We start from the raw sequence: 72089 nt of genomic DNA, 5'->3' as shown, positions 1-72089 counted from the left end.
CTAGTCCTTACGACTGAAATGCAACTATTCAAAGATTAAAATTGATTGCTTTTTTCCCAGGTGCAGTTTGGAAACAGAGTTAATTGCCAAATGCCAGAAAGCACAAACTATTACACATTTTAAAAGACTTCTCTTGCCATCAATATAGAGTGTTGCAATTGATTGAAAAACTTGCAATAGAAAATAAAATTAACATGGGATTTTATTCTCGAAAGCCATTCATACCTTTTCTTCTTGCTGTTCAGGCGGTCCATCTTGAGTCGTTGCTCTGCTATGAGTACATGTCATACACTACTAATAGAAAGCTTAAAGGCTGTTGATTTCTCTACAGTTTCAGACTTATGAATGTGAGGCTGTGTAGAGCTTTAACTTAAAGATAGCTCATTAATTTGAAATTCTTGTCTTAAGCCTGCAAAATAGAAAAGTAGTATTAAACTGAGTCACAGTCAAATCTTTAAGGGATTGTTGTTTTGGCAAATGGGTTCCTTACAGAATGCAAACCCAAATAAGGTACTTTAAATTTTAACACAACAATTATTTGATATAATCTTCAACTAGGAGAAGGGACTATGTAAAGTAAAGAAATACTTGTAATCAAAAAGATCTCAGCTTTTGTCCTCCATTAAAGAACTTTTAAAGCGGCACAGTCATCCCTGGAGAGCCATTTGGTTTAATGCAGGAAATTATTATTAGTTAAGCTAGAATGGTAGAGGAGAAACTGGAGGAAATAATATTTGAGTTAGTCAAATAATAAAGCATTAAAAAAATAATTGTACTATATCTTCATAGGTGTTTCCAGATAATAATGCCTTATAGTTTTCAGGTGTTTTACAACAAATCCATCAATCACTTGTCAGTGCAGCATGGAGCTACCTCTAAAGATAGAATTTAGGAAGATTTTAGATGTATAAAGCAACTCTATGTAACAATTAGTCAGAAGCAATAAAAGAATGCCATAGGCAATTAGAGCACACTAATGTACAATTCTTGTACACAAGCCAATCCAACATCATTTTCTTTCATCTCTGGAAATACTGCCATTGAAATGCTTACCATTCAACTGCAGATTTATTCGTTCTAAAAACTCATCAATTTTAAAGACTATATGATGTTTACAATGTTTTAATGACACGATTCAAAGTTTCACATGTAAATTCTTCAAATTTTATTTGAAGAAATATCTGTCTTTGCACTCAGAATCTTGAATCGGGTCTCATTTTATTTTAATTAGCTAGAACGTCCTCATCTCAAAAATGTGTTCAGATTTGGCTGGATAGAGTGTGGGTGGGGAAACATGAAAAGTTCCATTAGATTTAATAATACGTTTCAGGTTTATAACGCTACATTTTTATTTAAAAAATAATCACTACACATATATGTGTACGTGTGTATGGGTCTGTGTGATTTTCTTTTAAACTGATGAGCTAGGTTAGTGATAGAAGTTTAAGAAAATATAACTTGACTGCATCCATGAAATTGCTCTATAGTATTGTATATGGGGATGAATAGAGTTTGAAATAATTCTTAAATTGCTAACATCAGAGTGTCTAGTCAAACTCTCCAACCTCTACTGGCTTACCCTTGATTTGCTTTAATATGGGTTGTGGGAAAAGAACAATAGTTTTTCATTTACACTTCATTTAGAACTGCCTGGCAACAGGCAGGTAGGAAGGACTTCGAATTACTATTCTTCATTACTGGAGGGTCCCTTAGGACTACATGGGAAAGAATCCTGTCTACCCCAGATAAGAGTCTCCTAGCAGTTTAATGTGCCAATCAAGTTGTGCTCAGCAGCCCAGAATCATCGCATTGCAGCTATTGAATAGTTCCAGACCATACGTTTCAAAGGATGGAGAATGTGATATGTGACATACTTCCAAAGAATGGTGATGAAAAGGGGGAAACGTAAGAGACTAAATTCTGTGGGATTGACAGTGCCTTAGAATGGGAAAAATTACATAAGCATCAGGTACCTCACAGAGTCTACGATTATGTGCCTGCTCTAGCCATATTGTCCGTAGAACATTAAATTGTGCAATTTCTCTTCTTTTCACTATTAAACAGTAACCTCTGGAATCATAGGGCAGACAAGCACATTTAAGAGAGACAGTGATAGAGGCCACTTAGCTTCTCTTTCGGCTCAGGGTTAGTATATGCTCTATCCTGAGAAGTCACCTTCAAAATCAATCTAGGATAAGATTAACTAGAGTCTGATTCGCATTTGTGGTTACCACCATAATTTTAAAAAAATAAAACAAGATTCTGAACATGGTATCTTTAAAATAAGGAAGTCAGGGGGAAAAGTGTATTTTAATTTTTTTTCATCTTGAGGGAGGGCGCTCCTCTTATAAGGTAAAGCAGCCAGCATATGCTCATTCTTGAAGTGGCTAAATAAGATGTATGACATATGGTAGCTACTTGCTCTTAGCATGGAATATAGTTCGTCAAAGAACGGTGACATAGTTCTAGGGTAAGAGTAAGACCTTTAGGGATCCAAAGAACTAAAAAGAAAATTGTTCACCATTCCCATCCCTGATATATAATTAAAAATGAGTTTAAGGAAGTCCCATGGTGACTACCTTAATGATACCAAATTATTTTTAAAAAGTGTTTTGGTGACCCTGTTTTTCTGGTGCCCTTAGCATGTATATCTGCCTATTAGATAATTCAGCATATAATTCTTAACATTACAGCTCAGTAGACTATGACCAAGCCAGCTGCCCTGCTTAAGAGACAGAGTGAAAGAATGGGGATAGAAGTATTTTCCATCGAATGTGCACGAATGCCTCTCTGATGAGGTTAAATGAAGTGAGAGACTTAGTCATGTGGGTAGCTTGGGAAGGGTTTCCTAAGCCCAGGGAACAGCAACTGTAAATGTTTTAAGTCTGGAGCATATTTGAGATGTTTGAGGAATAGCAAGTGGCTAGAGCACTATGAGCAAGAAGAATGAGGGAGGAAATTTCAGGTAAGAAAAACAATATGAAAAAAAGCTCAGGGGTAACAGATGGCTCTCCCGCATCAGGATTGCTTCACTTCTGAAGCCAGACAGCCAGCCTTAAAGGCCACTCAGAATATCAGCCTGTAGCTAAACCCGTGTCCAGTATTAACTGCATAAACACGGCTTTTTGATCTCTCTGAAGGTCACTGAGTAGACTGGGAACGCCAGGGAACCCAGATGGCTAACGTAAGTAACATAAGGTTTACTTGAAGGAGGCAAATGGACAAAAGCTAGAATTCTGAAAACAGCAAAGCAAATAAAAAAAGACACTCTTTTGCTTTTCAAGCACATGGCAGTAAATGTTGTACTATCAATTCAGAAACCTCACAATATGATTATAATTATGCATAAGGTATACAGAAATTGATGGACTCTATTAAAATACAGAAACTTGGAGTAGCACACAAAGGAGAATAATGAATAGTAAAATCCGTTGACAACACTGTAGCTAACACATTTTTATTATCTCACAATGTTATTTGAGTGCAGTGGCATATGGACATGGTCAGAAGCTATAAGGCCAGAAAATAGCACTGAGTGTATTATAAAATATTAGCAGAATATATTGTCATAGCATAGCCATAGTGGGATAGTGAACGTACCATTTTAAAGCATGATCAGATAATCATTTTGTCCAATTTTTGTCTTCACTTAATTGGGGACTGGATAGACCAAACTAATTGCTTGGATTTGGAAAGCACTATATAGCATTATGTTAGCATTAATCATGCCAGGTTCAAACAACTGGGAAAAATTGGTCAACAGAGTGGTTTCAAAAAGTCAAATTGATTGACATTGTGAAGTTATAACCTAAATATCATCTTCTTCAATAGCTAATATGTTTCAATGAGAATAAACATGTAGCTTTTGTTTTCCTTCTTGGATCAAGAATCTAGAACTGTCATATAAAACCATCTTATATTTTCATATAATGCTTTATACATTTCCAACATTTTTATATATATTTACCTTTTCTGTGAGATCTCTGTGACCTTCCTATTTAAATGAAACCCTTATTCCCCTTGTCCTGCTCTGCCTTGATTCCACACCTTGAGTCCCCTAACCGTGCTCTATTTTTCTGCATACACTTATAACTTTCTGCCATACTATATCGATTACATATTTAACTTTTATTTTCTGCCTGCCCCTTTTAATACGTAAGCTCCATGGCAACATGGCTGGGTGAGTTGCCAGATGTCACAGGGAAAATTAGTGACAGTGAGAGCGAACTAAAGCATAGCGTCCTGATTCCCAGACCTATATTCTCTCAACTTCTCTTCTGGCAGTCATTCTCAACTCTGGATGCACATTGGAACCACCTTTCATGCTCTAAAAAATTATAATGCCTAGAAACTCCCCAGAAAATCCTGATGCAGATTGGGCATCAAAAATTTTATCTCATTCTCCTGCCTCAATAAATTCCATTTTTCAAATAAACATTTCAACAGTGTAGTGGATGGGATCAGGCAGACCTGGGTTCAAATCCTAGTATCTATTTTATCTTGGCCAGTTGCTCAGCCTGTAAACCTCAGTTTCCTCAGCTCTCAAATAGGGATAATAATGCCAAATTTGCAGGGGACATGTCAGGATCAAATCAGATAATGGATATGAAAGAGTCTGACAAATAATGTACATTCTCTTTTCTACCCATCTCTCCTTTTTAATTGGAGGATTTTATCAATTTATATTTAAGGTATTACTGACAAGTATCCACTCTTCCCTTTTTCTATTTGTTTTCTATATGTCACACCTTTTTTGTTCCCCAGTTCCTCTATTACTGTCTTTCTTGTGTGTCTATTTTTTTCAAGTGTGCTGTTTTAATTGCCTTCTCATTTCTTTTACTGTATATTAAAGTTTTTTTCCTTACTGGGTACTTTGAGGTTAAAATTAATTTCTTAATTTTTAACCTAAATTATTTTATATCTATTTATAATTTGAATTAATAACAACTAATATACACAAAATTTGCTCACATATAGGTCCATCCATCCCTTTTGATGTTATTACCACAAATTATTTTATTCTTTGTGTGTCTATTAATATAGATTAATAATTAATTTTATGCATTTGTCTTTTAATTTATATAGGAAAAAAAGAGGAGTTACAATCCCAAAATATTATAATAGTAGCTTTTGATATTTACCTATAGTTATCTTTATGAGTGTTCTTTATTTCTTCGTGTGTCTCCAAGTTACTGTCTAGTGCCATTTCATTTTAGTTTGAAGTACTTTCTATAGCATTTCTTATAGGGTAGGTCTACTAGTGGCAAACTTCCTTGGCTTTGGTTTATCTGGTGATATCTTTATTTCTCCTTCATTTTTGAAGGATAGTTTGTGTATATACACTTGTTTTGTTGTTGTTGTTGTTTTTCTTTCAACACTTGAAATATATTGTCTCACTGCCTTCTGGCCTTCATAGCTTCTGATGAGAAATTAGCTGTTAATCTTGTTAAGGATTATCTGTATAGGGTGAGCTTCTTTTCTCTTGCTACCTGAAAGATTCTCTTTGTCTTTGTCTTTCAACAATTTGCTTTTAATGTGTCTTGGTGTGGATCTCTAAACTTTTCCTAGTTGAATTTCACTGGATGTGTACATTCATGTCTTCCATCAAATTGTGATATTTTGGTCATTGTATCTTTAAATATTCTTTCTCAACTTTTTTCTCTTTCTCCTCCTCTTCTGGGACTCTGTGTATATACTGATATGTTTAATACAAGTCTTATAGGCTCAGTTTATTTTTCTTTATTCTTTTATCTTTCTTCTCCTCAGACTGAATAATTTCAATTGACTTACCATTAAGTTCACTGATTTTTTCTTCTGCTTGGTGAAATTTGATGTTGAATCCCTTTAATATATTTTTTCTTTTTAATTATTATACTTTTCAACTCTAGAATTTCTATTTGGTTCCTTAATATAATTTCTACCTCTTTATGGATATTCTCTATTTAGTAAAATATTGTTCTCCTTTTTTATTTTTATTCTTTGTCTATGTCTTCCTTTAGCTCTTTGAATATATTTAAAACAGTTGATTTAATGTCTTTGTGTAGTAATTTCAACACCTGGACTTCCTCAGGGACTGTTTCTATTAATATATTTTTGCTTGTAAGTGGGCCACAAATCATTTTTTCTTTTCATGTGTCAAAAAATTTTCATTAAAAAGTGGTCGTTTTGAACATTATAATGTGGAAACTCTAGAAATTAAATTCTCCCCTTTCTCCTGGGCTGTTATATGCTGTTTTGTGATTGTTGGGTGTCTGTTTGTTTGTTTGTTTAGTGAATTTTCTGTATTAATTTTGTAAAATCTGTAGTCTTTATTGAATGCAGCCACTGAAGGATCTGTCCCATTAGTTTAGTATCAGCTAGTGATTTGACAGATTACTTGATACTCCTGGAAGAAAGAAAGAAAAGAAAGAAAGAAAGACAGAAAGAAAGACAGACAGACAGACAGAAAGAAAGAAAGAAAGAAAGAAAGAAAGAAAGAAAGAAAGAAAGAAGAAAGGAAGGAGAGGAAAGGAAAGGAAAGGAAGGAAGAAAAGAAGAGAGGAGAAGAGAAGGAAAGAAAAGAAAAGAGAGAGAAGGAAAAGAAAAGGAAAGTTAAAAATAGAACTCTCCTAGTGTTTGCAGATTGGGTCTGTATTGGGGAATTCCTTAATGCTTAACCAAGCAGTTAGCCAGGCAGTTTACAACTCTGCCTTAGCCATTACTTCCTGCTTGCATGGTAAGGTAAGTCAGAGTTGAGTGCTTAGTGTCTTCTCAGGTCTTTTGTGAGCATGTCTCTGTCACTGGACATGCCTATGGCCATCTACATTCCCTGGGATATGCAGGTGTTTTTCAAAGCTCTTATTCCTGGAAGCATGTCTTTTTCTATCCTCTTTCTTCCCAAGCTTTTTGGTCTATTTCCTATTCTGACTGTTATCCTTTGCCCCTAGCAACAGTGGCTAGTAAATTTACTTTAATGCTGCCCAGAATGCTGCCTCAGCCTTGGGAAGGCTTTGTGGCAGGAAAAATTAGTTTAAGCCCTTTGGCCCATCTCTTAGGGAGCCACCAGACAGATCAAAACACAGAACCAGAATTCTTTGAGAATAAGTACTTTATGACTTCCTCTGATACCCGTATTCTGCAATAGGAATGTGGGTGGTTATCTTCAAAGTAGAATGCAGAATGGGGGATGTTAACAGGGTAAGTTAAAATGTCACAGAGTTTTCTTACTTGAAATCATCACGTTCTTTTTCTTCATTAAGCACTGCCCTGGTTGTTGTAAGTTTTTGATTGAATTCCCGAGTTCTGAGTAACTTGATTCTGACAGTTTTCCAGCTTATTCATTGTGTTTGTGAATGGATGGAGTTTTGATTTCCCTACTCTGCAGGTTTCTGTAACTTCATTTGATAAGGATCACTTTTAATCTGTAGATTGATTTGAGTAGAATGTCCATTTTCACAATGTGAGCCTCTAAATAAGAAACATGAATTTTCTCTCCTTTCATTGAGATCATCTTTAATTTCTCTCAGCAATGTTTTATAACTTTCAGCAGATAAATCTATCAGCTCTTTTGTTAAGTTTATTTCTAAGTATTTTTTCTTTTTCATGATATTTTGAATCAAATTATTTTCCTATTTTTATTTTCAGATAGTCTATTACTAGTATATAGAAATACATTTGATTTTTATACATTGTTCTTGTATCCTGAAACTTTTCTAAATGTATGTTTTAGTTCTAATTGTGTGTGTGGGGTGTGTGTGTGTGTGTGTGTGTGTGTGTATGAGTGTATTTTTTTAGGGTTTTTTATATACAGAATCATCCCAATGAAGTCTTTTTTGTTTTTTTCTTTCTAATCTGCATGCTTTTTATTTTCCTCTCTCTTTTTTATGTTTTTCCTTATTGGACTGACTAAAATCACCATTATAATGTTGAATAGAAGTGGCAGAAGCAGACATCTTTGTCATCTTTGTTTTTTACTCAACCTTAGCATGAAAGCAGTCTTTCACCATTAAGAGTGATGTTGGTTTTAAGTTTTTAATAGGTTAACCAAGTTTCCTTTCTTTACTAGTTAGTTGAGGGTTTTTATTATGAATTAGTGTCAGATTTTGTCAAATGCTTTTTTTCTCTTTATTGAGAAAATAATGTGGTTTTGTCCTTTTTTTCTATTAATAAAGTATATTACATTAATTTTTTTGAGGCTAAAACAACCTCATATTCCAGGGATAACTGGTCATTCTAAGTAATGTTTTTTTTAAGTTTTGTGGATTCAGCTTGATAGTATTTTGTTGAGAATTTATGTCTATATTTTACTATTTGTTTTCTATATATTACACATCCTTTTGTTGCTACATTTTCTCTTTCACTGACTTCCATTTTGTTGCATAGATTATTTTTGCTGTGATACTTTAATTCCAACTTAATTTGCTATTTGTTTGCTTTTACTATTTTTTTCAGTTATTTTTCTCAAGGTTACTATAGGGTGTATGTCTTAGTTGGCTTAAGCTGTTATAACAAAATACCACTGAGTAGCTTAAACAATAGAAATCTATTTTCTCATAGTTCTGGAGTGTAGAAGTCTGAGATGAGGATGCCTGCATGTTTGGGTTCTGGGGAGAGCATTCTTCCTGGCTTGCACGCAGCCACTTTCTCACTGTGTGTTCACATGGTCTTTCCTCAGTGTGTGCGCATGGAGACAGAGAGAAATATCTCTCCCATCTTCTTTTAAGGCCACCAATCCTACTGGGTTAGGACCCCACTCTTATTATCTCATTTAACCTCAATCGTTCCTAAAATCGCTTCCCTATCTCCAAATACAGTCAAATTGGTGGTTAGGGCTTTAACACACGAATTTGGGGGGTGGGGCACAGTTTAGGACATAGTAGCTTACAATATTCTTTTTTACTTATTACAATCTACTTTAGATTGATGCCAACTTAATTTCAGTAAATGTATATAATTTTCTCCATTGTAGCTCTATTCTCACCACACTCCTCCGTGTTATTGTCATATATATCTTTATATGTTATAATGCCAATAATATAGTTTTATAATTATTTCTTCATGCAATTGTCATTACAAATAATTATGAGAAGAAAAAAGTAAAATATACATTTGCACTCTTTTATATTTACATGTTTACCTTTACCAGTGCTCTTTATGTCTTTGTGTCATGCTGTTTCTTTTCATCTTGAAGGGCTTCCTTTAGTATATTTTGCAAAGGAGATCTGGTAGGTACACATTCTCTCAATCTGTGTTTATGTAGGAATGTCTTCTTTGCATCTTCATTTTTGAAAGAAAATTTTTCTGGATATAGGAAATATTTTCTTCATGTACATTGACTATGCCAACCCACTGCTTCTGGCCTCCATTGTTCCTGATTAGAAGTAAGCTGTTAATCTTACTTTGGTATGTAATAAGTTTTATTTTTTCTCTTGCCACTTTAAGAGCTTCTCTGTGTCTTTGTCTTTCTTTTTTCTTTCTTTTTTTTCTTTTCTTTTTTTTTTTGGCCATGTGGCATGTGGGATCTTACTTCCCTGACCAGGGATCAAACCTATGCCCCCTGCATTCAGAGCGTGGAGTCTTAACCACTGGACAACCAGGGAAGTCCTTGTGTCTTTTTTTTTTAAATTTTTATTGGAGTATAGTTGTTTTACAAGGTCCCTGTGTCTTTGTTGTTCAACCCCTTACTTACATGTCTCTAGGCATGAGTCTCTTTATGTTTATACTATTTTGATTCAGTTGAGTTCCTTGGATGTGTAGTTTAATATTTCTCCTCAAATTTGTAAATATTTTGGTTATTATTTTTTCAAATATTCTTTCTGCCATTCTTCTCATTCTAAGAATTTCATTATGCATATGATGATATGGTTTGGGTTGTCCCCAGTCTCTGAGGCTCTGTTCATGTCTCTGTTTTTTCTATTCCTTAGATTAGATACTCTTTATTGAGTTATCATCAACTCCAGCGATTCTTTTTTTTTTTTTTTAATAAATTTATTTATTTATTTATTTATTTTTGGCTGTGTTGGGTCTTCGTTTCTGTGCGAGGGCTTTCTCTAGTTGTGGCAAGCAGGAGCCACTCTTCATCGTGGTGTGTGGGCCTCTCACTATCGCGGCCTCTCTTGTTGCGGAGCACAGGCTCCAGACGCGCAGGCTCAGTAGTTGTGGCACACAGGCCTAGTTGCTCTGCGGCATGTGGGATTTTCCCAGACCAGGGCTCGAACCCGTGTCCCCTGCATTGGCAGGCAGATTCTCAACCACTGCACCACCAGGGAAGTCCCAACTCCAGTGATTCTTTACACTGTCAGCTCAAATATGTTATTGAGCCATTCTAGTGAATTTCTCATTTCAGTTATTGTACTATTCAAATATAAAATTTCCATTTGGTATTTTTTAAAATAAATTTTGTCTTTATATTCATATTCTTTATTGAGTCATTGTCAAAACATGTTCCCTTAATTTTTAAAGCATAGTTTTCTTTATTTCTTTGAACACATTTATAATAGATGCTTTGAAATCTTTTTCTACTAAGTTCGACATCTGGATGCCATTAGAGACAGTTGCTCTTGACTGCTTTATTTTCCCCCTGAGTATGGGTCATATTTTCCTATTTCTTTGCATGTCATGTAAATTTTTGTTGGAAGTTGATTATCTTAGAAAATTTAGCTTAGTATCTATGGATTTGGATCCCTTCTATGGACTTTTGGTTGTTGTTACTAGTTTTTCTTTGTTTGATCTATTTGTTTGGTATCTTGCTTAGGCTAATTCTGTAAGTCTGTATTCCATGTACTGTGTGGTCATTGATGTCTCTGCTCTATTTTTAAAAAAGTATTTTGTTGCTTTTATTTTTAATACTGTTTTCATAGATGTTACCTCTGGATCAGCATAACTTAATGGCAGATCAGTGATTGCTCAAACTTTGTGTTTAAGCTTTTTAAGTTAATAAGATTTCCACTCTTTGCTAATGTATCTGAGTGTTGACGGGGGTACATATTTTAATTTCAGTCAGTGAATCAGTCAGTCCTTGTAAAGTCAGTTCTTTCTGGGTACACAAAGCTTCACGTTCAGCTAGGGATGAATAGCCTTCCCTGATTGTTTGTCAGCAAGATTACAGTTGGCTTTGACAATACCTCTGGGCATGAATTTTTATTCTCTTTGCTCTAAATCAAGAGAGCTGCCTTCCAGCATGAGACTGCCAAGTCCTCATAGTCTACTTTGCACTTGTAGAGCTATCAAAAATGGATCTGGGGCTTGAAGATTGGTGCAGCCCCAGGTTAAAATGCCCTATACTCCCATTGTTCTTATTAAGGTTTAGTTGTTTCTCTTGAATAAACCTTTCTTAATATGTTATATGCCTTTGGTCAATTTCCAGAGTCCTGAAATATGTGGTTTTGATAAATTTGTCCAGTTTCATCACTGCTTTCTGCTGAGCTCCTTACTTTGCCATTCCACAAGTCAAGTAGCATATGTCTTCTTCTTCCTTTTGAAGGACAAAAGTGATGAGTTATTATCAAATGGCTATTTCAATTTAGTGGACATGATCTGATTAACTCATTTGCCATAGCAGTTAAGAGTTAGTATAACAACTGATTTCTGTATTCTCCATTTCTGCATATGAATCTCTAAAATCTTGTTGCTGCTTCACACATTTCAGACCTTTATAATGTTATACCCAAAGGATATTTTTATCAACAAGAATAACTTATAGGCCTTTATAAAAATATGTCCTCTTTTCCAGGATTTCTAAGATTTTGTTTGTTTGCTTGTTTTTGATTTTTGCTGTGTTGCTACAGGCTTGGAGAAATATCTGACACCCTAAGAATATGCAAATATGTAGTTGGATCTAAAATATGCAAGCCTTTTAAAAAAGTTTACCAAATTTTCCTACCTTGATCCATAAATAGCTGAAAATACTAACTAAATAATAATACTAATATAAAGCTAAAAGGGACCCTACTGTATTCATAGCATAGCAATCATCCCCTGCTAGTAACCCTGTCCAAGAAAAGCTTTTAAAGAACTAGTTAGAATGGTATAGCCTAAAAAACTTTCCACACTACAGTGGGAATAATATGAGGGAAACCTGTAGGTAAATCTGGAAACAAAGATTAAAAGAGTAGACTTATTTAGGCTCTTCAGATATTGATCCAGTATATTTCCACGTAGAAATAGCCTAGTTCTATATAGTTGCATTATTTTTAACATGAGAGTCCAGGCTTATTATTTATTTCCTATTGGGCAGTGAACAACTGCTCTAGAAACAATGGAACATTTTTTTGTAGGGGAAAATGGCTTGCAGAAAGAAACTTTTAAAATAATAATTCTAAAAAACCCCACAACCAACCAGTTTGTGTTGCCCACTATAACTGGTGAAGCCAAATCAAGAAAAATAATGAAGACTTTATTTGAAACTAATTAATGACAGTCCATTTCTGGACCCCTTAATTATACTTTTTATTTTGTATTATCTATGTGGTCATCATTTTCACTACCAGGTGCTATTTTTCTAATTGTGAGTGAATGAATCTTCGAATTTTAGAATTACAGAGGCATCACTGTATCCATTTAGTTAGGAAAGCTGACATATGTAAAACTCCATGCCCTCCACCATTGACAATTGTAAAGCAATCTTTTTCAGGAGAATGGTTAAAAAACAAGATTTCTACTTCCATTCCAAATGAATGCCTTTTAAGTACAGGGCACCTTGAATAAGCTCTCAAGAAATCATGACTGTAGGTAATTCAGGAGATATTTAAGGTTTATAGTTCAAAGTTACCAAACCAAACTACAATATAGGAAATTTTCTCCCTTCTTTCTCTCTCTCATAACATAAGGTCTAACAATTCTGCCTCTGCCTACTATGTAGTCCTGCCTTTGCCTCTCACTAGCTGTGTGAACTTCTATCTCATTTTTCCTCCTCTGTAAAATGAGGGAAAAAGTACCTGACTCATAGCGTCATTGATTAATATACAAGGAACTTAAAACTGTGTCTGACACATGGCAAGTGCTTTGAGAAGTACATGCTGTTTTTATTTGCACTACGGATGAAGAGCATGCCCTATAGATATTAATCTTAGTAAAACTGTATAAACACCATTTTGACATGGAGTTCAGATATCCGAAGCATTTTAAAACAAAAAGAGGCAATTTAAGTTTTCAGTAAATTTGACCAAGCAACATTATCAAGAGTCCACTTTGAGGTGTAGATAACACAGATGGCCTCTCTATGCTGAATATGCTAACTGGAATTTACTAAATGTCTATTTGACATTATGCTTTGTGATTTAGATACAGCTCTGTTTGCAAAGATACTTGAATAATATTTAAATGGTCAATTTAATCAACCTTCAATTTGTTTATTACATAGACCTTAAACCAGCAACTCAACTTAGCTTTTTTCCCCTGGTACCTGGAAGAGTACCTAACAGATAGTAAGCACTTAATAGTTACTGAACGGATGGATGGATGGAAGGATGGATTCAATTTGAAGTCATGTAGACAAATTCAAAGTTTTATTTATATCAGCATGTTATTGCAAATTCAAAGCTGGTTTTATATGTTTAAGTTAAACCAGTGTGAATTCATTTCCATAGAAGTTAGGTCATAGAAAAATGTATAAAACATATATTTTATCAGTTCAATCCTGTTTTTTGGCAAAGATGATATGAAGGAGATGAGAAACAAGACCCTGTGATTTGACAAAATACTTTTCTAAAATTTGTACAGTATAGTCATCTTATAGATGTAGTTGAGGGAACATACTACAACTGTTTTTATTCTGCGTTATCCATCTCCTTTGAAACTGAAGGTCCCTAAATATTCCCATTTTGGCACTGGTCCAAAAAGAGAGTTGTCATGTCAACTTTAAGCCAATATACTATGTTAAGAATGTCATCAGATATTTGACCACAATTTCGTGTGTCTATAGTGACGTGAATGTGACACCTCTTAACTTACTTGCAATCATCTATTACTCTGGAACACGCAGCTTCATAAAGTCCTGAATTAATCTTCAGGGAGAAGAATGCCTAATAAAGAACACAATAATGTGCAGCAGCTCTGGCAATAAATTTGATGAAAGGTTTCCTGAAAGCCACAGCAAAGGGTAAATGAGTCCACTTATTAGTTCTGTGTTGGTGTCATTTATGTTCTGTGACCCACAGGGAGATGAGAGATTTTATTTTTCTGCTGGGGCCGCCTTCCCAGGGCTTCAGCATGTTGGCGCTTTGGGACCAATGTTTGTATACTGAGTGGGAAAATTTTTTTCGTCTTGGGAAATGTCCTTTCTTCAAAAAAAATAATTTTGCAAAGTGTTTTGTTGTTGTTGTTGTTATTGTTGTTTTGATTTGGTTTGTTTTTTTAATTTTAATCTTAGGCTCTTAGAGTTTGGGAACCATGGTGTATTTTGGTGGCTTGGGGGTTTTGGACAGAGTTATAAGGGAAAATGAGCTTATCACACATGGGACTTGTAATGATTCTCTGTGAAGCATATTTGAGGAGTAGAGAATCAAAGTGTATAAAGTGTAAGTTTTGTTAGATATCTTTCCTAGAATATTCTGTCTGGTTTTATATCAATTCAATGTATGATGACTGTAGAAAGTATGTCATTTATTTTTACTAATGTCTGTTGGGTATTGTGTATTCAAAATGTGAATTGATGTTTTACAGTTAATTTTTTTTTGTATATTTTTTGCCTCTGAGTCCTTGTGGGATTTTTTTTTTTTATTCAAACAGAAAGTCACAAAAATTATAATCATCCTCATCAGTTCACTCAGTCCCATGTAATTAATTTTTTTTTCATCTTGATCTTTTGTTAGCACTTTTATGAGTTCATCAGCTTTCCATTAGAGTTCTGAAAATGCTTATTCATTCAGTTCAGCAGTATAGTCAGTTACCAGAAACCTGTACTTGTCAGAGTCCTTTCCATGAATTCCTTGAAGATGAAAACCTTTTATAGGAACATTATTGCAAAAGCATCAGAGTACACCCAGAACTGTCTATAAATGACAAAAGACTTAAAAATGACCATGGTTAAAGATTTGATGAAAGTTCATAATAATGCAATTGACAAGGAAATTTAGTGATTTCTGAGAAATACATTTTAAAGTAATAACTAGAATTATGACTTATAGCATTATACCAGAACATACAAGATTTTTAGAAATTTCATGTAATGTCTGAAACATTTATATTAACATATTTCCATACAAATAACCCAAAGAGAGTTTAGTATTAGTTGTTTTTGTTTGTTTGTTTGTTTGTTTTATACTGCAGGTTCTCATTAGTCATCAATTTTATACACATCAGTGTATACATGTCAATCCCAATTGCCCAATTCAGCTCACCACCATCCCCACCCCACCACGATTTTCCCCCCTTGGTGTCCATATGTGTGTTCTCTACATCTGTGTCTCAACTTCTGCCCTGCAAACCGGTTCATCTATACTATTTTTCTAGGTTCCACACACATGCGTTAACATACAATATTTGTTTTTCTCTTTCTGATTACTTCACTCTGTATGACAGTCTCTAGATCCATCCACGTCTCAACAAATGACTCAATTTCGTTCCTTTTTATGGCTGAGTAATATTCCATTGTATATATGTACCACACTTCTTTATCCATTCGTCTGTCGATGGGCGTTCAGGTTGCTTCCATGACCTGGCTATTGTAAATAGTGCTGCAATGAACATTCGGGTGCATGTGTCTTTTTGAATTATGGTTTTCTCTGGGTATATGCCCAGTAGTGCGATTGCTGGGTCATATGGTAATTCTATTTTTAGTTTTTTAAGGAACCTCCATATTGTTCTCCATAGTGGCTGTATCAATTTACATTCCCACCAACAGTGCAAGAGGGTTCCCTTTTCTCCACACCCTCTCCAGCATTTGTTGTTGGTAGATTTTCTGATGATGCCCATTCTAAATGATGTGAGGTGATACCTCATGGTAGTTTTAATTTGCATTTCTCTAATAATTAGTGACGTTGAGCAGCTTTTCATGTGCTTCTTGGCCATCTGTATGTCTTCTTTGGAGAAATGTCTATTTAGGTCTTCTGCCCATTTTTGGATTGGGTTGTTTGTTTCTTTAATATTGAGCTGAATGAGCTGTTTATATATTTTGGAGATTAATCCTTTGTCTGTTGATTCGTTTGCAAATATTTTCTCCCATTCTGAGGGTTGTCTTTTCGTCTTGTTTATGGTTTCCTTTGCTGTGCAAAAGCTTTGAAGTTTCATTAGGTCCCATTTGTTTATTTTTGTTTTTATTTCCATTACTCTAGGAGGTGGATCAAAAAATATCTTGCTGTGATTTATGTCAAAGAGTGTTCTTCCTATGTTTTCTTCTAAGAGTCTTATAGTGTCCGGTCTTACATTTAGGCCTCTAATCCATTTTGAGTTTATTTTTGTGTATGGTGTTAGGGAGTGTTCTAATTTCATTCTTTTACATGTAGCTGTCCAGTTTACCCAGCACCACTTATTGAAGAGACTGTCTTTTCTCCATTGTATATCTTTGCCTCCTTTGTCATAGATTAGTTGACCATAGGTGCGTGGGTTTATCTCTGGGATTTCTATCTTGTTCCATTGACCTATGTTTCTGTTTTTGAGCCAGTACCATATTGTCTTGATTACTGTGACTTTGTAGTATAGTCTGAAGTCAGGGAGTCTGATTCCTCCAGCTCCATTGTTTTCCCTCAAGACTGCTTTGGCTATTCGGGGTCTTTTGTGTCTCCATACAAATTTTAAGATGATTTGTTCTAGTTCTGTAAAAATAGCCATTGGTAATTTGATAGGGATTGCATTGAATCTGTAGATTGCTTTGGGTAGGATAGTCATTTTCACAATGTTGATTCTTCCAATCCAAGAACATGGTATATCTCTCCATCTGTTGGTATCATCTTTAATTTCTTTCAGCAGTGCCTTATAGTTTTCTGCATACAGGTCTTTTGTCTCCCTAGGCAGGTTTATTCCTAGGTATTTTATTCTTTTTGCTGCAATGGTAAATGGGAGTGTTTCCATAATTTCTCTTTCAGATTTTTCATCATTAGTGTATAGGAATGCAAGAGATTTCTGTGCATTAATTTTGTATCCTGCAACTTTACCAAATTCATTGATTAGCTCTAGTAGTTTTCTGGTAGCATCTTTAGGATTCTCTATGTATAGTATCATGTCGTCTGCAAACAGTGACAGTTTTACTTCTTCTTTTCCAATTTGGATTCCTTTTATTTCTTTTTCTTCTCTGATTGCCGTGTCTAGGACTTCCAAAGCTATGTTGAATGATAGTGGTGAGAGTGGACATCCTTGTCTCGTTCCTGATCTTAGAGGAAATGCTTTCAGTTTTTCACCATTGAGCATGATGTTTGCTGTGGGTTTGTCATATATGGCCTTTATTATGTTGAGGTAGGTTCCCTCTATGCACACTTTCTGGAGAGTTTTTATCATAAATGGGTGTTGAATTTTGTCAAAAGCTTTTTCTGCATCTATTGAGATGATCATATGGTTTTTATTCTTCAGTTTGTTAATATGGTGTATCACATTGATTGATTCGCGTATATTGAAGAATCCTTGCATTCCTGGGATAAATCCCACTTGATCATGGTGTATGATCCTTTTAATGTGTTGTTGGATTCTGTTTGCTAGGATTTTGTTGAGGATATTTGCATGTATATTCATCAGGGATATTGGTCTGTAATATTCTTTTTTTGTAGTATCTTTGTGTAGTTTTGGTAACAGGGTGATGGTGGCCTCGCAGAATGAGTTTGGGAGTGTTCCTTCCTCTGCAATTTTTTGGAAGAGTTTGAGAAGGATGGTTGTTAGCTCTTCTCTAAATGTTTGACAGACTTCACCTGTGAAGCCATCTGGTCCTGGACTTTTGTTTGTTGGAAGATTTTTAATCACAGTTTCAATTTCATTACTTGTGATTGGTCTGTTCATATTTTCTGTTTCTTCCTGGTTCAGTCTTGGAAGGGTATACCTTTCTAAGAATTTGCCCATTTCTTCCAGGTTTCCATTTTATTGGCATAGAGTTGCTTGTAGTAGTCTCTTAGGATGCGTTGTATTTCTACAGTGTCTGTTGTAACTTCTCCCTTTTCATTTCTAATTTTATTGATTTGAGTCCTCTCCCTCTTTTTCTTGATGAGTCTGGCTAATGGTTTATCAATTTTGTTTATCTTCTCAAAGAACCAGTTTTTAGTTTTATTGATCTTTGCTATTGTTTTCTTTGTTTCTATTTCATTTATTTCTGCTCTGATCTTTTTGATTTCTTTCCTTCTGCTAACTTTGGGTTTTGTTTGTTCTTCTTTCTCTAGTTCCTTTAGGTGTAAGGGTAGATTGTTTATTTGCGATTTTTCTTGTTTCTTGAGGTAGGCTTATATAGCTATGAACTTCCCTCTTAGAACTGCTTTTGCTGCATCCCATAGGTTTTGGATCATCGTGTTTTCATTATCATTTGTCTCTAAGTATTTTTTGATTTCCTCTTTGATTTTTCAGTGATCTCTTGGTTATTTAGTAACGTATTGTTTAGCCTCCATGTGTTTGTGTTTTTTACGTTTTTTTTCCCTGTAATTGATTTCTAGTCTCATAGCGTTGTCATCAGAAAAGATGCTTGATATGATTTTAATTTTCTTAAATTTACTGAGGCTTGATTTGTGACCCAAGATGTGATCTATCCTGGAGAATGTTCCGTGCGCACTTGAGAAGAAAGTGTAATCTGCTGTTTTTGGATGGAGTGTCCTGTAAATATCAATTAAATCTATCTGGTCTATTGTGTCATTTAAAGCTTCTGTTTCCTTATTTATTTTCATTTTGGATGATCTGTCCTTTGGTGTAAGTGAGGTGTTAAAGTCCCCCACTATTACTGTGTTACTGTCGATTTCCTCTTTTATAGCTGTTAGCAGTTGCCTTATGTATTGAGGTGCTCCTATGTTGGGTACATATGTATTTATAATTGCTATATCTTCTTCTTAGATTGATCCCTTGATCATTATGTAGTGTCCTTGCGTGTCTCTTGTAACATTCTTTATTTTAAAGTCTATTTTATCTGATATGAGTATAGCTACTTCAGCTTTCTTTTGATTTCGATTTTCATGGAATATCTTTTTCCATCCCCTCGCTTTCAGTCTGTATGTGTCCCTAGGTCTGAAGTGGGTCTCTTGTAGACAGCATATATATGGGTCTTGTTTTTGTATCCATTCAGCAAGCCTGTGTCTTTTGGTTGGAGCGTTTAATTCATTCACGTTTAAAGTAATTATCGATATGTATGTTTTTGTGAACATTTTCTTAATTATTTTGGGTTTGTTTTTGTAGGTCCTTTTCTTCTCTTGTGTTTCTCACTTAGAGAAGTTCCTTTAGCATTTGTTGTAGAGCTGGTTTGGTGGTGCTGAATTCTCTTAGCTTTTGCTTGTCTGTAAAGCTTTTGATTTCTTCATCAAATCTGAATGAGATCCTTGCCGGGTAGAGTAATCTTGGTTGTAGCTTCTTGCCTTTCATCACTTTAAGTACATCATGCCACTCCCTTCTGGCTTGTAGAGTTTCTGCTGAGAAATCAGCTGTTACCCTTATGGGAGTTCCCTTGTATGTTATTTGTTGTTTTTCCCTTGCTGCTTTCAATAATTTTTCTTTGTCTTTAATTTTTGCCGATTTGGTTACTATGTGTCTCAGCATGTTTCTCCTTGGGTTTATCCTGTATGGGACTCGCTGCGCTTCCTGGACTTGGGTGGCTATTTCCTTTCCCATGTTAGGGAAGTTTTCGACTCTAATCTCTTCAAATATTTTCTCTGGTCCTTTCTCTCTCTCTTCTCCTTCTGGGACCCCTATAATGCGAATGTTGTTGCGTTTAATGTTGTCCCAGAGGTCTCTTAGGCTGTCTTCATTTCTTTTCATTCTTTTTCTTTAGTCTGTTCCGCAGCAGTGAATTCCACCATTCTGTCTTCCAGGTCACTTATCCGTTCTTCTGCCTCAGTTATTCTGCTATTGATTCCTTCTAGCGTAGTCTTCATTTCAGTTATTGTATTGTTCATCTCTGTTTGTTTGTTCTTTAATTCTTCTAGGTCTTTGTTAAACATTTCTTGCATCTTCTCGATCTTTTCCCCCATTCTTTTTCCGAGGTCCTGGATCATCTTCACTGTCATTATTCTGAATTCTTTTTCTGGAAGGTTGCCTATGTCCACTTCACTTAGTTGTTTTTCTGGGGTTTTTTCTTGTTCCTTCATCTGGTTTATAGCCCTCTGCCTTTTCATCTTGTGTATCTTTCTGTGAATGTGGTTTTTGTTCCACAGGCTGCAGGATTGTAGTTCTTCTTGCTTCTGCTGTCTGCCCTCTGGTGGATGAGGCCATCTAATACAGTTAATTTTTTATTGGATTCTTTTCAGACTTGAGTTGAATGAATGACTATGGTTTATTGTTCTTTATGTTCATAATTGAATTCTTTTCATGGGACATTTGAAGAAGGACAAAATGACCTAGGAAAACTTTGGCTTTACATCCCTTATCCCTTTAAGAATTTTGCATTGATCATTTTTCTTCATCCCCAAACCCATAAGTACCTAGGGTCCTTAATACCACTCCCTGAACGTTGTGTTCTTTCTTTTCATTATTGTCAGCACTGCCTTCAGCTGATCTTTTTGGGTTTCTTTTATTGATGTTGTTCTTGCTGTTAGCACTTTTGACAAAATAAAGAAGATGATGCCCACTGGGGCTTTTCCTGAGTATTTGAACTTGCATTTTATGATATTATTTTTCTCTTTTGATATTACATTTAATTATGTAGCATTCTGAACTCTAGAGTTGGGGGTGGGGGGAGAAGAGAGAGACAGAGTGATGAAGAACATATGATTATTACTGTTAATCATTATGGGTCAAGTTTTCATTTTGCATTAATCCCCTATATCTCCTATATGTCCCTGTATTAATTTAATATGGTGAAATCACAGAAGCTAGTCACATAACTCAGACAAGAAGTATTTAATACTATTTAATTCAAAATATAATTCAAGTGAAAGATCATTCATGGAAAGTTTGAAAATGAAATATATTCTCCTACTCTAGAATAAACACGGGGTTGTGAGAATTAAAAAAATTAAAGAAAGAAGGGTGTACAACCTAAAGAAAGAATTTACTCAGGCTCTGAGTAAATTCAGTGTTTTATTATTACAAAATTCTAGAATTTAAATGTGTTTCTCTCCATGGAAGTAAATAAAGCTCTCTTCAAAATTAAATTTATTGACATTTACTGACTCAATTAGCAAATGTATATTTAATGCCAGTTTGTGTAAGGCACTGTTCTAAATAATACAGAGGAGAAAAATTCATGGCCTTCTGCTCTCAAGAGGTTTACAGTCTGTAAACATAGGAAAAAACAATTTTAATATGAAGTAAAATTAAATATAGGTTTAAACAGGATTAGTTGCATAAGCAATTTTCTATGAAAAATGCAAGGAAATGAGGAATTCATTATGAAAGTAGAGACTAGTAAAGAAATTCAAGAGCAGTTATGTATGAAACTGAAAAATAAGTAGTTTGTTAATTCAACAAGTGAAAAGTTGGAAGAAGGTCATTTCTTTCTGGAGTGAATAGAAGAGGCACAGAGGTGAAAATACATATCATGTTTGAATAGATACAAGTGGATCCTTTGAGACAGATTCGATGGGACTAGCAGCCAGTTAGTACTTCGGCAGTGAAAGGAAAGTGAGAGATAAAACCTTGTTTTGAGGATAGAAATAGAGTCAAGAGAAGGATTTTCAGAGTAAATGAAAGAATTGACTATTAATTGGTGTACTGTGAAGAGGGAACCAGGTGTTGACTGTTGTAGTATCACTTTGTGTTTTATTGCATTGACATAACTGTTCAGTATTGAAGGGAGACAGCATTCCTATAATATCACTGTTCTTAAGAAAAATTATCTGAAGAATAAATTAGTTGGGGAATATGGAAAAGACTGAGTCTTTGAAATGGACAATGGCTTCCTATCTGGTTTAGGAAAGAAATTGTTTTATCGATATTTTCTATAGCAAGTTCTTCATAGGAATCACATGGGGTGGGTGGGAGGAATATTAGGTTAAGGAAATACATTTGTAGATCTCTGGATTCAGCAAGATTAAGTGTCTTATTACTGCTGCTCATGGCCCTGTCTTTAACATATAGTAGCACTGAATCTCCTAGAGATGTATGTTCAGTGCAGGATCCTCTAAGTAGAATTTCAGTAGACATTGTTTTCTGCATAGCATCTCACAGAACAAGTGTTCCACAAGAGAATATTTCTGGGAAACATGGCCTTATATAAACAATTAAAGAAAAAAAAACCTACCTAAGAGATTTACTAACTCTGTGATAGTCTCCAGCTTGAAAGTTTCATTCAAAAAACATAATGTACACAATACTTTAATTCACACCCTGAAGTTAACAGATTATCTTTTGCATTGCCCATTTTATGGCTAACAGGTGTAACATTTTTACTATATTCATGCAGCTTAAAGCTCTTGAAGAAGAGTTGGAAGTAAAATGATTAAAGTTTTTAGTTCTGCAAAATCGGATGGCTCCCTGGTGGGACTCATTTCCAAAGAGACTGGGTATCTAGTATCTTATATTTCTAGCAAATTAGAAACATCCAGGCAAAAGCTCATGAAAATGAAAAACTGTAGGAGGAAGACGATGGAGAATGTTTACTTAGAATTCGTATTTCTAAATCTGTTGTGTGTAGCAAAGGGAACTGTGCTTTTTTTTTAAACATCTTTATTGGAGTATAATTGCTTTACAATGGTGTGTTACTTTCTGCTTTATAAACAAAGTGAATCAGCTATACATATACATATATCCCCATATCTCCTCCCTCTTGCGTCTCCCTCCCACCCTCCCTATCCCACCTCTGTAGGTGGACACAAAAAACCGAGCTGATCTCCCTGTGCTATGCGTCTGCTTCCCACAAGCTATCTATTTTACATTTGGTAGTATATATAAGTCCATGCCACTCTCTCACTTTGTCCCGGCTTACCCTTCCCCTTCCCCATGTCCTCAACTCCATTCTCTACGTCTGCATCTTTATTCCTGTCCTGCTCCTAGGTTCTTCATAACCATTTTTATTTTAGATTCCATATAAAAGTGTTAGCATACAGTATTTGCTTTTCTCTTTCCAACTCACTTCACTCTGTATGACAGAATCTAGGTCCATCCACCTCACTACAAATAACTCAATTTTGTTTCTTTTTCTGGCTCAGTAATATTCCATTGTGTATATGTGCCACATCTTATTAATCCATTCATCCGATGATGGACACTTAGGTTGCTTCCATGTCCTGGCTATTGTAAATAGAGCTGCAATGAACATTGTGGTACATGACTCTTTTTGAAATATGTTTTTCTCAGGGTATGTGCCCAGTAGTGGGATTGCTGGGTCGTATGGTAGTTCTATTTTTAGTTTTTTAAGGAACCTCCATACTGTTCTCCATAGTGGCTGTATCAATTTACATTCCCACCAACAGTGCAAGAGGGTTCCCTTTTCTCCACACCCTCGCCAGCATTTATTGTCGGTAGATTTTTTGATGATGGCCATTCTGACCGGTGTGAGATGATATCTCTTTGTAGTTTTGATTTGCATTTCTGTAATGATTAGTGATGTTGAGTAGCCTTTCATGTGCTTGTTGGCAATCTGTATATCTTCTTGGGAGAAATGTCTATTTAGGTCTTCTGCCCATTTTTGGATTGGGTTGTTTGATTTTTTGATATGGAGCTGCATGAGCTGCTTGTAAATTTTGGAGATTAATCCTTTGTCAGTTGCTTCATTTGCAAAGATTTTCTCCCATTCCAAGGGTTGTCTTTTTGTCTTGTTTATGGTTTCCTTCGCTGTGCAAAAGCTTTGAAGTTTCATTAGGTCCCATTTGTTTATTTTTCTTTTTACTTCCATTTCTCTAGGAGGTGGGTCAAAAAGGATCTTGCTGTGATTTATGTCATAGAGTGTTCTGCCTATGTTTTCCTCTAAGAGTTTTAGAGTGTCTGGGCTTATATTTAGGTCTTTAATCCATTTTGAGTTTATTTTTGTGAATGGTGTTAGGGAGTGTTCTAATTTCATTCTTTTACATGTAGCTGTCCAGTTTACCCAGCACCACTTATTGAAGAGGCTGTCTTTCCTCCATTGTATATTCTTGCCTCCTTTATCAAAAATAAGGTGACCATATGTGTGTGGGTTTATCTCTGGGCTTCCTATCCTGTTCCATTGATCTATATTTCTGTTCCTGTGCCAGTACCATACTGTCTTGATGACTGTAGCTTAGTAGTATAGTCTGAAGTCAGGGAGCCTGATTCCTCCAGCTCTGTTATTCTTTCTCAAGATTGCTTTGGCTATTCAGGGTCTTTTGTGTTTCCATACAAATTGTGAAAATTTTTGTTCTAGTTCTGTGAAAAATGCCAGTGGTAGTTTGATAGGGATTGCGTTGAATCTGTAGATTGCTTTGGGTAGTATAATCATTTTCACAGTGTTGATTCTTACAATCCAAGAATGTTGTATATCTCTCCATCTGTTTGGATCATATTTAATTTCCTTCATCAGTGTCTTATAGTTTTTTGCATACAGGTCTTTTGTCTCCTTAGGTAGGTTTACTCCTAGGTATTTTATTCTTTTTGTTGCAATGGTAAAAGGTAGTATTTCCTTAATTTCTCTTTCAGATTTTCATCTTTAGTGTATAGGAATGCAAGAGATTTCTGTGCATTAACTTTTTATCCTGCTACTTTCCAAATTCATTGATTAGCTCTAGTAGTTTTCTGGTAGCATCTTTAGGATTCTCTATGTATACTATCATGTCATCTGCAAACAGTGACAGCTTTACTTCTTCTTTTCCAATTTGGATTCCGTTTATTTCTTTTTCTTCTCTGATTGCTGTGGGTAAAACTTCCAAAACTATGTTGAATAATAGTGGTGAGAGTGGGCAGCCTTGTCTTGTTCTGGATCTTAGTGGAAATGGTTTCACTTTTTCACCATTGAGGATGATGTTGGCTGTGGGTTTTCCATATATGGCCTTTTTTATGTTGAGGTAAGTTCCCTCTATGCCTACTTTCTGGAGGGTTTTTATCATAAATGGGTGTTGAATTTTGTCAAAAGCTTTTTCTGCATCTATTGAGATGATCATATGGATTTTCTCCTTCAATTTGTTACTATGGTTTATCACTTTGATTTGTGTATATTGAAGAATCATTGCATTCCTGGGATAAACCCCACTTGATCATGGTGTATGATCCTTTTAATGTGTGTGCTGTTGGATTCTGTTTGCTAGTATTTTGCTGAGGATTTTTACATCTATGTTCATCAGTGATATTGGCCTGTAGTTTTCTGTCTTTTTGACATCTTTGTCTGGTTTGGGTATCAGGGTGATTGTGGCCTCGTAGAATGGGTTTGGGAGTATTCCTCCCTGTGCTATATTTTGGAAGATATTGAGAAGGATAGGTGTTAGCTCTTCTCTAAATGTTTGATAGAATTCGCCTGTGAAGCCATCTCGTCCTGGGCTTTTGTTTGTTGGAAGATTTTTAGTCACAGTCTCAATTTCAGTGCTATGATTGGTGTGTCTATATTTTCTATTTCTTCCTGGTTCAGTCTCGGAAGGTTTTGCTTTTCTGAGTATGTGTCCATTTCTTCCAGGTTGTCCATTATATTGGCATATAGTTGCTTGTAGTGATCTCTCATGATCCTTTGTATTTCTGCAGTGTCAGTTGTTACTTCTCCTTTTTCATTTCTAATTCTATTGATCTGAGTCTTCTCCCTTTGTTTCTTGATGAGTCTGGCTAAAGGTTTATCAATTTTGTTTATCTTCTCAAAGAACCAGCTTTTAGTTTTATTGATCTTTGCTATCGTTTCCTTCATTTCTTTTTCATTTATTTCTGATCTGATCTTTATGATTTCTTTCCTTCTGCTAACATCGGGGTTTTTTTGTTCTTCTTTCTCTAATTGCTTTAGGCAGAAGGTTAGGTTGTTTATTTGAGATGTTTCTTGTTTCTTGAGGTAGGATTTTATTGCTATAAACTTCCCTGTGAGAATTGCTTTTGCTGCATCCCATAGGTTTTCAGTTGTCCTGTTTTCATTGTCATTTGTGTCTAGGTATTTTTTGATTTCCTCTTTGATTTCTTCAGTGATCTCTTGGTTATTAAGTAGTGTATTGTTTAGTCTCCATGGGTTTGTATTTTTTACAGATATTTTTCCTGTAGTTGATATCTAGTCTCATAGTGTTGTGGTCGCAAAAGATACTTGATATGAATTCAATTTTCTTGAATTTACCAAGGCTTGATTTGTGACCCAAGATATGATCTCTCCTGGAGAATGTTCCAAGAGCACTTGAGAAGAGAGTGTATTCTGTTGTTTTTGGATGGAATGTCCTATAAATATCAATTAAGTCCATCATGTTTAATGTGTCATTTAAAGCTTGTGTTTCCTTATATTTTTTCGTTTTGGATGATCTGTCCATTGGTGAAAGTGGGGTGTTAAAGTCCCCTACTATGATTGTGTTACCGTCGATTTCCCCCTTCATGGCTGTTAGCATTTGCCTTATGTATTGAGGTGTTCGTATGTTGGGTGCATAAATATTTACAATTGTTATACCTTCTTTTTGGATTGATCCCTTGATCGTTATGTAGTGCCCTTCTTTGTCTCTTGTAATAGTCTTTATTTTAAAGTCTATTTTGTCTGATATGAGAATTGCTACTCCAGATTTCTTTTGATTTCCATTTGCATGGAATACCTTTTTCCATCCCCTCACTTTCAGTCTGTATGTGTCCCTAGATCTGAAGTGGGTCTCTGGTAGACATCACATATATGGGTCTTGTTTTTTTATCCATTCAGCTAGTCTGTGCGTTTTGGTTGGAGCATTTAACCCATTTACATTTAAGGTAATTATCGATAGGTATGTTCCTATTACCATTTTCTTAATTGTTTTGGGTTTGTTATTGTAGGTCTTTTCCTTCTCTTGTGTTTCCTGCCTAGAGAAGTTCTTTTAGCATTTGTTGTAAAGCTGGTTTGGTGGTGCTGAATTCTCTTAGCTTTTGCTTGTCTGTAAAGGTCTTAATTTCTCCGTCGAATCTGAACAAGATCCTTGCTGGTTGGAGTAATCTTGGGTGTAGGTTTTTCCGTTTTATCACTTTAAATATGTCCTGCCACTCCCTTCTGGCTTGCAAAGTTTCTGCTGATAGATCAGCTGTTAACTTTATGGGGATACCCTTGTATGTTATTTGTTGTTTTTCCCTTGCTGCTTTTAATATTTTTTCTTTGTATTTAATATTTGATAGTTTGATTAATATGTGTCTTGGCGTGTTTCTCCTTGGATTTATCCTGTATGGGACTCTCTGCGCTTCCTAGACTTGATTAACTATTTCCTTTCCCATATTAGGGAAGTTTTCAACTATAGTGTCTTTAAATATTTTCTCAGTCCCTTTCTTTTTCTCTTCTGTTTCTGGGACCCCTATAATTTGAATGTTGGTGCATTTAATGTTGGCCCAGATGTCTCTGAGACTGTCCTCCATTCTTGTCATTCTTTTTTCTTTATTCTGCTTTGCGGTAGTTATTTCCACTATTTTATCTTCCAGGTCACTTCTCTGTTCTTCTGGCTCAGTTATTCTGCTATTGATTCCTTCTAGAGAATTTTAAATTTCATTTATTGTGTTGTTCATCATTGCTTGTTTGCTCTTTGGTTCTTCTAGTTCCTTGTTAAACATTTCTTGTAATTTCTCCATTCTGTTCCCAAGATTTTGGATCATCTTTACTATCATTACTCTGAATTCTTTTCCAGGTAGACCGCCTATTTCCTCTTCATTTGTTTGGTCTGGTGGGTTTTTTCCTTGCTCCTTCATCTGCTGTGTGTTGCTCTGTCTTCTCATTTTGCTTAGCTTACTGTGTTTGGGGTCTCCTTTTCACTGGCTGCATGTTCGTAGTTCCCATTGTTTTTGGTGTCTGCCCCCAGGGGCTATGGTTGGTTCAGTGGGTTGTGTAGGGCTCCTGGTGGAGGGGACTAGTGCCTGTGTTCTGGTGGATGAAGCTGGATCTTTCTTTCTGGGGGGCAGGACCACATCCGGTGGTGTGTTTTGGGGTGTCTGTGACCTTATTATGATTTTAGGCAGCCTCTCTGCTGATGGGTGGGGCTGTGCTCCTCTCCTGCTAGTTGTTTGGCATAGGGTGTCCAGCACTGTAGCTTGCTGGTCATTGAGTGGGGCTGGGTCTAAGTGTTGAAATGGAGATCTCTGGGAGAGTTTTCACTGTTTGATGTTACATGGAGCCGGGAGGTCTCTGGTGGACCAATGTCCTTAACTCAGCTCTCTCACCTCAGAGGCACAGGCCTGACACCCGGCCGGAGCACCAAGACCCTGTCAGCAACATGGCTCAGAAGAAAAGGGAGAAAAAAGGAAAGAAAAAAAGAATAAAATAAAATAATTAAAATAAAAAATAATTATTAAAAATTAAAAAAATTAAAAAGTAATAAAAAAAGAAAAAAGAAAGAAAGAAAGAAGAGAGCAACCAAACCCATAAACAAATCCACCAATGGTAACATGCACTAAAATCTATACTAAAAAAAAAACAAACCAAAAAAAAAAATGTACAGACAGAACCCTAGGACAAATGGTTAAAGCAAAGCTATATAGACAAAATCACACAAAGAAGCATACACATACACACTCACAAAAAGAGAAAAAGGAGAAAAATACATATATCGTTGCTCCCAAAGTCTGCCTCCTCAGTTTGGCATGAATTGTTGTCTATTCAGGTATTCCACAGATGCAGGGTACATCAAGTTGACTGTGGGGATTTAATCCACTGCTCTTGAGGCTGCTGGAGAGATTTCCCTTTCTCTTCTTTGTTCAAAGAGCTCCTGGGGTTCAGCTTTGGATTTGGCCCTGCCTCTGCGTGTAGGTCGCCTGAGGGCGTCTGTTCTTTGCTCAGACAGGACGGGGTTAAAGGAGCAGCTGATTCGGGGGCTCTGGCTCACTCAGGCGTGGGGAGGGAGGGGTACGGATGCGGGGCGAGCCTGCGGCGGCAGAGGCTGGCGTGACGTTGCAGCAGCCTGAGGCACGCCGTGCGTTCTCCCGGGGAAGTTGTCCCTGGATCACGGGACCCTGGCAGTGGCGGGCTGCACAGGCTCCCGGGAGGGGGGTGTGGAGAGTGACCTGTGCTTGCACACAGGCTTCTTGGTGGCGGCAGCAGCAGCCTTAGCATCTCATGCCCGTCTCTGGGGTCCGCGCTGATAGCCGCGGCTCGTGCCTGTCTCTGGAGCTCGTTTAGGTGGTGCTCTGAATCCCCTCTCCTTCCGCACCCTGAAACAATGGTCTCTTGCCTATTAGGCAGGTCCAGACTTTTTCCCGGACTCCCTCCCGGCTAGCCGTGGCACACTAGCCCCCTTCAGGCTGTGTTCACGCCGCCACCCCCAGTCCTCTCCCTGCGATCCGACCGAAGCCCGAGCCTCAGCTCCCAGCCCCTGCCCGCCCCGGCGGGTGAGCAGACAAGCCTCTCGGCCTGGTGAGTGCTGGTCCGCACTGATCCTCTGTGCGGGAATCTCTCCGCTTTGCCCTCTGCACCCCTGTTGCTGCGCTCTCCTCCGTGGCTCCGAAACTTCCCCTCCGCCAACCCTGTGTCTGCCAGTGAAGGGGCTTCCTAGTGTGTGGAAACTTTTCCTCCTTCACAGCTCCCTCCCACTGGTGCAGGTCCCATCCCTATTCTTTTGTCTCTGTTTTTTGTGTTTTCTTTTGCCCTACCCAGGTACATGGGGAATTTCTTGCCTTTTCAAAGTCTGAGGTCTTCTGCCAGCGTTCAGTAAGTATTCTGTAGGAGTTGTTCCGCATGTAGATGTATTTCTGATGTATTTGTGGGGAGGAAGGTGATCTCCATGTCTTACTCTTCTGCCATCTTGAAGGTCTGTGGAACTGTGCTTTTTAAAAAGTCTCTACTTGTGCTGTCCTTAAGTCCTGGTTAGTGTTTCATTTTCTTTAGATCTCTGTAGTTTTTAGCTGCTGTAGTTTTGGTTAGGTTTAGTAGAGAGTAGTGTGTCATTAAAATGAGAGACTGTTTAGTTAAGTTATTGCTTTTGATGTATGTTAAGATGTATAAGATTTCTTTAACAAGAAAATGGTATAACAGAAGACAATGCATGTTTATTCTCAATGCTCCTAGCAAACAGTTGGATAGGAAGTCCACCACGGAAACTGAGGTCACAGGGTATTTTAAATGACTGATTTTTGGCATGTTGAAGAGTTTGATATCAGTCAATCTGCCTAATGGAGCTCATATACTAAAAATTTAACTTTATCTTGAAACCAAAAAGCCTAGCCATAGCTACTTTCTGGGGTGCTAATATATGTAATAATAAGGCCTTGCACACACCATCCATGCTGCAAATAAATTAAGATAATGGATGAAAATTTGCTCATTAAAACCATTGCTCACCAAAATCATCACTCATTGTTCAGAGATGTTAAGTTACACAAGTAAAGATGCTCCTCTTAATGGATTAGGACTCTGCTATCTTCTTCAGCACTACAATCGGAAGTATTGTTTAGAGGATGATACCTCGTACAGAGTAAATATTCATTCCTGAATATATGAAGAAGGAAAGGGAGGAAATAAGGGAAGGAGGAAGGGGTAGCGAGGAGGGAGGGTAAAGAGAGAAACAGAGAGACAGAGAGACAAAGAGAGAGAATGCATGAGATTAATTTTGCACAGTTCATGCAATGACCCGTCAATGATGGTTCTATGTGATTAAACCAGATTTAACTTTCCTAGTTGTATAAGGAAATGTATGTCATTAAATTCAAGCAACATAGTTTCCATTATAAAAGAAGGACATGAGGACAGAGAGCCCTTGACAACATGTTAGCATAACACAGGAAAGTAAGATTCAAAATATTTGCAGAATAATTCATTACGCAAACCATGGCACCAATCAAGATTAATGCTCTGGAAGATTAATATTCTTGTACATATACATACAAGAGTGGTCCTGCTCAGAGCAGCTTGCATTTAGAGATATAAGGGCTTAAATTAGAAACATCTTGGGTAGAAAATGTTTTGTGACTCTTGGAATCATGGTCTAATAAATTCATAAAAATATCTAGTGACAGATTTCCAATGTATTCTTTGGGAATGGAGATATTATAAGGCAGAATTAGCATCATTCCAGCTAAGTTTGTCTACTCACTTGTAAATAAGAGCTATGCCAGTTTCTCCAAAGAAGAAAAAAATTAATTTTCCCCCTGTAATTTTCCATAGATTAGTGGAAATAATTCTTTTAGAATTCAATGTATTGTGTCCTTATCATTGAATCAACAACGTATAAATTTACTGAAATACTTGTTATTCCTCACCTTCTTCTTCCCATGCCCTCCCTCTATTTTTCTTTATCCCTCCCCATCCTCCTTTTCCTCTTCCCTCCTCCTTTTCATCTTCATTTTCTTCACTTTATAGTAACTATAGCTACCTTTTTTTGAACATAGACTTTGTTCTAAGTGTTTATAGATATTCTTCATTGATTCCACAAATACATATTGAGCACTTCTAAGACACAGAATCTTTTCTAGGAAGCAACATCCTTGCTTTCATAGAGCTTACACTGTACTTGAGTAAAGGGGTAAACATGTAAAGGAACAAGATAATTATAGATTATATTAGATGCTGTAAAGGATGTAAACAGGGTGATGAGATAGTATACCTAGGGGAGAAGTTAAGAAAGACTATCTTGAGGAGGTGACGTTTGGACTGAGATGAAAAAAAAAAGCCATACAAAAATCTGGGGTCAAAGCATTCCAGGCATAAGGTACAATGGAGTTTAGGTTGTTAGAGAGGGAGACCTGTTTGGTTAGAGCTCACTGAGGAAGAATGACATGAGATGATGGAGAAGTAGTCAGGAGCTTGATCATTTAGTAACCCTGTAAGCTGAAGTAAGAAATGGTCCTCACAGCAATGGGACTCCATTGAAGTATTCTATGTAGGGAGGAGATGTGATCTGATTTGCATTTTAAACTTTGTGTGGAGAATGGATAGTGACGGTCAAGAATGGAATCAGGGAGACCTATTAGGAGGCTGTTGAATTCGTTCAGAGTGCTGTATTGGATTACGATGGTATTAGAGTACTAGTACTCTATAGTACTAGAGATATTGAGAAGTGAACTGATTGGAGACTTGTTCTGGAGCTAAAGCCACAGGATTTAGTACTGCATTGGATGTGGAGAATAAAGGAAAGCAAGGTATTTTAATAGAGAAGAACAAATTTGACTCCATATTAGATCTGTTTCTTTTACTTTAACCTTTGTGCCCTGTTGCCTGTGCTTAGCCATGATGGCTCTATACTTTTTGCAAAGAATGTTGCCTATAGCCTGAAACAGGGGTCCCCAACCCCCAGGCCATGGCCTGGTACCAGTCCGTGGCCTGTTAAGAACCGGGCTGCACAGCAGGAGGTGAGTGGCAGGCAAGCGAGCAAAGCTTCATCTGTATTTACAACCACTCCCTGTTGCTCGCATTACCGCCTGAGCTCCACCTCCTGTCAGATCAGCAGCGGCATTAGATTCTCATAGGAGCATGAACCCTACTGTGAGCTGCACATGCGAGGGATCTAGGTTGCGTGCTCCTTATGAGAATCTAATGACTGATGATCTGAGGTGGAGCTGAGGCGGTGATGCTAGCGCTGGGGAGTGGCTGCAAATACAGATTATCATTAGCAGAGAGGTTTGACTGCACAGAGACCATAATAAATCAATTGCTTGCAGACTCATATCACAACCCTATCAGCGAGTGGCAAGTGAAAACAAGCTCAGGGCTCCCGCTGATTCTGCATTATGGTGAATTATATAATTATTTCATTATATATTACAATGTAATAATAATAGAAATAAAGTGCACAATAAATGTAATGCACTTGAATCATCCCGAAACCATCCCCACCCCACCCCTGTCCCGGTCTGGGGAAAAATTGTCTTCCACAAAACTGGTCCCTGGTACCAAAAAGGTTGGGGACCGCTGGCCTGAAATATACAGGATAGCCTATTTTCAAGACTCAGACCTATAAGAGTCCATTCATATAGAGATAAAAAGTTGCAGAACACAGAATAACATTTGTCTTGTTGGAGGTTTACAGGAACATCATGACCTGACCTACATGGATAGATATAAGAACAAAGGATTCCTACACCAAGAAATTTGCAACAACTAACCATGCCCCTTCCTCACTTTGCCTTTAAAAGTGCTTTGCTGAAACCCTTCGAGGAGTTCAGGGTTTTGGGGCATGACTCACCCATCTCCTTGCATGGCCCTGGAATAAATCTTTCTGTACTCCGAACTATGACGTTTCAGTGTTATTTGGCCTCACTCTGTGTCAGGCACACAAGCTTGCATTCGGTAACAGCATTGATGATGAATTCTAGGTTTTCAGTTTGAGGAACTGAAGTTTATGGTGGTATATTTAGTAAACTATGGGTAACAGTGAGCAAAGAGTTGTTATTGTTGTTTTTGGATGAAAATCAAGAGGCCTTTTTTTGACATATTAGTTTTGGATGGCTATTAAATATCTAAGTGGTGATGTCAAGGAAGCTGTAGTATACAAATCTGGATTCAGGATAAAGGTCTGGGTTTTAGATAGAAATTTGAAATCATCAAAATGCTAATACTATTTAAGGCCATAATGCTAGATTTGAAGTACCTAGAAAGCGATTAAAGAGGAAAAAGAAGAGAGGAAAGAGAGGAAAACGAAAGAGAAGTATTCGAACCACACCAAGGTTCAAGATTACACAGAGAAGGTTGAGCTCTCAAAGAAGCCTGAGAAGTGTCAAGGAGCTTAATAGATAGTCAAGAAAATGTGGTGTCCCAGAAGTTAAGAGAGGAGAATGCTTCTGGAGGGCATGGTCAGCTGGGTTGAATGCTGCTGACAGGGCAATGTGGAAGTCATTGATAACCTTGACAGTTGTTATTTTAGTGAAGTTCTGAGTGCAGAATATTGAAATAGATTGACTAGTAAATTAGAGATGATGATGTGAACACATTTAATCCTTGTAACAAACCTGGGGGCTATTACCATTTAACAGATGAGGTAATTGAGGCTCAGGGCGATTAAGCAATTCATTAAATGTTGCAGGAAATTGATAGAGGAAGGATCAAAACTAGGGTCTCCCTGACATCAAAGATTTCTGTCCTTAATCACTGCATATCAAGAATTTAGGTTTAGAGAAGAAAAAGACTCAGGATTTGAATAATATAGTCTATTGCATCCATGCTGCTAACGTTCACTTAATAGAATTCACAAGATACCTACTCCAAAACCAAAACAGGTCATTAAGCTGTTTTTAGGAATTGGTACGCTTCAAGGGGATGCTGGCATTATTCAATGTATCAACTTTTATTTCACAAAAGGCAACTTCTGCTGAGTTGCATTCCCTGCTTGGATGGTGGAAGTAGGCCTGACATTCTATGGTATTGAATTTCCAGCTTTAAGTTCTTTTTGAGACTAGCAAACAGTTATTGACTTCAAGCCTGTGCTAGTACATTACAGAGAATATAAACCTCTGTTTTTTACAGTTGATATTTCACCTTATGATTTTGGAGATGTGTCTGCCTATCCACAAAGTGCCAGATGGCACTGAAGCACTGATTACTAACTACTCAAGGGGAATTCCATGCACAGAATAGAAGCAAACAGAAATTGACAAAAGGAGTCCTTCCTATCATTATCAATTGCAAGACATTCTAATGTCCTTAATTGCTGTGTGTCCACAATTATATTAATTCAAGTCTCTTTTGAGATTCTTTACAGGGTAAACCTGTAATGTTAATTATGCCACCATAGTGGCAGTACCCCAGTATTTTAGGCAAAAATAAATTGCTATGTTTTGAACAGTCATCTGCCATTTCACAACTCAGATGATCATATGTCATCTCTATGGAAGCATTGATGGTAAAAGAACTCCCTAACTCACATCTTTAGGATAACTCACACATAATGGAATTTTGGACTGGACATGATTTTAAGTTCAGCAAAGAGTGGATGTCCCTTAGAGGAACTTCCTGAGATAATCAAGTCATTTGTGCACCATATAGAAAATTGACATTGAAGATATATCCTACAGATTGTCCCATGGTTATTGCAAAAAAAAATTTGATACAATTATGTTTTGGCCACACAACCTAAGTATATCTGGGAATTGTCTATATGAAAACGTTGGCAAGAAGATGTATTTAGTGGCCTGGACCTGATTCCTATATTAAATCACAACTGTACTGGAATGTAGTACATGTCAGACTACTTGGTCTAACTTGTTAAAGGTGAGTTAGGGTGATGGTGACTAATATTAATTGATTGCCTATTGTATGCCAGCCACTAGGCAGGGAGGAGCCTTCCATGTTTATCTAAACTAATCATCACCATAACCATACAAGTTCAGTATTATTATCCTCATTTTACACAGAGAGATTAAATAACATGTATAGACTCCCACAGTTGGTCACTGTCAGAAATACAATGAAAGGTCTATGGACATTAAAATGTAGATTGTATATACATTCTTTGTCTAGAATCCAGATTGATTTCACTGGATTACAAAATAAATGGCTAATAGTATGTTCTCATCTCAAACTTATCCAAATCCAAAATTGCAAGATATACAAAATAAAGCATATATATATATATATATACACATATATATATAATTCAATGGTGTTGTATGTTTTTAATATATTTTCCTAAAAATAAAGGAATATAGGTTTATTGTAGAAAATTCTGAAATTTTTTAAGAAAATAATAGCTAACAGTGTAACAGGGGCTGGGCACTTATTATGGATCAGATACTCTGATAAATTTTTCCACAGATTATTTTGTTTAATGCTCGTGACAACCAGAAGCAGAAGATATTACCGTTATTTCCTTTTTACAAATGAAGCAACAAAGGTACAGAGAACTTAAATCTTTCTCCTAAGGTGCCACACTTGTAAGTGTGAGTCAAGATTCAAACCCAAGCAGTCTAACTTGAGTCCACACTCTTCACCACTACACTACTACTAATTTTACCCAATAGCCATGGAAAACTACTGACAATATTTTGACCCATTCCCTTCTAAGTGCTTATGCTTTAAAGGTAGTTGCCAGAATTGGCTTCTAATTTCCTACTCCCAACGCTGTATTAAAAAGCATAAATCTCTCTCAAATCTCATTTTTTCTAAGCTCAAATGTATACCCCAATATACATAAGGATATCATATCACCAGATACTCATCTACAGAATTTAGAAAAACAAAAGTAAATTTTTAAAAGTCATCATATATCCTACATTTCTATAGTATGATCAGGGTGCCTGACATTTGTAAAAGGCAAAAGTTCATGGCCCTGAATTTCCCAAGTTTCCAATCCTCTGCTCTTCTCTCTGTATTTTTGTTATCCTGTAGAGCTCCCAAGGCTTTCATGAACCCCGTGCTGCCCCTCTGCTTATGCTTCACAAGCTTTTGCCTTTAGGGAGCCATTCAAAATGATATACATTCTGCCAGAAATCAGAATATAACTAACAAGAATCACTGATCAAAAGTGTTTTCCCATCGCAGGAGCTTTGATCCCCATATGGGACTTTGTCTACAAAAATGCGACTTCGCTAACAGTTTGAAGTCACAAATGAGTTCACCCTGGCCTATGTTCACTGATATCAGATTTTCTGGCTCCATGTGAGAAGTTACTTACAGCACCTATAAGATGTGTTTTCGGTTTTAAATAGTAACTCTTCAATCTAAATTGAATTATTCTCCAGTGTAGAAGTGTATTTTTTTTTTCCAGGCAGAATATGATACTCCAAATCCTAGTGTTTATCCATTGAATACTAATTGTGGTGGAAATTTGAATTTTTGTGTATCTCAACATCTAAGGAACCGATAGCCCTAACCCTTCTATGTGCTTGTCATCCCCCCTGTATTAGTCAGCTTGGGCTGCCATAACAAAATACTATGCGCTGGGTGGCTTAAACAACAGAAATTTATTTCTCACAGCTCTGTAGGCTGGGAAGTCCAAGATCATGGAACTAGCTGGTTTGATTGCTTGTAGAGAAATTCCTTCTCACTATGTCCTCACATGGTGGGGATATATCTATATCTATATCTATATATAGATATATACACACACACATATGAGAGAGAGAAAGAGAGAGAGAGAGAGAGACCTCTCATGTCTTATAAGAAGACTTATAAAGACACTAATCCTACAGGATCAGGGCCCCACCTTTATGACCTCATTTAACCTTAATAACCTTTTATAGGTGCTATCTCCAAATACAGTTACATTAGGGGGTTAAGGCTTCAACCTGAGAATTTTGAGGGAGCCATAATTCAGTTTATAGCATCCCACTCCTGACCCTCCAAAGTGCATGTCCTTCTCATATGCAAAATACATTCATTCCACCCCAATAGCCCCAAAGGTCTTAACTCATTCCAGCATCAACTCTAAAGTCTGAAGTCCAAAGTCCCACCTAAATATCAGCTAAATCAGATATGGGTAAGATTCAAGATATGATCCATATTAAGGCAAAATTCCTCTCCATCTGTGAACCTGAGAAACCAAACAAGTTATGTGCTTCCAAAATACAATAGTGGGACAGGCATAAAATAGACATTCCCATTCCAAAAGGGAGAAATAGGAAAGAAGGAAGGGGCAATGGATCCCAAGCAAGCTCAAAACCTAGCAAGGCAAATTCTATTAAATTTTAAAGTTTGAGAATAATCCTGTTTGTCTTTTTGCTCTGCCGTTCAAGCCCACAGGAGTGGCAATGCCACCTACAGGGCTTTTCAGGGTGGTCCCGCCTATTCAGCTCAGAGGGCAACCTTGCCGCTTTGGGTCTCTCTTCAAAGATCCCACCCTCTGAAATTGAAGCCTTGGACTGTAGCCCTGTGGTGTGAGTGGCGGCCTGAGTGGCAGCCCTGATGATCTGTGAATGGCCTTTGGGGTGATTCCTCCCTTTTCTTGAAGGATAGCTCATGTTAGCAGACTCCCTTCATTTGGTCTCATTTTCTCTTTTTTCTTTTAGACCCAGCTGGCAGTATTTCTGCTGGTATAATCCCATTTCTGTTGCTGGCTTCTGTTGTGGTGACTGATTAAATTGGTGCATACCCATACTAATATCCTTATCAAATGGTTGTTCAGTCACATCCTTACTGTTCTTTTCAGAACAAGCTTTCTCATTTTTTGCCATATGGGTAGGCTGAGAATTTTCCAAATCTTCAAGTTCTGTGCCTTTTTGCTTAACAACTCTTTCAATTTATTTCTCTCCTCCTGCATTTTATTATAAGTAGTAAAAAAGCAGCAAGGCCACATCTTTAACACTTTGCTTAGGAATCTCCTCAGTTAAATTTCTAATTTCATCACTCAAAATTTCTATCTTCCACCAAACACTAGAACACAATTCAGCCAAGTTCTTTGTCACTTATAACAAGGATTGCCTTTCCTCCAGTTTCTAAAAACTTATTCTTCATTTCCATCTGAGATTTCATCAGAATGACATTTAATGTCCATATTTCTTCCAACAATCTTTTCATGATTATAAGTTTTCTAAGAAGAGAAAGACTTTCTCTACATCTCTCCTCTTTTCTTTCTGAGCTCTCACCAGAATTGCCTTTAATATCCATATGTCTACCAACAGTCCCTTCATGGCAATCCAGGCTTTTTCTAGCACACACCTTAAAATTCCTCTAGGCTCCACTCATTATTCAATTCCTACACCATTTCCAATTTTTTAAGTATTTGTTACAACAGCATTCCAGCACTCCACTTCTCAGTACCAAAATCTATATTAGTCTGCCTGGGGTGACATAACAAAATACCACAGACTGGGTGGCTTAAACAACAGAAATTTGTTTCTCACAGTTCTGGAGGCTGGGAAGTCCAAGAACAAGGTGCTGGCTAATTTGGTTTCTGGTGAAAGTTCTCTTCTTGGCTTGTTGATGCTGCCTTCTTTTTGTGTCCTTAGATGGGAGAGAGCGAGAGAGAGCGGAGGTGGTGGGGAGAGCGCTTTCCAGTGGTCTTTCCATATCAGGACCCCACTCTTATTACCTCATTTAACCTTAATTACTTCCTTAGAGTCCCTATCTCCAAATAAAAGCACATTAGGAGCTGAGTTTCAGCATATGAATTGGGGGCAGGGGGGGTGAACACAATTCGGCCCACGGCATCCCCCTCAATCCCACCATCTCAAACCATTTACTAATAAGAGTTTGCACCTGTGTATTCCAGAATACGTTTTTCAGGTATTTCTGCCCTGTCTTCTTATCTTGCTCTTCCCTGAAGCTTCTACTTGTCTGAACCCCAAATATCTTTATTTTACTGGACACAGATATCATTACAAGTGACCACTACTGATGCTAACATCAGCATATTTATCTTCATGTCTAAGATAAGCTCTGGTACCTCTTACAGCTTTCAAGTATGGTCAGAACTCAGATATAACTCCTTGAAGCTAGATTTCTCCACAACTGCTTCCCAAGATATTGGCTACCCCAGAAACTGTCCATGTCCTTAAACTGCTGGTGCTGCCACTGATTTTGATGCTTCCATTGACACTCATATCAAAAAGTCTGGGCTTAGGAATGACATCTATATCTTCCATGACTGCACATGATCAGAGGCAGCTACCTTGAAGTCTAGGTTCTGAGAGGTGAGAAGGTCCAGTCAATAAGTTGAAAGGCCTGTTTCATTTCATCCTCCAGGATTAGCCAATCCTTTTTAAAGGAAAAGAGCTGCTCACTCCTCTGGGTGTGGTTTTACTCCTGTGATCAAAAATACACAAACACAAAATATTACATTGGTATATAGCCAAGATTTGAGATTTTCTGTTTTGTTCAAGGTCACTGTTATACATGAATCCTTTATTACCTGTCTATAATGGCTGCAGCCAAACTAGAGAAATTGGCCCAAGGCTCAGGAAGGAAGAAATGTCAATATTAGTATAGTATATTGACTAAAATTGCTCTAATGCTTTGGACCTTTCCCCCTACATATATCCCAGGGCTGCAGTGAGTTGCAACACATGATAGCTGTTGAAGACTCCTTTTCCTAGACAGAGCAGTGCTAAGAGGCCTAGAAGATGCCCCTTAACACCTTGAATTCACCCTGGTTTTAGTTTGGCCTATACAGGGAAGGTGAATGGCACCAAACATGGAAGTAATCAGGCCTGATTCACTGTGGTAACTCATAGAGCATGATTCTAAAATAGGAACCAAAAAGGTAAGTAAAGAAAGCAATATAGAGCAGGCCACAAAGAAGCCTGAGGTTTTAAACTGTTCACTGATTATACCAAAAGCTCTAATTGCCAGCATTGTGCTCCAGTAATGTCCTTGCACTTGATTAATTATTTTTTCCACAGCTTTGTTGAGGTATAATTGACAAATAAAATTATATATATTTAAGTGTACAGCATGATGATTTGATATACGTCTACATTGTGACAATCAAGTTAATTAACATATCCATCACCTGACATAGTACATTATTTCTCCACAGAAGTGTGGGGAAGGGAGAGAGCAAAGAATCACACTGGAAGTTTAAATGGGCTACTAAAAACCTTCTTTAACATTGTATAGATGTTTGTTTTTTATATATTTGCACACATTTCATGTTAAGGTTTTTTTCAATAAATTTAATATTGCTGCTCTTATTAATGAAGCTTTACCCCCATTATGGCTTCCAAATGCTTATTGTTGGCATGCATGAATTATAATGATTTTTCGGTAAATATATCATTTTTTTCTGGCCACGTTTTAGAATATTCATAATTCCAGGAGATTTTTAGTTATCTTATTCGGTTTTCAAGGCATAAAATTATTTTATCTGTAAAAAAACGATATGTTTGTTGCTTCATTTCCAAAAGTTGTATCTATTAATTCTTAGCTAGAGTGTCTGGAATCATATCAAATAATAAGAGTGATAGAAAGCACCTCTATTGCTGATACATAGGAAGGCTGGTTTTAATGGGAAATTGTTTCCTGTTTCTTTTTTTAACATCTTTATTGGAGTATAATTGCTTTACAATGGTGTGTTAGTTTCTGCTTTATAACAAAGTGAATCAGCTATACATATACATATATCCCCATATCTCCTCCCTCTTGCGTCTCCCTCCCACCCTCCCTATACCACCCCTCTAGGTGGTCACAAAGCACCGAGCTGATTTCCCTGTGCTATGCGGCTGCTTCCCACTAGCTATCTATTTTACATTTGGTAGCGTATATATGTCCGTGCCACTCTCTCACTTCGTGTTTCCTGTTTCTATGTTAAGTATAACATTGGCAGTTAGTTTATTATAGATGTTTCATTTAGGAAGCAAGTAATAGAAAACTCAGCTCAAATTGAGATTTAAAAATAAGGCTATTTTAAAAATATTTTCATTTTTCACATAAATGAAAAATTAGAGGTGGGGCAGGCAAAATCCAGTCATGGTATAATAATATCCTTAAGGACCAAGTTTTCTGGCATTGTCCTTGAACTTGGCTTGAAATAAGATGGCTATAGCAGCTCAGGTTGCCACATCCAGACAGTGAAATATCCAAAAGGAAAAAGACTGTAGATTCTTGAGTCTCTTTCTTAGGAGTAAAGACACTTTTCATCGAAGTCCTCCAAGAGAATTTCCCTCATATTTTATTGGATAGAATTGGGTTGAATGTTGATTTTTAAATCAGTAATTAGCAAGAAGAGTGGGATTACCCTACCTGGATTACAGTAATCTTTTAGAGTTGGAATAGATATTGGGGAATCAACCACACTGGTCATGAAAATATATTTTCATTATATATCATTTTTTCTAGGTAACACCCTTCTACTTCTTTTTGGTATTGTAATAGTCTTAATCTATAAATAATGATAGCCAGTGGGAAGAGCACTAGATTTGGAGTCAGAAATAAATACTATAGATAGATAAATAGATGATAGATAGATAGATAGATAGATAGATAGATAGATAGATAGACAGAGATATACAGATATGTTAATTCTAAGAGAGTTTTGGTGGAGTTTTTAGGGTTTTCTATACATACAATCACAAAATTGGCAAACAGAGAAATTTTACACCTTCCTTTCCAATTTGGATGCTTTTATTTTCATTTCTTGCCTAACTGCTCTGGCAAGGATTTCCAGTTCTATGTTGAATAAGAAAGAGTGGGCACCCTTGTTTTGTTCCTGATTTTAACATGAAAGCTTTCATCTTTTCACCATCAAGTATGAGGTTAGCTGTGGGATTTTCATATATATGGCCTTTATTATGTTGAGGAACACTCCGCCTAACCAGTTTGTTAAGAGTTTCTATTATGAAGGGATGTTGAATTTTTCAAATGCTTTTTTTCTGCGTCTATTGAGATGGTCGTATGATTTTTATTTTTTGTTCTATTTAATGTGGTGTATCACATTTATTGATTTGTGTATGTTGAGCCATCCCTGTATCCCAGGGATAAATCCCACATGATCTTGGTGTATTACTCTTTTAATATAATTTTGAATTCTGTTTGCCAGTATTTTGTTGAGAACTTTGCATCTATATTCATCAGGGATACTGACCGGCAGTTTTATTTTCTTGTAGTGTCCTTATATGGCTGTGGTATCATGGTAATGTTGGCCTTGTAAAATGAGTTTGGAAGTGCTCTCTCCTTTTCAATTTTCTGGAAATATTTGAGAAGGATTGGCATTAATTCTTCTTTAAATATTTGGTAGAATTCACCAGTGAAATCATCTGATCCTGGGCTTTTCATTGTTGGGAGGTTTTTGATTACTGTTTCAATATCCTGACTTATTACTGGTCTATTTAAATTTTAAATTTCTTCATGATTCAGTCTTGGTCTGAAATGTATTTCTTCTAGGCTATCCAATTTGTTGGCTTGTAATTGTTCATGGTAGTCTCTTATGATACTTTGCATATGTGTAGTTTCAGTTTCAATATTTCCTTTTTCATTTATAAATTTATTTTTTCCTTCCTTCTGCTAACTTTGGGCTTTGTTTATTCTTTATTTTCTGGTTCCTTGAGGTGTAAAGGTAGTTTATTTGTTATCTTTCTTTTTTCTTAATGTAGATTTTTACTGCTATACACTTCCCTCTTAGAACTGCTTTTGCTGCATTCTTTAAGTTTTAGTACATTGTTTTTCCATTTTCATTTGTTTTAAGATATTTTTAAATTTCAATTTTGATTTCTTCTTTGTCCCATTGGTTGCTCAGGAGTGTGTTGTTTAATTTCCACTCATTTGTGAATTTTTCAGTTTTCCTTCTGTTATTGATTTCTAGTGTCATACTATTGTGGTCAGAAAAGATACTTGGTGTGATTTCTATCTTCTTACATTTGCTAAGGCTGTTTTGTGATCTAATATATGATCTATCTTAGAGAATGTTGCATGTATGCTTGAGAAGAATGTATTTTGCTGCTGTTGGGTGAAATGTTCTGTATATGTCTGTTAGGTCCACATCCAGTGTTTCCTTAATGATTTTCTGTCTGGATGATCTATCCATTATTGAAAGTGGGATATTGAAATCCCTTACTACTATCATACTGTTGTCTATTTCTCCCTTCATATCTGTTGGTATCTGCTTAGTGTGTTTAGAGGTGCTCATACGTGGGATGTTTATACATTTACAATTGTTATATTCTCTGGCTGGATTGACCCCTTTATCATTATATAATGGCCTTCTTTGTCTTTTGTGATAGATTTTACTTAAAGTCTATTTCATCTAATATAAGTATAGGTGCCCACACTCTCTTTTGTTTTCCTTTTGCATGAAATATCTTTTTACATCCCTTCACTTTGGCTCTGTGTGTGTCCTTAAAGCTGAAGTGAGTTTCTTGAAGGTAGCACATAGTTAGGTCCTATTTTTTTTAATCCATTCAGCCACTCTATGCCTTTGGATTGGACAATTTAATCTATTTACATTTAAAGTGATTGTTGATAGGTAAGAACACCAACTTATTGTTTTCTGCTTGTTTTGTAGTTCCCTTGTTTCTTTCTTCCACTTTTGCTGTCTTTCTCATTGAATTGATTTAACATAGTGGTGTGTTTTGATTCTCTTCTCTTTATTTTTTTAAAATTTATTTACTTATTTTTGGCTGTGTTGGGTCTTCGTTGCTGTGTGCAGGCTTTCTCTAGTTGTGGTGAGTGGGGGCTACTCTTCATTGTGGTGTGTGAGCTTCTCATTGAGGTGGCTTCACTTGTTTCAGAGCACGGGTTCTAGGCACGCAGGCTTCAGTAGTTGTGGCACATGGGCTCAGTAGTTGTGGCTCACGAGCTCTAGAGTGCAGGCTCAGTAGTTGTGGCACATGGGCTTAGTTGCTCCGTGGCGTGTGGGATCTTCCTGGACCAGGGCATGAACCCGTTTCCCCTGCATTGGCAGGCGGATTCTTAACCACTGTGCTACCAGGGAAGTCCCTGATTCTCTTCTCGTCATCTTTTGTGTATCCATAGGTTTTTGCTTTGTGGTTACCATGAGGCTTGCACAAAACATCTCATGATATAGCTAGCTATTTTACACTGATAATTTATCTTTTTACTTTCCCCCTCTTTTATGTTTTTGGTGTCACAATTTATAGCTTTTTAAATTGTGTATCCTTTAACAAATTATTGTAGCTATAGTATTTTTAATACTTTTTTCTTTCATCCTTTATCCTAAAGTTAGGTGATTAACACTCTACCATATTACAGTATTAGAGTATTCTGAATCTGACTATGTACTTAACTTTACCAGTATGTTTTATGTTTTCAGACATTTTCATGTTACTAATTAGTGCCCTTTTATTTCAGCTTCAGGAATTCTTTTCAGCATTCCTTGTAAGTCAGGTGTAGTTGTTATAATCTCCTTCAGCTTTTGTTTGTTTGCAAAATTCTGTTTTTGTTTTTGTTTTTGTATAACTTATTTTTTTTAATAGATCTTTATTGGAGTATAACCGCTTCACAATACCGTGTTAGTTTCTGTTGCACAACAAAGTGAATCAGCCACGTGCATACACTTGTCCCCATATCCGCTCCCCTTGAGCTTCCCTCCCATCCTCCCTATCCCACTCCTCTAGGTCATCACAAAGCATTGAGCCTATCTTCCTGTGCTATGCTTGTTTGCAAAATTCTTTATCTCTCCATTTCTGAAAGATAACTTTTCTTGGTAAAGTATTCTTAATTGGCATTTTTTTTTTAGCACTTTGAATATATCATCCCACTCTTTCCAGGCCTGCAAGGTGTCCACCAAAATATCCACTAATAGCCTTATGAGGATTCCCTTTTATTTGAGAATTTTCTCTGTTTCTTTTAAAATTCTCTTTTTGTCTTTGATTGTATACAGTTTTATTATAATGTGCCTTTGAAAAATATTATTTGGAGTTGAGATTTTGGAGTGATCTATTAGCTTCATTAACTTGGATGTCTAAATCTCACCCCAGATTTGGGGAATTCTTAGCCATTATTTCTTTAAATAAGCTTTCAGCTCATTATCCCCTTTTTCCTTCCAGGACTCCAAAAGTGCATATATTGTTTCTTTTAATGTTGTTTCACAATTCACTTAGGCTTTCTTCACTCTTTTTTTAAATTCTTTTTTCTTCATGCTTCTCTGAATGAATGATTATAAATGACCTCTCCTGAAGTTCACTAATTCTTTCTTCTGATTGGTCAAATCTACAGTTGAAACTCTTTATTAAATTTTCAGTTCAATCAATGTATTCTTTAACTCCAGCATTTCTGATTTTTTAAAAAATGTTTTCTATTTCTTTGTTGAACTTATTTTGTTCATGCATTGTTTTCCTAATTTCATTTGTTATCTATTTGTCTTTTCTTATAAATCACTGAATTTCCTTAAGAGGATAATTCTGAATTCTTTGTCAGAGTGTTCATAGAGCTCCATTTTTTTTTATGGTCAGTCATTGGAGTTTTATTAGTTCCTTTAGGTGGAGTCATGTTTCCTTGATTATTTATAATCCTTGTGGCTTTGTGTTGGTGCCTGTGCATTTGAGGAAGTAGGCACCTCTTCCAGTCTTTGCAGACTGGCTTTGGCAGGCAAAGTACTTCACCAGTCAGCCTGTCCAGAGATTCTGGCTGGGCCATCTGGTGGTGTCAGTGGGCAGGCTTGCTGTTGGAGTCCATGGGTGGGCAGGTCTGGTGCCTGGGTAAGCAGGTGGGCAGGCCTGGTGTTTGTGTACACAGGAATCAACCTGGTGCCTAGATTCATGATGGCAGCCTAGGTTCACTGGGGTAGGCCTGGCACTTTGGTCTATGGTTATGGGCCTGGGACCTGAGTCTGTATGGGCAGACCTGGATCCTGGTTCCACAGGGGCCAACAAGTACCGGGGATTTTATCCATTTCCTATATTGATTTTTAAGGACACTTTATACATAATGGATATTAAAGTATATTGAAGACATTTATCTAACCTCCTGGTTTATATCCTCTTTCATTTTTATTGTGTATATTGACATATAGAAATTTAAATTTTATTTTATTTTTAATTTATTTTTAATTTTTTTTCTAATTGTATATAGTTCTTGCAATTGTTTCTTTCTTTCTTTTTTTTTTTTTTTTTTTTTTAATATTTTTGGCTGCACAGCATGTGGGATCTTAGTTCCCCGACCAGGGATCAAACCCGCGCCTCCTGCATTGGAAGCACAGAGTCTTAACCACTGGACCGCCAGGGAAGTCCCAGAAATTCTAATTTTAGTATCTAAGTATATTCAAAACTATGGCTCTTTTCCTGTCTTTTTTAAAGAAGTATTCCTTTCCTGCCATCCATGGAAAACTTCACTACACCAAGATCAAATCTTTCACCTATATTTCTTTCTCTTTGAGTAGTTTAATTTTTTACATATTTTTTCCATTCAGGAATTTATTTTGGGGTATCGTGTGAGAAAATGAGTTAACTTTTCCAATTGTGAACAAATTTCATGAAGACCATTTGTTGACTAATAAATCTTTTACCTTCTTATTTGAAATGGTGCCTTTATGAGTTGTAGGTACTTAACTATGTGTGTTTATTTCTAATGTATTCCACTGATCTTCATATCTATTCTTTTGCTAGTAAAATATTTTATGAGCTACAGAATACAATGAACCTCTGTTATTTATTGTCTGCTACAGCAGTTTTTAATTCTGCTGTTGCAATTTTAATTTTCTTGAAAAACTTCCTTATTTTGGCTGGCATTCTTTTTATATGTATACTTGTGTCTGCAACCCTTTTTAAAAAATATCACATTCTTATACTCCCTAATGACTTGTGTCTCATCTTTATATACCATATTAACCCATTAATGATACCAAACATTATTCTGGTTTCTTTAAGAAATCACTTTAAAAGTATGTTCTTCTGCAACTCCCAAATGTTATTTTACATGAGCTAAACCATTGTTTAATAGTTTCCAAATTAAATTACTCATTTTCCTTTCTTAAGTAAGGAAAGTTTGCCCAAATTCAGCGTTTACCAACAGACAACACACATGGATTGCCCTTTGTCCTGCAAGCTTCCCATATAAGGATGAGTGAAATCACTTCTCAGTTGTGTTGCTGGAAAGTAAATGAATGGTATATAGCCTACTCTAACTTCTGGCCACTAGCAAGCTTTCCCTTAGTGCAGTTCTATTCTACTCATTTGTGTTTATTTCCTACCCCTAATGGCTTGACACTTTGGCAATCCAAACTACCAGTATTCAAAGTATGAACTCTGGACCAACAGCATCATCATCACTTGTGGACTCGTGAGAAAGGCAAATGATCAGATTCTACCTTAAACCTACTACATACAACTACTATCCACCTTGCTATACTATCTGTGCTCTTTCCACCTCTGCCCTGAGCTACAGGTTTTTTCTTATAAGAAGAGCAATTTCCTATCACACTATTGCCAACCCTACACATACAGAACTCACCAGCGACCATCCTATCACACGTCTTCCCCAGTTGTTTTCTGGGAATCATAGTCTCCAAAAAGGTATAGCTGGGAGATGTATTGATGAAGGTATGGGGAGTACAGTTCTTGTGCTTCTTCAAGAAATGAGTATCTCCTTAATATTGGTAGTTAAAAAAATGCTGCCCAGTTTTCTCCTTCTTATTGACTCTAGGAGAAGTCCTAAGGTGTTCCCTACTTTATTACTGGCTTAATAAATTTGTTCTTAAATTTGTTCTCATTTAAGTGTCAAAGCATACATGGGCCATCAACAGTGCTTTTAATTCAGTTCCAGATAACATTTTTGTGAAACGTACTTCTAAACTATAAAATTAGGTTAACTTTCAGTCTTACTTTTGGTGTTAACTTAGTTTCCTCAAAAACTTACTTGTACTTTTATAGGTATTTTGTGTCAGAGTTGGTATTTCTGTATTCAGTGTTTGTGCAGATTCCTAGGCCTTACCCAAGACCTACAGCATCTGGGTCTTTGTTGAATCGAATTTGGGGAGCTGCATTTTACCATGATCCACAAATATGCCTTATGTACACTAAAGTTGCATAAACCCTTGGCCTAGAAGTATTTCATAGAGAGAACCTGGGAATTCTAGTGCTTCCTGGCTGAAAGAACATGCTTGTTAATAATGGAGGCTATTTTAGTTTTATTTTTCCTTTTCACTGTATGCCTGGAAGTCAAATGACATACTATTAGAGGTTTATTTATTTTAAGTTTCTTATGATGTATACTTTTTGTGGTTTGATATCTTCAGTAGGTTCACGTTACAGTGATTTACGGAAAGATTAGTTCTCTCTGTGTGTATGTGTATGTGTACCTGCACCTTCAAGCAGGTTTTATTTCCCACTGTTCAAGTACAAAAAACAATGGGCTAGGATCCAAGAGAATGGCATTTGATCCTGAATATCCCTTGAGTTTTCTCAATTATGGTCTTGACCCAGTTTGTTTTCTATCTCTTATGGCATTGATAGGAATGGGAATTGTTGAAATTGCAGAAGAAAAAGGGCAAGACCTAAAAGCTGATCTACATACAGAACAGTGTCTAGAGAGAATGACGATAGACTATATGTGATATTAGTATTTGTCCACATGGAGAATCTGAGGTGTAGATGAAAGGGGCATGGCAACAAATCTGGTTTCTAGAAATGAGGTACAAATCTGGTTTCTAGAAATGAAGTTGAAAATAAAGCAAGGCAGAAGCCCGGTTATCAAAACCAGGCTTGAATTAGCATAGGATCATTTGATACTGATTCATACTGAAATAGAGCTCCCTAAATCTTGTTTGCTTAAGTTCAGGGTTAGTTCATATCTGTGAGCTTTTGACCAAGGACCAAGAGATATACATGATGGCTGTTGATACAGGGAACCTGGCAGAGTCTGACAGATTTAAGCTTTCTAGGGTGAGGCTCTATTTTGGCCCATGTTCAACAGAAAACAGATCTGATGCAGAAAGCTTCCATGCTCTCGTTTTATTAGAGAGTCCAAACTCAAGGAGCAGGAGTGAGGGACAAGGAGAGAAAATCAGGGAAAGAGGAAGAGCTAATATGAGAAGGTATTATTGAGCTGACCACTGCTAAATGTGATTGTCTGATTCTTAGAACTGATTACCTGGGCCACTCTAAGTTATACAGACTATGTATAGACTATCCCTGCAGGGGAAGGGAGTGGGGAGAAAGCAGAAGGGATCATTTGTTTCCTTGCTCCTCCCATCGGTCAAAGGTTTACTCATGGGGCTTTAATTCCTCAGTATTTCTAAGTTGGTCATACATGGGCAAGGGCACTGATCCCATGGCAGTGTTTATGGCAGTGTTAACAGGAAACCCTGGGGCAGGATGCAAGAGGCATGCTGTAAGGGCAGAATGCCAGAGACTCTGAGGCTGCATCTGTCAAAAGTTGGTCAGAGCCAAGGTGACCATATAACTTAGAGTCCACATTGGAACACTTGTGAGAGTGAAAAGGGGGCAATGATAATAATTAAATGAGACAACAGGTTTTCAAACTCTCCCAGTGAAGCCAAGATGAGATATGGTCGTTTAATCAGATCCCAGGCAGAGGTGAGAGAAAAGACAAAAAAAAGAGAGAGAGAGAGATGACAATAGGTGATTCATAAGACATTTGAGACAGTTTCTCTCATTCATAAATATGAAAAATTTTACGTAATGAATAAGAAAGCTTTCTTTGTTTTCTTTATCAAACTTTTTTCCCCACACACAGTCTTAAGCAGAAGGCAACTATGTGGAACAAATTAAATCAGAGATGTTCTTGTTGACGTAGGAAAGTAGGACTCAAAGATCTGCCTTTTTGTTTCCTCTCAACAATCTATCCTCTATTTTGGAGAAACTTTTAGAACAGTGCTGTCCTGTGGAAATGTAACGTGAGCTACAAGTGTGAGAAACATAAGCGATTTTAAATTTTCTACTAGCCACGTTGAAAACGTCAGAAGAAATAGGTGCAGTGATATATTTAATTAACCCACTATATAAAAAATGTTAGCTTCAATATATAAAAATGATTAATATTTACATTTTGAACTAAATCTTCAAATACAATTTGGACTTGCTACATTTCAAGTGCTCAGTAGCCACATGTGGCCAATGGTGACCTTGGCCAGTAAGATAGCAGCACAAGTGCTCATGAGAGCACAGTTTGAAACCTTTTGCGATAAAGGGATGCTTTACCAAGGACGGCTCATTTCTTCCCAATGTACGACTATCCATGAAAAGAAAGTTTTCAAGTGTTGCTTATTAGTTCCAAATGGATATTGAGAAAAAATATAGGAGAGAAAAAGTTTAATTTTTTCACTAAGTCAGTTTTCATATTTGGGAAGAATTGACCATTTTGACCTCCTTACCCAATGAGATTCTCAGGGGAAAAGAAAGACATATTTGTTTAATGGAGTCAAATAGTGTTTAATTTTAATACCATTTAATAAAATGAAAGAGCACTGATTATGACCTCAATCTGATTGAGTTAAATGCTTTTTGATATGATAGTTCTAGCTCTTAAGGCTTCAACACATAATAGGATGTACTTTTTATGACTGTTCTAAAAATCCATAAGGAATTCATATTTTCACAGGTGGGGGAGAGGGAACTGGATGAAGGGGGTCAAAAGGTACAAAATTCCAGTTATAAGATAAATAAGTACTAGGGATGTAATGTATAACAAGATGACTATAGTTAACACTGCTGTATGGTATATTTGAAAAGTAAAAGAGTAAACCCTAATAGCTCTCATGACAAGGAAAAAAACATTTTTTTCTTTTTTTGTGTGTCTATATGAAATGATACATGTTAACTAGACTTATTGTGGTGATCTTTTTACAATATATAGAGTCAAATCATTATGCTGTACACCTTAAACTTATACAGTGCTATGTGTCAATTATGTCTCAATAAACTGAGGGAAAAAAGAAATCTACACTTTCATTTTCCGCATCTGTCTGGTAAAAGCTGAATGAAATACTTCTCATAGTGAGGGAACCCCAAAAAAATCAAGTAAAAGTCTTCCCCTTTGTGTTGCTATGCACCTTAGCGTTAAATGGCAAACTCTAGTCTATTCTGTTTATTCTTCGGAGGGTTTTATTTCCAGTTATTTTGTTATTTTAACAATCATAGGGATAAGTCAGTCTAGACCAGTGGTTTCCAACTTTTTTTAAATCTCAGGAACACTTTATAGAAATAAAATCTTATAAGTGTATTATGTTCAAGGGATAAAAGCAGATCTTTTCAGGAGGGGTCACTTTCTGGTTTAATTTTCCTTCTCAAGGACACTCTGCATAACTCTAGGCTTTCCTGAGCACGGTTTGACAAACACTGCCGTAAACCATGAACATTTTCTCACCCATTCCGTTTAAAATCAATAGCACACTTTTTCCAGGAGGTTGACATAAATAATGTTTAGAGAACCAGCCTGTGAATCCAAACTGCATGGCTCAAAGATGGGACAAATTGCCTTGGTCACATTAATACCTTTCTCAGTGCCATTCAGTTCAATTCAAGAATGTTTTATTGGATGCAGGCATGTTCAACAAACTGTGTGAGGTCTTAAGAAAAATAAAGATGAATTAGACAAGGCCTGTCTTCAAAGAAAATACCACCTTCTGAACAGTTCAGTAACTGATTACATAGTTAAATTACAAGGTATGGATAATCTAGATAGTCATTTAACAAATATTCACTGATGCTTAGTATATTAGAGAAAATGCACTGAGGCTGGAAATGAAAGGATGGAAAGTTGAATAAGTGCATTTTCATCCTCAAAGAACCCATATCAAGGAAGAGAGAGTAAAAACCTATACCTTGGTGCTGATTCATGCCTTAGGTAATTGCTATTATTGTGTAAAATGTAAGTATACTGTTTTATGTATGTGTGGATTACTTCCTCAGCGTTGTTTAATTTTATGCTCTGGAGGCAACAATAGCTTATTATTGCAGTTTGCCTTATGGTATTAGCGGTGGAAGCAGTGATTATTAATTTTTTTATACCTGGGACATTGGAATAGCAAAAAATCTATAATATTAAGATTCTGTTGTTGACTTATTATATTAATGGCCCAAATCTAATGAGTTAACACTTCCATTTATCAGTTTTCACATTTCAGCTATGTGTTTCCCAGGAATCAGAATAAACAAAACAATCCACTGAGCACTGAAAAACGTCATGAACTTGATCCAAAACACCTCTTTCAAGCCATCATGGAACAGCCAATTGACTTAGCATTATTCTTAAAAGTATGTCTGCTGATAATTATTTTTGTTAACTGCTTTATGACAGCTGATACTGTAGTATATATGAAGCTGCAGCTAATGAGAAGGTGTATTAGAAGAGGTTGATAGACTGAGCAATGAGAAGGGAGAAGATAGAGATAGCAGAATCAACAACTTCTTTTTTAAATTCATTTTTTTATTTTTAAACTTTTATATTGGAGTATGTGATAGTAAACATCCCTCAGCAGCTAAGTAACTCCAGATAGGCCTCAAGAAACAACAACAAAAAAAGAGCATAAAAATTGAAGCCCATACAGTTGATCTTCCTGCTACAGGAGTAGATCCTTAAATAGAGCACTAATTGATGGCACATTTTAGTGCATATAGGAAAAGTCTGAAGGGGAAACCAGAGTCCTTTATCTACTGAATTGGCCTTCTCCCCCAGTCCTCCTCACTCACCTTGTAGTAAGAAGCAGGTTCATTGGGGCTTGGCTAGGCACTTCAAAAGATCTCCAACTCCTCTGCCACATTTTTCAGAATGAAGGACATCTGGCAGTTGCAGCTAACATTAAGATTTAATTTAGGAAGAAAGTGGGAGAATGTCTAAGAGTGTAGTTTGATAAATTGTTATCCAACAATGTGAGGGAATGAAGTGTTTTGAGGAGTCGAAAGTCTGCCTAGTAGATGTTTATCATAGACCATACATATATTATTCATAGAATTAGAATACAAATAAAATAGAGTTAGTACAGACTATGGGCTGGGCATAATGTAATCCTCCCTTGTTGGCTGAGGGAACACTTCAGTATAGAGTATATCTTTCAGGCTATAATTATTAATATAAGTTCTCCCAAAATAGAGCATTCCAGTTGGATTTTCTCAATTTAGACAGTTTTATTTGGTTTATGAGACACAGCCAAATGAATAGGAACAAAATTTACTGAGCATAATCCATCATAATTTGTCATCTGAATACTGGGCTTCTGTCCTCATGGCTATGAAACAATGAAAAGATAATTTACGTAAAATGAATAGGTATACATGTATTCCTTACTGAATTAAGATTTGTCCGTACTTTTCATCATTTATAATTTAATTCTAAAATATTGTAATAGTAACATATTTTCATTCTACTATTGACCTCATACACAAGGAGACAGTTTGCCAGTATTATGATTCACTATGCATAAAACTCAGAAGGCTGTTGTAAAATCTTTAAATCACAAATCATCGTGGATAAAAATGAATAGTAGAACCAAAATGCAAGGTTATAAAAACTACTATCAACAAGTAAATGTCATGAAAATATAAATTATTTTTCACTGAGCAGGGTAACAACAAGAATAAGAGAACATGTAATAAATAACTTGTTATGATAAATTCAGTACAATAAAACAATTCATCGAAAGCTTGTGATAAAATATTCAGTGTACAACATACATAAATATACCTTAGCACTGTTTAAAAGGCCCCTTTACTTTAATAACAAGTCACGTAAATTGTCAACAGCGATTTAAATAACTATAAGGAAAACTGAGTCTGATATTTATCCCTTTATCATGATCTTTTTTTAATTCAAAAGACTAGAAAGCCTTACATTTTACGATTATATGAATGTTTGGAAGTCACCAACGTATTTCTGAATCTGATACTTAATATTACTTTCGTTATGATGGTCTTTATTGATAAACAGCAGTACTTCAAAAATCATAGCTTCCATGACTTTTTCTCTTATTTGGGGGGAACCTAAAAGGAGCAATAAAATCTTCAACTTCACCATCTGCCTTCTTTACTTTGTTAATTTGTTTAGATGAATATTAAAACCAAATCAGTACTTGGATGATATAAGCCAAGTATTTCCCAGCCTGGCCTTATCATAAAAAGCACCTGGGGCTTTAAAGATGCAGACTTCCCAGTCCCATCCCAAGCCTACTCAATCCAAATATCTAGGTAAGGAGCCTGGAGCAAATTTGAGACACTGCTCAAAACAATTGCCTAAACAGACCTTTATTTTGAATACCTGGCCTTCCTCCTAAAGGAGGAAGTAGTTTCCTTGAAGCTAATTCAACAAATGATTTAATATACTTTTATTGAGTGTTTATTCAATAGACCATGCAGCATAGTGGTTCTCAGTGTTGCACAGATTCTGGAACTAAACTTCCTGGATTCAAAATTCTGGCACAGCCACTTACTAGCTGTTTGACTTTGCCTTCGTTACTTAAACCTCAGTTTCCTTCTCTGTGAAATGGGGATAGAAATTTACCTACTTCATAATGTGAGGATTAAAAATGTGTTCTTATGTGTAAGAAGTGTAATATCTGGCACAGAAAATGCTGAATAAATGCTAGCCACTAATATATTGATTACTACTAGTGACTGCTAGTAATGTATGCCATATGCTGTGGTTTGGTTTGGGGTGGGGTGGTTAAAAATGAATAGCAACGTTTTAGTAACTCCTAATTTAGTGCAGAATACAAGTAAATAGATGTACTAGTTATCTTTTGCTGCCATGGCAAATTGCCACAAATTTAAAAGCTTTAAACAACATCCTTTTTTTCCTCATAATTTCTGTGGTTCAGAAGTACAGGCACAGTGTGTCTCAGCTGGGTTGCCTCCTTAGGGCCTTACAAGGCCAAAGTCAAGGTAGTCAACCAGATTGGGCTTTTATCTGCAAGCTCTGAAAAAGAATCTTGCTTTCAAGTTCCATCTGCAAACCAGCAATGATGTCTTGAGTCTTTCTCATTCCTGGAATCTCTCTGAGCTCCCCTTCTACTTTTCTTTTCTGTTTTTAAGACCTAATGTGATTATATTGGACCCATACTGATAATAATGGACCCAGGATAATATACCTATGTTAAAGTCAGATGATTAGTAATAATTACATCTGCAAAGTCCCTTTTCCCATGTAACTTACCATATTCAGGGGAGTAGCACCAGGCAGTGGAGATCATGGGGGCCCAAATTCTGTCTACCTCAGTGAGTAATTACCATACATAATATTTAGTCTAAATGGCATATAATTTTTTGTTGAATGGATTGGGTTAACATCTCATTTCCCTCATGCTTACTAGTGATCTGTTAGTTTCCCTCATCTATACTGAGAGATTGAGAAAATAGCAACTTCACATGACTTATGAAGATGTACAAGTAGTATACAAGTTCAATGGGAACAGAAAAGAGTGATTAATTCTGCCTGGAAGAGTAAAGGAACACTTTATAGAGGAAATACCATTTAAATCAGATGATAAAGAAAATATAGGTGTATAAGCCTGCCTGTTTTATAGCAGCCAATAACATGAATTTAAGACATATTATATGTCAGAGGCTGTGCTAAATATCTTATGTGCTAAATGTGCTAAATGATCAATGAGCTTTACTAACCCTAGAAGGTACATAGATAGGTTTTATTAACTCCACTGTAAAACATGATTTTGATCGATAGTGTTCAAATAAGGAGTGGGGGCACATGTTAGAATCACTTGGGACACTTTCAAACAAATGTGCAAAAATATATATATATCTGGAGATGTACACACAAAAAATTACCCTGTGTTTGCATTCTCTCTAGAGGATCTAGGGCAGGGACTTGAGACTTTCCCTTTTCCCTTTGTGGCAAACACTGCTTTCTTGTCTCCCCAAAAGCCATTCTCCTCTTCAGTAACACTGTCCCACAATTTTAGCTGGACACATAGCTGTCCGGTCTAAAGACTCCATTTCTCAGCCTCCTTGAAGCTAGATTTGGCCATGGGACTGAGTTTCATCTACCTATATGATATAAGCAGAAGGGTTTTGTGTAATTTGCTAGTTTGTTAGGGCTGCCATTACAAAGTGCTACAAACTGAGTAGCTCAAACAATAGAAATTTTCTGTCTCACAGTTCTGGAGGCTAGAAGCCCAAAGTCAAAGTGTTAGCAGGGTTCGTTGCTTTTGCGGAAAGCGGGAGAAGTATCTGTTCCAAACCTCTCTCCTTGGCTTATAGAGGACCACATTCTCCCTGTGTGCATGTAAGTCTCTTGTCCAAATTTCCCCTTTACATAAGGACACTGGCCATTTTGAATTAAGGGTACGTTAAGGACCTCATCTTAACTAATACATCTGCAAATACCCTATTTCCAAATAAGGTCACATTCTGAGGTCCTGGGGTTAGGACTTCAACATATGAATTTAGTACATACATTAACCAATAATGTGATTTTTCACAAGTCTTTAAGTGCTTTTAAAGACACTTAAAGTGTAAGTGCTTTTCTTCAGCATTTCCTTCCTCCTCTACGACAGAATACAAACATGATGTCTACAGCTCTAGATGAGGCGGTAATGGAAGTCACACATGGCAGAGCAACCAGATAGAAAAGGGCCTAGGTCCTTGAAAATGTAGAGACAGTCTAACCATCCCTGAACTACTAACCTCCAGATTTGGTTTACAAGAGAAAGAAATAAATTTCTATCTTGTTTCAGTGACTGTTACTTTAAATTTTCTTTTACATGCAAATGAACAAATCCTAGTGCATATTTTAAACCCCTCATTACGTTTTGAATTATTTTTCCACATGCATTTAATTTAATTAAAAGTATTTTTATTTTCCTTCACTTAGTGAGCTCTCCTGGTGTATTAAAAACATGATTAAAAAAAGTTCAACTGACATTTATTAGTTTTTGGTGAAATATGCCATGGCTTCATATCAAGACTTTTTACGCAGTTTTAAAAAAATCAAATTTTCAGGAAAGTTTTTATTTTGTCTTCCTTATGTAACTGATATGTAAATATTTCCCCTTTTTTCTTTTGGTGATTTCTTATATTCATCTCATGAAAGACAGCACTTATCCATGTCGTTGACCCTTTATTAGAGAAACATTTATTTTGCAGTTTGAGACTCTTTGTAGAATGGAAAAGAAGCTCTTTCTCAGCTACCTTCTCTCTTTGCCTTTGTTTTCAATTAATATGGTAAGTCGAAAATAGTACCTAATAATAGGTTAAGATACTGGCTTGTGACAGATAAGCAGTGGGCCCTCAGTGATGTGGGTAATATCACACATGGGCTGTGGGATACTTTTTACTGTTGCAACCTTTAGCTGCTTATATAAGAAACATTTTAATTCTATATGCCAATGGTTCTTCTCATCTTTTGGGTCATGAACCTATTGAAGAATCTGTTCAAAGCTATGGATTCTCTCCCCCCAAAATGCACACACCTGCAAAATTTTGCATACAATTTCCGGAGGTTTACCGACTCTGAAAATTCATCCAAGGACACCAGTTAACTACCCTTACTCTGTACAATCCTGAAACATATTTCCAGTACTCATTTCTTTGTGTCATTGCTAACCTAACCTTAAAAAGTACATTTTGAAATGCAGTGGAATTGTGCCAAACATAGGAAAAATTTTAAATTAGTGAAGTTTTTTTTTTCCTGGAAACCACGACTTCCCTTTTCTGGTCCTTCCTTTCCCTCCAGTGTTTCTCTCACCTCACCTTCTCAACGTATTGGTACTTTCCTATAGGAATCAAGAATACTTATTTATTTTCTTATTAAAATGTGTTTCCTAGAAAGGACATGATAGAGCATTTGTACTAAAAATATGAATGTATAATGAGAATTAAAGTGACATCCCTCCCAACGATGTTTGCCCCTTAGCAGAAGACAAGGAGTATGGTGCGAGTAAATTCTTCTCTAATCGTAGATATGGGCATCTGGGTGCAGGAGGGTGAGGTACATCATTGGAGTGGGAAGACTTTGGGGAGCCCATTAATCTTACAGTGAATGCAGTTGACCATTCTTTAATACGAAAACCTGGCTATGAGGTAGAATAATACTTTATAATGCAGGTTTTACTTCATATGTAATGCTGTGATGGTTTTTCAATTATTTTGAGCAGTTATTCCTCTAATCTATCTAAATTTTTATAATAATTAAGCCATGCCCTAATGGCGTTCTAGTGTACTTTCTTTGTAGAGATTATAGAGTCAGTACATTTTTCATCTCAATAACATTTCCATTCAATGATTTGTACTTCAGAGTCATTGAATGCAAGATTATGTGTTTACTTATTAGGAAGAGTTTTATTATAGAATTTCTTTTGCATAAAATTATGATCAACTCCTCCAGGAATCAAAATATAATAGTACTAGTCCTGTTAGCTTAAAGAGAAAGCATAATGATGACATTTGGTTCAATATGTAAATGCAAAAATATTCAATATACCATAGTATTTCAAGAATGCTCATTTGCTTTACTGATGAAAATCATTCCACTTAGACTATTCCATTTAGATTATTTTTATGATTGTTCCATTGTCATGATGCAGTAAAATGCAAAGTGAATAACTAGCATGGAAATTCTTAAACATTAGACTTTAAAATTCAGCAGACCACCCTTATTTACAAATGGACGTCTAGCCAATAAGAAAGGCTCTTCTTTCATGTTCTTCTTAAGAGCAGAGTCTTTAAAATATCTGCTTGGAATGTTATGTCAGTCAAGATAGGGTAGGTGATGCAAAAGAAACAAGCAGCACCAAAATCTAAATGGCTTATATATTAGTTTTCTATCCCTGCAAAACAAATTACCCCAAACTTGGAGATTTAAACAATTCCCATTTATTATCTCACTGTTTCTATGGAGCCGAAGTTCTGGTATAATGTAGCTGGTTTCACCAGGGTCTCACCAGGTTGAAATCAAGGTGTCAGCTGGGTCTGTGATCTCATCTGAGACTTGAAATCATTTTCCAGGCTCATTCAAATTGTTGGCTGAATTCAGTTCCTAACGTTGTTAATCTGAGGTCTCAATTTTCTTGCTGGCTGCCAGTTAGTGACTCTGAACTCCTAGAGCTTACCTTCAGGTCCTAGCATGTGGCCCTCTAACAACATAGTAGCTTGTTTCTTCAAAGCCGGCAGGAAAATTTCACTCCAGTCTGCTATGGGGGTGTCTGTGTAATGTAATAAATGTAACTATCCCATCACCTTTGCCATATAAGGCAACTAATCAAAGTAGTGACTGTCCCATCATAGCCATAGGTCCTCTCACACTCCAGGGACAGGATTAAACAGGGCATGTACACTAGGGAGCAAGATTATTGAGAGCCAGTTTAGAATTCTGCTAAACAGTTTATCATGACAAATGGTGATTTTTTTTGGCTTCCTCCAAGTCTGTTGCAGTTATGTGTGACTCTCCAGGGCAGCCATCCTTCATAGTTAACAATCCTGACTGCTTCAATCTTTTGGCACTGCTACATCTACATGACACTTCTTCCTCAACTGCCTTGGAAGGGGAAGAAGCAGTGGAGAGATAAGAACCAGCAATTAAATATTTCCAGCCTGAAGTGATATATGTCACTTCCTCTCACATTTTACCAGCCAGTGAGAGTCAGATGGCTCTGCCTAACTTCAAGAGAGAAGGGAAATGGAATCTCCCCACACACCTGGAAGCAGATAATAATCAGATATTAGTAAACAGTAGAAATGTCTACCACAAAATTTTGATATCTGTCTCAGCCTCCTTTGTCATAGGAGGGTCATATATCAGTGCAGGATAAGTTATTTTTATTCTTAAAGAACTTTTTTGAGTTAGAATCTACACATCATAAAGTTCACCCATTTAAAGTATACATTCGATTATTTTTAGTATATTTACCAGATGAGTTCTTGAATGTGTAACTTTTTTTTTTTATAAACTTTTTTTTTTTTTAAACTTTGGGTTTATTTATTTATTTATTTATTTATGGTTGTGTTGGGTCTTCGTTTCTGTGCGAGGGCTTTCTCTAGCTGCGGCAAGTGGGGGCTGCTCTTCATCGCGGTGCGCGGGCCTCTCACTATCGTGGCATCTTTGTTGCGGAGCACAGGCTCCAGACGCGCAGGCTCAGTAATTGTGGCTCACGGGCCCAGTTGCTCCGCGGCATGTGGGATCTTCCCAGACCAGGGCTCGAACCCATGTCCCCTGCATCGGCAGGCAGATTCTCAACCACTGCGCCACCAGGGAAGCCCTTGAATGTGTAACTTTAATAAACATTTCTTAAGTGTCTACTGTGTATGTAACAATATTAAATCTAATGTAGAGAAAGAGAAAAAAGAAAATAAACAATTTTTTTACATTGAGATCACACTCTAGTTGGGGAGGAGAAAATGAACATATAGGAAATCGGTAGGGAACAATCTCAAGTATTTATATATGAAAATACCCAAAACATGATTCCAAAGTGGGAAGGGAAATTACATTTATTGAATGTTTATAATTTGACAGCCACCGTGCCAGATGTCTTATGTATACTATCTCACGTAAGCTTCATAATAATACCGCTTTCTCCATTTTTACAATTGTGGAAAATAAGGCTCAGAGAAGTTAAATGTCTTGCTCAATTTCATGCAGCTAGAAATTAAGAGTCAGAATTCACTCTCAGTTCATTCTTAATCTAAAACCCAGGTTTGTTATACTATCCAACATTGTCATAGCAAAAGATGTAAACCCAGTGGAGTGAGGCCTATCTGGGAGTATACTGGTAGAACATCTTTTTGAAAAAAAGGCTAGACATAGGGTGGTAAAATGGTGGTTCCTCTGTGTGTGTGTGTGTGTGTGTGTGTGTGTGTGCATGTGTGTGTGCATGTGTGTGTGTGTGCACGCACATGCATGCACACATTTGTGCCTGTGTGTACGTATGTTGACCGCACTTCACGTACCTTCAAATAAGTAAACATTAGGACTTCAAACAACTTCTGGACACTCTCAAGAGTCCTTCCATTTACCTTTCTGTTATAAAGTATTGGTGTATTTATTTGTTCAATCAGAAAACATTTATAGAGAACTGGTTATGTCCCCAAGTACCTACTCTGCTAAGTACTGAAATAAATACAATTTGAATTTTTTATCAAGAAATTGCTACAATAAAGATCATATAAGACGAATAAAGGAAGTACATAATGCTATTGAAGCTAAGTAGTTAGAGGTAGTTGGTACTTAAGGGCAGATCAAAGAATGCTTCATGGAAAAATAAAGTGAGAAGTGGAACCTGAAAAGTAAATAAAATTTTTTGGACAGAGAAGGGGATAGAAAGTGTGTTTGTGTAGCAAAAATGGCATGATCAAAGTAGCAGAAACAGGAAAGCAAAGATGGTATTGGGGAAAATATAAGCCATCCCAGTTTCTGGAACACAGGGAATATAAACCAGAGTGATGGAAGATCATAGAAGGCTTTGGATGAAATGTTAAATAAAGTTACACTTGGCAAGGGGTTTAAAACTTTCTATTGATGGCAGGACACTTTTAATAACCTCTAAGGAGGAAAGAAGAGATCCAGAAATTAGGGAAGAGAATTGGACTCAGCATCCTTCAGGATGAAGCTAATGGAATATGGCTTTGTAATGTAACCCTGCGTCATGAGGAAGGAAGGTATTCCTCCAGCATTACAGGCTTAATGTTATATTGACCAGATTATGTGCCTCTGATATAGAGCTGTTGGGGGATTTTGGCAAGAAATTAATGCTCATAATGTGAAATGTGTCTAAATTTTTAGGTACTTGGGGAGATGCAGATTGCAATCTGAAATGTGAGAACTTCTCTTACTCCCAAGGTTTACCCCTTTCATCTAGCTAGCAGCAGAAACCTTGTTGAGGAGAATACACTTTGACTCACAGTAGATATCTGAAAGTGTGCATTCTACAAGACATATAAAGAAACTTGGGACTTGTTTCTTGAAGAAGAAGTAGCATATACTGGGGAAAAAAGGCAGGAGAAGGGACTTTTTCAAAGAAGACATTCATCAAGACGGGGACTACTGTATGACAATCTCTAGGTCCATCCATGTTGCTGCAAATGGCATTATTTAGTTCTTTTTTATGGCTGAGTAGTATTCCACTGTATATATGTACCACATCTTTATCCATTCATCTGTTGATGGGCATTTAGGTTGCTTTCATGTCCGGGCTATTGTAAATAGTGCTGCAATGAACATTGGGGTGCATGCATGTTTTCGAATTATGGTTTTCTCTGGATATATAAAATAGATAACTAGTAAGGACCTACTGTGTAGCACAGGGAACTCTACTCAATACTCTGTAATGGCCTATATGGGAAAAGGGTCTAAAAAAGGGTGGATGTATGTATACGTATAACTGATCCACTTCGCTGTACAGCAGAAACTAACACAACATTGTAAATCAACTATACTCCAATAAAAATTTTAAAAAAAGACAGGGACTATGGGAAGAAAGACAAAGGGCTAACATGAAGAAGAAGACGGTGGCCATGTGGGATACCCCAAATATCCAGGCAGTAAGGTCTCAAGCATTTTCGCCTGATACAAAGGGAAGATGTGGCTACGCTAGATGTATAATACCCACATTTCCATCCCCTTTTCTCTGTATAGTTTGAATATAATCTTTCTCTTTACCAAGGGTGTGTGTATTTGGAAGAGGAAGCAAAGGGGCCTGCTTCCCTCTCTGCCACAGTCACTGGCAGGTATCAGAAACAGCATCATTGTGTACTGGAGGGTGATAAGCGTATTCATCTTCAAACAACATCCCTGTTGGACAACAGCTTCTCCCAATCCTGGCTTCAAGGTTGGATAAAGATAGCTTAGACACCTTATGTGACAAAACAGAAGAACTTATCACATTTGTTAAATTTGTGGTACCTCTTGTACTATCTGTGAACTTTGGCACATTTCCTGGCTAATTCTGAACCGAACGATACCCTAGAAGTGAGCCAGGAGTACCTCCCACCCTGGTCACCAAACTCTTATCAGCATGCTGCCAGAGGGCAAAATGGACCCACCAAAAACAATAAAGGTGCTTGTATTACCTCTCATAGTAAGAGGGATATGGTAAAAAGGAGTCCTCACATTGGCAGTAGAACTGGAGCTCTGAGCTGTACCATTTGAGAGTAGATATTCCATGTAGAAGTCTGGGATTTTATAGTATCACGTACATTTCTCAGGCCAATTCCTTTCTTCAGAAGAAGGCAGACCATAAGCACGTGTGATCACTCATATTCTGAAAAATAATTTTTGGGTTTTTTTTGTCTGTTTGTTTTAAGAAATTCAGATCAGTGCTTGATAGAAAAGTCAAATCTTTTTCCAAGATGTTGAGATTGATTTAGAGCCCCAGGCAAGCACAGACAGGCTGGTAGCTATTTCTGTGTCTTAGATTGATGGTCTATGATAGACAGCAGGGGAAGACAGTATTACCTGTGGTTGACACAACTATTAGATATAGAGGATGAGGAGTGTTTCCAGAGAAGTTTAAACTATAACTTGATGACATTAAGAGGGTGTGCCAGGAATGGAATTCTTCACAAGTTGAGAAATGAAGAAGGGTCACAGAATGTTTGAAACAACATACCCTCTAGGTGGTGTTAGTGTAAACGTGTATACTCTTTTTTGGTAAATTGTTTTATTGTCTTAGAATAAATCTTTGACAGTGTAGAGAACTCCAAGGAAGCGCTTATTACTTTTTTGACAACCCAGCAGGAGTTATGGGAAAAGACCTCTTAATATGCAATAAGATGGTGGACATTATTATGGAAGAATGTAGAAAAGAGCACTGTAGCCTCAGGCTTTATGAACATCCTGAGAATCCTTTCAGGAATTTTACTACTAATTCAAGTATATTCAACTGATTCAGGTAGAAGAGAAAAAAGATTAAGATAAATTTAAGTCCAAAGGTACTTGCAGGCCAAATAAGTTGGCCAATAGGGTATCTTAGACTGAGATCAATCTTGGTGGCTGAGAGAGAAGAGCCATGAAAAGACTGATTGGGGTGCTGGCGGTGTATGCAAAAGTGAGGCATCTCGATCTTCAGTTCCAGAGAATGCCATGGTGAGCTTGTCTTTTTTGTTTGTTTTTGTTTTCCCACCAGCAAATGGGTATTTAATGGTAAGCTGTGTGCTCCTGGAAGATTACTCCCTAATATGAATTGGATTTTGATGTATTAATTATTGAATACTGGGCAGATTTTGAGTGTATGGTGTTGCTCTCTAATATGGCTAATGGGTTCATTTGCCTGGTAACCCTTCAAGTAGCATGCCCTTGTTGTGTTGTTCTTTTCTTTCATTTTGTTTCAACATAAGAAGTTGTGGTTAAGGTGGGTCAAAAGAGATGTTGCTGCAATTTATGTCAAAGAGTGTTCTTATGTCTTCCTCTAAGAGTTTTACAGTGTCTGGCCTTACATTTAGGTCTTTAATCCATTTTGAGTTTATTTTTGCGTATAGTGTTAGGGAGTGTTCTAATTTCATTCTTTTACATGTAGCTGTCCAGTTTTCCCAGCACCACTTACTGAAGAGGCTGTCTTTGCTCCACTGTATATGCTGGCCTCCTTTGTCATAGATTAGGTGACCATAGGTGCATGGGGTAATCTCTGGGCTTTCTATCCTATTCCATTGACCTATATTTCTGTTTTGGTGCCAGTACCATACTGTCTTGATTACTGCAGCCCTGTAGGGACCTAATTAAACTTAAAAGCTTTTGCACAGCAAGGGAAACCATAAACAAGACAAAAAGACAACCCTCAGAATGGAAGAAAATATTTGCAAACAAAGCAACTGACAAAGGCTTAATCTCCAAAATATACAAACAGCACGTGCAGCTCAATATCAAAAAAAACCAAACAATCAAATCAGAAAATGGGCAGAAGACCTAAATAGACATTTCTTCAAAGAAGACATACAGATGGCCATGAGGCACATGAAAAGCTGCTCAACATCACTAATTATTAGAGAAATACAAATCAAAACTACAATGAGGTATCACCTCACACCGGTTAGAATGGCCATCATCAGAAAATCTACAAACAATAAATGCTGGAGAGGGTGTGGAGAAAAGGGAACACTCTTGCACTGTTGGTGGGAATGTAAATTGATACAGCCACTCTGGAGAACAGTATGGAGATTCCTTAAAAAACTGAAAATAGAACTACCATATGACCCCATAATCCCACTACTGGGCATATATCCAGACAAAACTAATCCACCCCTTTCTTCTCTTCCTTTTCTGAACTAAATAATCACTTCAAATGCAAATCAATTTGGCAGTTGCATCTTCTGTGGCATATCTACATCTATATCATCTATATCTATATCTCTGTATCTCTCTCTCTATAAAACTGCTTATATTCTACGGTAGGATATAAGAAATAATTCTGAAGTAAATAATGTGTGCTTAAGAAATAATTAATTTAAAATGATTTAATTGCCTCAAAAAGACATGTGTTATTCATGTCTTTTTTTTTTTTTTCTTTTTGAGAACTCTGGGTGCTATGCTCTATTCTTCTTCTCTTTACCAACTCTGATTCTCCCTGTTTTACTAATGGGAGGAGTTGACTTCCACAAAGATTGAAAAGGTGCTGGCAGCCAGATGGTGACCAAGAGAGAAAGTGACATGATTTCCTGAATTAAATTTCACTTATTACCAAGTTCCAAAAAAGAAAGAATAAATGTGTTTTTAAAGAGAATCAAAGAATGAAAATCTATCTTTGTGTCTCACATGAAGAGGAATTCTGTGTCTGCCTATGCTAATGCCATCAAAGTGAAACCTTTTGATTGATGAAACACATGGTGCAGCTCTGTATTTACACATGTAATAAAAGTCAAAACGGTAACTTATTATCAGATGTCATTTTATTTGAACAGCCAGAGGAGAGACTGTTTATCTTATTGAGCCTTTCTACTAATTTGCTTTCCTGAATGTGGAACGTGTGATGTGCTATGTAATTTCATTTGAGCAGTTGCAGGGGAAAACCAACCCACCAAACAAACTTGGGCCATATATTGGCAACTGAGTATGCACCTTGCTTGGAGAGGCATTAAGGTTTTCAAGCCAGAGGAGTAACTGAGTGAGTTTTCAGTAATCTGTGAGAGGCAGCTGATTTCTTGGAAAGAGAATGGGCTTTGGGGTTCGAAAGATATGGATTCAAATCTTGACTCTGTCATTTACAGAGTGAATGAGCTTAAGAAAATTAATTAACCCAGTGATTCTAAAACTTTCAGGTTTCAAGGAATAGTAACATAAAAAAATAGTGTGACTGACTAACATGTGGTCCCAACTTTTTACTTCACTGTGTAAAGTTACAATAAAACCCCACAGATAAACACATGAAGAATTATCAGTTATCATCACCATCTATGGCAGATGCCTACCCAATACCCATTTCCTTTTCTTCCTCATCTATAGAATCTCAATTTTTCTCAGGGAAGCGACACACTCAGCTAGAATACTACATTTAACAGTCTCCTTTGTACCTAGGAAGAGTCATAAGACACAATTCTGAGCAATGAGACGTAAAGGGGAGTCTCCTGGGATTTCTGGAAGACTTCTGCATTCCTGTTAATAGGGGCCACTGATTCTTCCTTGTTTTTCTTCCTTACTTGGACATGAGGCTGAGGGTGGAGCAGCCAGCCATCTTGTAACCATGCAATAGACATAGGAATAAACGTTATATGCTAAAGAAGTCAGAGGATGAGGAGAAGATGAAAAGGAGCCTGGGTTCCTAATGGCATTGTGGAGTCACCTTATCAGATTTGGATTTCCCACCGCAGGTCTTCTCATGAGAGAAAAATACTTCCTACTTTTTAAACCATTATTTTCTAGGCTTCTGTTACTAATGATGAAATATAATCCTAATGGGCATATTACCATTTTGTAAAATAAAGGATATTTTAATACTCAAAATTTCTTGCCTTCCTTTCTCCATAAAAGATCTCTTCCTTTCTTTATACTTTTCCATCTCCAGAATCTTATCAGGGCATTTTTAGTCCTGTGCCACCTTGGTTTATGTATTCTATCTCCTTGATGAGTCTTCCCCTACTTCAAGATATTGCTCTCAGCTGGGCAATCCCCCTCAGGAATTTTCTAAATAGATGTTCCTGTTGATGCTTCCAAACCTGTATTCTTATGGGCTAAGAAATAATGAATATGTCCTCTGCCATTTGTTCCTTGAAACTTTGCTTTTCCTTTGCTTGAGAATTTTCTAGGTTTTGTGTAACTTGTGAAACAGAATGGAAGAAAGCATCCTTTTTACTACTTCTTTCCCTGAAGCATTAGTATCTGCCTTGAAAGTTGAATGCGTCTCTCTTATTTCACTTCGCCTTTGAAGCAGTCCCAGATGAGTTGTATTTCAAAGAGCATTTTATTTTTATATTTTGATGGTATGTTATTTAGAGAATGAAAATTTATGACTATTATAGCTTCATTGTGGATTGTATCCTTTGTCCAAGAGTTTAAAATATATTCATTGTCTGGGTTCATCTTTTTACCTTGAATTCTATTTTTTAAATAATAATATTGTGAATCTCTTATTATTATATATGGCTGATATATCTGTGCCTAACATCTAATTTTAACTTTCTCATACTGTTTACTTTAGAAATGTATCTTATAAATACCATATAGATGAATTTATCTCAATTCAATCTGAGAGTCTTTTTAATAAGGTGATTCATTTAAAACTTATTTTTGGAACTGAAAAGCTTGTTCTTATTTTACCATTTTATGCTTTCTCTCATACCTATTTTTCTACTAGAAAATATTTGCTTTATACTCTATTCCTTTATCATCTGAAAAGTATGCATTTGTTTTTATTTATATTCATGGTAAACACTGATCATTTTAAAACATACTTGAACCTATCAGTATTTAATTATCAATGCCATAAATGATATATTATTTGTTCAGGTCACCCACTTGTTAATTATTTTCATATGTATCTTTTTCTTCTCCCTTCTGGAATAACATCTTTCTTCTCTATTTTCCTGATTATTTACTTATCTCATCCGGTATTTAAAAATTTTTTTCTACCTCTTAGGCAGCTCCAGCTTCATGTCAAACTAACCCAGTTTCATCTCATCATACATATGGTGCATGTCTTACAGATTTTACAAACCAGAAACAACAACCCAGAAATACAAACCAGAAGTAGATTTACAGAGGAGGAATCTCTTTAAATCCATTGCCTGTTATTCTTAAGTACCAAATAATTCATTTCACTGTCCCAACTCACAGGGGGGTTCAAGCCTTTGTCTGCTAAACTCCTTCTAAAGGTTATTGGGTGAAATCTTGGCCGATGTTGAACTAGGAAAGAAACACTCCTGGGTGAATACCAGCTGAGCTCTTAAACCAAGTGTGGTAATATAATAGTAATCAGGGTCTTTAAACTTGTTCTTCCTTCCTTCTACAATGCTCATTCCCCAGATACTTGCATGTTCACTCCCTCACTTTATTCATATGTCCACTTAAATGTCACCTCCTCAGCGAGATCTTCCCTATGCCTTTATCATTCTCTACCCGTTAATCTCATTATTCCATAGTTCTTATCATTGCCTGAATTTCTATTAATTATCTATTAATTTATTAATTGTCCATCTTCCCCCATTTCACCTTTCTTTTTTGATGGCTATATTTGCAAAATCTAGAACAATGACTGGTGCATACAAAGTACTCAAAAATAGGTGTTGAACAAATTAATTTTCACTTGTCACCTGAAGCGGCAAGCCCATAAATAAAGGTTTGAATAGAGTAAGTGTGGTAGTGGAAAAAAATGGATGAAATACCAGGAAAAAAACTTCAAATAAAGTGCCTTGGCGCACTTAAATACTCTAAATCAGTCTGTAGGTGTCAAATTGTTGGAAATAATTAATTTAAAAACTGTAATGCACTACTCTCATAGCTCTTCCATGCTTAGCCGTCTCCTGTGTTTATTTAACATTCTCAGATACAAAGTACCACCTCCTAGCTCCTTTACTAAAGTCACATTACACATATTAGAGTTCAGGATAGATAAGAATTAGAGAATGGATTATGGTTGCTGTTGGATACATTATCTCTGACCTCCCTAGAAAGAAGCTACTGTGAAATAGAGGATGCTTTCCCTTCTTAAGGGCAGTTAAATTTCCATCATTCTCTGCCTCAGGGCCTCATTCAAACTTTCCTTAATTAGAAACTACTCCTATTGTGTGACAGAACTTTGACTAGCATTTCAGATCTGTTGATATTTTGCATCACTTACCATACCTTTATTACTTATTCAATGGGAAGCTTGGAGAATGTGAACATGGAAGTCCACTAAAACTGTTAAATGAAGGAAATTATTTTGTCAGATTTTCAATTTATAAAGAACAAGACTGTCATACAGAGTGAAGTAAGTCAGAAAGAGAAAAACAAATATCATATATTAACGCATATATGTGGAATCTAGAAAAATGGTATAGATGATCTTATTTGCAAAACAGAGATAGACACAAAGACATAGAGAACAAACGTATGGACACCAAAGGGGAGAAGAGGGGGTGAGATGAATTGGGAGATTGGGATTGACATATATACACCATTGATATTAGATTGGCCAAAAACTTCATTTGGATTTTTCCTTAACAAACATCTTATGGAAAAGCCCAAACGAACTTTTTGGCCAACCCAATACTATGTATAAAATAGCTAACTAATGAGAACCTACTGTATAGCTCAGGGATCTCTACTCAGTGCTCTGTGGTGATCTAAATGGGAAGGAAATCCAAAAAAGAGGGGATATAGGTATATGTATAGCTGATTCACTTTGCTATACAGTAGAAATTAACACAACATTGTAAAGCAACTATACTCCAATAAAAATTAATTAAAAAAACAAAAGAACACTCTGGCAGTAGTGTAGAAGATAAATCCAAGCAGTTGAGATTAGAGGGAAGATTGGTTAGGAGGCTTTTGCAGTATAACAAAGATGATTAAATTGTGAATTAATGATACAGTAGTGAAGGTGGGAAGGAGAGGGCAGATTTGAGAAATATTTAGAGGGAAAATCAACAAAAAGTTGTAATTGATTGAATGCATTGAGGAGTAAAGACAGATTGGTACTAAGGATGACTCCAGACTCTTTCTCTTGAAACACAGGGAAGCTAGAAGGGCCAGTGACCAAGGTATGGAATACATAAGGAAGGGTAGGCTTAAGATGAAAATAATCAATGTCCTTTCAGATATATCGTGAATTTAAAGTGCGTTTGAAATTCAATTGGATATAGTTAATACATAATTGGACTATAAGAGTCTGAAGATCATGGAAGAAGTTAGGTACAGAGATAACTTAGGTGTCATCACCTTTTAAGTGACAGTTAAAATCATATAAGTGGGTGAGATCAGATAGTGAGATTTTGTAAAAATGACAAATGGGTTAAGAGAAATCCCTATAAAATATCCTTGTTTAAAGAAATGGGTGGAGATGTTACAAAATAATAGAAGGAGTGTAGAAAACAGCCCAAGGTGTTGAAGAGAAGAGTGCATGACATTATGGGAAGAGAAAGGTGCAGGGAGGGAGTAGTCAACAGTTAGTTACACAAATGCAGTAAGTTTGTGAAAATTCACAGAGCTGAACACTTATGATTTTGCATTCTGCTGTATTGATATAAATATAAATTTAAATTTAAATTTGATATAACTATAAAGATAAATATAAATTTATATTAAAATTGTTTCCTCCCCTATGGGTCTTGATGAGAGGGAAGGGGTTAGCCTTGCTGAAGCCAGTGGTCACTAGAACTAAAATTTGGGTTATTATTATCAAGGAAGAAAGTGAGGAATGGTTATAAGGTAGCTAACCAATAGCATCTGTTATTCACCCAGGTAAATAATAGCATTTGGCTAAAATATCTTGTTAGACATAACAAAAGAAAAAATAAAATTAAGTAAATTTTAAAAACAACAGAATTTTCTTATTTAGTAGCACTACCTACCTAGTAGCACTACAGTTGAATTAGACTTCTAACATTTTTACTGCATGTAAAGGGAATTAAGATAATTAGGCTACAATAAGGAAGATGTCATTTAATTCACCATGACACTGATTCTCCACCCTATCAGACTCAACAACTCCTAGAACTAACATTTTACAATGACCCTTATACTATCCTGAAATGGAATTTATGATGTAACATATTTTCACACATAACTTTTAAAATGCAATGCCCCAATTGTAATACAAAGGAGAAATAAAAGTAAACTAATTTCTGAAAATATAATATGCATTTTAATATATAAATGCTGAGGCATGACTACCTAGAAGGTCTAATAAAGGCGTAAGTTACTTGCGTGTACTTATAATGAATACATTTGGTTTTAAAAGTAGGAGAAGGAACAGAAGCTAGTCCTTATAAAAAGTACAGAAAAATGATAACAAGGAAGTTTATGCAGATGCTAAATTAAAAACTAGTATTAGGATAAGCAATAACAGAGCACAGTTACTGGTATATGATGAAAGAAAGGAAGAAATAGCCTTAATTCAAGTAAAGATAACATATTCCCCCAAATTACATACTGTGGAAGTAAAGAAAACTAAGAATTATGTTATTCTTGCAAATAGGCTGAACATCATAGATGAGGCGTAGTAACCTTTTACATTATGACATGGCAAGTGGTAGGCATGAGGTAGCAACAAAACAATATCCCCTTTTAGAAAATCTTATCACACGTCAAGGCACATGTTCTTTCTCTAGTACTTAAAGAAACTTTGGAGATGTTGACTGGTAGACCTATGTGAACAGTATCATAGTAAAATTCAAAAAAAAAAGAATGTAGAAATAAGTAAATGATTTTAATATTT

The sequence above is a fragment of the Eschrichtius robustus genome, chromosome X (genome assembly GCF_028021215.1).
Source record: "Eschrichtius robustus isolate mEscRob2 chromosome X, mEscRob2.pri, whole genome shotgun sequence".
Lineage (NCBI taxonomy): Eukaryota > Metazoa > Chordata > Mammalia > Artiodactyla > Eschrichtiidae > Eschrichtius > Eschrichtius robustus.
This window is presented reverse-complemented; position numbering follows the sequence as displayed.